The sequence below is a fragment of the Falco cherrug genome, chromosome 8 (genome assembly GCF_023634085.1).
Source record: "Falco cherrug isolate bFalChe1 chromosome 8, bFalChe1.pri, whole genome shotgun sequence".
Taxonomy (NCBI): Eukaryota; Metazoa; Chordata; class Aves; order Falconiformes; family Falconidae; genus Falco; species Falco cherrug.
This window is the reverse complement of record NC_073704.1, coordinates 51777105-51839571: the sequence shown is the minus strand read 5'-3', so window position 1 is coordinate 51839571 and position 62467 is coordinate 51777105. Positions and strand designations below refer to the sequence as shown.

General features: G+C 39.1%; 1 protein-coding gene across 4 annotated transcripts; it reads left to right on the top strand.

The window, feature by feature from the left end:
* The first annotated feature begins 4853 nt into the window (after positions 1–4853).
* Positions 4854–32569, top strand: GABRA6 (gamma-aminobutyric acid type A receptor subunit alpha6). 4 transcript variants are annotated; one of them, XM_055719396.1, is made up of 11 exons: positions 4856–5143; positions 5369–5487; positions 5763–5830; positions 7088–7308; positions 7416–7498; positions 8115–8258; positions 8649–8801; positions 8881–9033; positions 13176–13435; positions 25028–25282; positions 30161–32569. In XM_055719396.1, the coding sequence occupies exons 1-11, from the start codon at positions 5106–5108 to the stop codon at positions 30209–30211; spliced, it is 1545 nt and encodes a 514-aa protein (XP_055575371.1). In that variant the 5' UTR covers positions 4856–5105; the 3' UTR covers positions 30212–32569. The 4 variants fall into 4 exon arrangements, with proteins under 4 accessions (XP_055575375.1, XP_055575371.1, XP_055575374.1 ...); XM_055719400.1 differs by lacking the exon at positions 25028–25282 and having other exon boundaries at positions 4854–5143; XM_055719399.1 differs by lacking the exon at positions 8649–8801.
* Positions 32570–62467: the final 29898 nt, after the last annotated feature.

Sequence of the window (62467 nt, the reverse complement as noted above, 5' to 3'; positions counted from 1 at the left end):
TAACTCAAATTGGTACATCTCAGTTAGAAAACAATTTTTCACTGTGGTCAAGCTTTGTACAGAACAAGAACAAGTAGGACAAAGGCACCTTTACCACGGTGTGCTCCCTCAGTTCTGAGAGCTGCTCTGTCCTGTGCCAGCTCCCTGTGTTGCAAGGTACCAACAAGGCAATCTGTGAGCAGATGACTCATCCGCACTCAATATTATCAGTGGCAGGATGGGGTGAGCAGCATAGGTAGCGATATGTGAATACTTTCTCCCTGAAGATTTTTGAAGGCAGAGGAAATATACTGAAAGGGTAAACAGAATAAACACTTTCCTGTGACAGAAAGAAGACCATGAAGGAATAGCAGTCTGTCATGCATCTCATTTACATGGAATTGTAAAGGATAAAACTATTTTACCTGTATCTCTGCTTTATATAGCCTACAAAATTAATTTCTTCCCACAGAAATAAACAGAATGATTAAAAGAAAAAAATCCAAACCTTGGAATCCAAATTTTTTCCACAATGGAAGGGCACTTTTTAAAGATAATTTCCCTATGTTCCTTCAATTAGTTTAGTAATGACATCCATATCACAAAAGCTTATTTCTTCTTATCTAATATGTAGATGCCGAGGAAAAAGAAAGGGGGGGGGGGGCGCGGAGGGGGGCACATTTCTCTGTGATGGGCTGAGCAGTTAGCACGTATCAGATTAACTGCAAATACCAGACACTTCATTGCAGTCTTGCAGCCTTCATGCCAAATTTGTCATATTTTAACTTGCTAGTTGCTACAGAAACTTTAGTCAGAATATCTATTTTCATTTCAAAATTCCTCAGTTTCAAGAAGAAAACAAACATTTCTTAGAATTTTTCAGCTTTTGCAAAACATCTAATTTTCAGCAAGAGTATTCCCAAATGAATCAGAAATATCATCTTTCATCACAGTGCTAATGACATCCTACAAGGTGATAAAATTAGCAGCTGGAAAGTGTAATCTTGCCACCACACTTCCCAGTTGGCCATTCATTTTTTCCAAGCTGTTGTCCCGTTCATACCACTTTCTCAACAAATTTCCATATTATTTGTTTGCTTAAATGCCCAAAGTATATGTTGCTGACAAGTCTTTCCTAAGATAAACATTTTCATTATTCTCATGAGAGTTTTGTCTCCCAAGAAACTTCTCTTCTTGTCTCCATGATCACTATTCTTTTATAAAGCTTGCTCAGATCACTTACAAAATTATGATTTCCAAATAATTTTCTCAGCTATGTTTATTCTCAAACTGGCCTGATAACCACAGGCTCATTAACATTTCCTGGTGGTTTGATCTTCTCTGATAAAGGAATTTGTGCTTTTGATAGTGTGAGCATTTCGCTTCCTAATTAGGAAACAAACACGAGAGTACACTTCTTGGCTCAAAGAATTTCACAACTGCTGAGAAAGTGAATATATCTGTTTCACTCCTGAAAATCCTAAATCGACAAAAAGAAACATTAACTGAAGGTTCAAGACTAATGAGATTAAACAACCTATCCAAAGGCCACTTCAGCTCATGAAACCATTTAGCTCTGAGACAGACAGTAAAGTCCCTTCTACTGCTTTTACCATGGAAAAGGTTGCTTGTAGGATTTTAGAAGGCAGGCTCTAATATTTTGAATGGCTTTGAGATGGTTTTTTTGCCTGTTTCTAATTCTCCTCTGCAAATTTCTTGCGAAGAATATTATCATGTCATTTACCTGCTGGCAAATCCCAGACTGAAATGATATGACTCATTCAAGTACTGCAGTCCACTTGCCCAAGTCACCTGCCTTGCCATCAGAGGTCCATGCTGCCGTGCAAGAATTGCTAGGCTAGACTCAGAACTGAGATCATATTAGACAACTCAGTCCAGAAAGTGTTCAAACTGATGTACATGTATGCTTTCCTCTAGCTTCTTCATTACGTCCATTACACTAAGATGGATTTGCTCTAAACACTTATTGATTCACTGCACTTGGACTCACATTGAGCTTCCAACTTGTGCTCCTTTATTTACAGCACTCATTCATTAATTTCATCAGTAGTATGACAACAGAGCAAAGCCCAGTGCTGTGCAGCAGTATGAAAGCTAGCCCTGGGACTGAAAAGGGAATAGCTGCGTGGCACAGAACCCCATGCTAACTCACTTTTTAACTCCTGTAAGTTATCCTTTTTGGCAGTGCAAGCTGGCATTGAGAGGTGTGCTCCTTACAGTAGCAATACTAAGCTTGGATAACTGAACATGCTTGCTATACCTTGCTTAACTGTTGGCTGGGATTCAACACAACTGTGCTGTTTGAGGGCAAGTGTCATGATCTGTATTTTTGTTTTGAAGGAAAACACTGAATTGTTTATCTGTCCAAATCATCCCTTTAGCTTGCTTTATCTTAACTGAAGAGGATAAACTGCACAGTGAACTCTAGAATATTTAAATTCTTACAGTGTTTCTGTTCTCTGTTTTCTTTCTTTGTCTTCTCCACAAAGCAACTATTTTTCAGCCTAAATAATTATGAAGGAGGCTTCCATGGATGGGCATATATCTTAACCCAAATTTCTGAAACCCTGCGCTTACACAGAGGTTTATCTGTAAGACCGTCACAGATGTCCTAGAGCAGCTGCTGCACTGTAGGTCCAACGTGGTCCAAAAAGTAAATGTGTTAATGTCCCTCAATTCCAGGGGAACCCCCAAAATATTCCATTTCTCTGACTCCTATTTTACTCTTAGTGAATGCAACAGACTGTTTGCCTTTTTGCACAATAGGAGTCTAATTTGGAACAGGATGCTATTGAACAAAATGCAGTTGTAAATTCTATGATTAACAGAAAATGTGTTTTTGTCTAATTCACAACAAAGCAAAGTGAGGTAAAGGAAATAAGGAGCGGTTGGTGGCCCAGTGTAGCTCTGGGCTTTTAATGCCCAGGAGATGCTTATTAAAAGAAGTTGCTAAAATAAACCTTTTAAAAGACGACAAATTGGATGTGTGCAATTAAGCTGGGGGATGCTGATTGGACAAGGCATGTGCTTAATTTTAAAAAGTCTGCTCCTCTTGCACATTTTGTGAATGAAATTAGAATACTCTTGCTAATATTTTGCCAAGACTTCTTTTTCCTTTCATTTGAAAAGGAAAAGGATATTATTCCAAGATGAGACATAAGGTAAGTCACAAAACATAAGTCTCTCAGCAGTGAATATAGTGATCCAACGCAGTCAGAAAAACAAACAAACAAAACAACCCAATAACTTTTAAATGCATTTACATATTTAATACTATTGGAAGCATATTTTCAAAAATGGGTATTAGTGGTGTTTATATGCTAAATGCAGTTTATAAATCCTGAAAAGTGTGATGCACACAAATGCCTCAAACATGTCAGATCAAATATGTTTGAAAAATGGGGTAAAGTTTCAAACTTGTAGGTTTGAAATCAGGACTGGAGAGAAGAACATAATCCCCACAAAGTTCTGATTTACTTATTTCCCTTTTCTACTTTTCACTTTTGCACCTACTAGTTCACACAAGCCTTTGATTTTTCATAGAGGCAGTTCTATTGCCTGTGAATAAATTCATGCAGATAAATGGTTCCAACTATCAACAAAACTTCTGAGCTTTACTAGCTCCTGGTGAATTCACAGAGATCCCACCTTTGGTGTATTCATAGAGCACCAAAGCCTCTCAGGAATTCGGGTTCACAACTGTTCAAAGGCAGAACCAGAGCTCTGGCTGTGTGCAGCCAGCCCACCTATGCGGATGACATGATGCTACTGCCCACAACAACAGGGGAAGGCACTCAGTGACAGAGAATATCCTGCATTTTTAATTGCATTCTTATATTTTCTTGATTCTGTAGCTCCACAGTCCCTCTTAAACAGAAAACTTAAACACAGAACCACAGTGTTGGACTTCATCTAGTCTTACTGCTGAATAAATAGGTGGCTCTCCTAGTTTCATGCAAGTACTTACTTTCCATTGCTTGTTATTTAATTTTATTTGCTTAGAAGCTGGTAATGCAAATGTGGTTTATGGAACAAATTTTTATGAAAACAATTAATTTGCTTTGGTCTTGTTATTTATTCCTCTGTATTACCATGAGGAAAGAAAATTGACCCAATTGCTTTGTTTACAGTATAACCAAATGACATAGGTGCTGCACCATTCATTGGCTTTGTAAGAAGTAATAAGGTCGCAGAAAAAGCTGGAGCAGTCTGAACTTACTTTCCTTTAGGGCTGACTACATTAACACACTTACTGAAGGAGGGGACAGTAGTGATCCAGTCAGTACTTATCAGGACAAAATTAGTAATGATACACAATCCCAGTGGTTTAAAAGTAAGGAGCTCCAATTCTAACAAAAGTCCTAGTAATGCCCTGGTTTAAAGTCCGAGTGAAATCTGTGTATGTAACTCGCCAAAACAGCTTAGTATTAACAACAAATATATATATACCCAAACCCCTGAACCAAACAACTTTTACCGTTCAGTGTTCACATATGGATATCAAGCTCTCTCTACAGTGCTGAAGGATCGATCACAAGGTAATCTGTTGAGAAAGGTCAAAAAACCCAGTCAATTGGAAACTGTAGGGTTTGGGTGGTTTTGTGTGTTTATTTTTTTTTTTCTCCGAAGTTCTAATGATGCAGAAGCTGCATAATAATCTCCCTGTGAACCATAAACATAATAAAAGCTGAGGCCATTTCTGACATAATCTGTATCAGCAAGATGCCAGCGCTTTTCCAGATTTCCTAACGGGTCCCTGCTAATTCCATGCCAAAACTAGCAGTGGATTTCTTCCTTTTAATCTCCCCTAATGCCTTATTCGATTATTGTCACTGCTCTCCGACCGTGCACCGTCCCTTCAAACCCTAATTCCTCCACTGGAACGGTCAGACGAGGCTGCACGGCGGTGGCGCATCCCAAAGGGACACGGCCGCGGCCACCCCCCGCCTTCCCGCCCCGAGGGCCGCGGGGCCGGGCCGAGCCAGCCGGGCTGCCCGCTGCCCTCGCCCGGCGGAGCCCCCGGCCGCCGGGGAGGGATGAGCGCCCACGCTTGCTCCAGCTGACGGGTTGGAGGGCACCTGAGCGTCCTCGCACACACCTGAGGCATGGCTCTGCTCATCGCCTGGGTATGCGTCGCTGTGAGGTGAGCGATCCTTCCCCGCCGCCCCCCGAGGCTCCCCCAAGCCCCGCCGCAGCCCGGAGCAGCGGCCGAGGGGGGCCGGACCCGCTTCCCGCGCTCTCCCCTGCGGGCCGGTTCCTCGACAGGCGCGAGTGTGGCGGGAGGGCTGAGGCGAGTGTGGCCGGGGGGCTGAGGCGAGTGTGGCCGGCGGCGAGGGGGGCTGACAGCGGGACTTGTCTCCCCTCGCAGTATAGAGAAGGCGCTGGGGGGCCAGGGCGACGCGGGGGACCTCTACTCGGAAAACATCACTCGGATCCTCGACAAGCTGTTGGACGGCTACGACAACAGGCTCCGACCGGGATTCGGAGGTAGAGGGAAACTCCCGTCCCCTCGGGGAGCCCGAGCGCACAGGGCTGGCTGCGGCGGGGCGAGCGGCAGCTCTCCGTCCCGCTGGAGGGGGCGGCGGGGCGGCGGGGCGGCGGGCGGGGGGCGGTGGAGCCCCGCGGGCGGGCGGCCGAGGGAGCCTTCCCGAGCCGCGCCGCCCCCTGCCCGCCGGCTCCTGCGGGGCGGCCCCGCTGCTGCGGCTGCCCGGCCCGCCGGTCCCGGTCCCGCTCCGCGCCCAGCTCGACTCCGTGTCCCGCAGGCGCCGTGACAGAAGTCAAAACGGACATCTACGTGACCAGCTTTGGGCCGGTGTCCGACGTGGAGATGGTAAGGGCCCCGCTTGCCGCCCCTGCTCCCCTTTCCCGGGATTCATTATGGTGGCATCTGAGTTGACTGTCATTAAAGCAGATTACGAGGCTTAATCTTCTTGACAATCTCTAGGGCCCAGCAGAGCAGTTTGGCTGCAGCTACACATACCTATTTCCCCAGCAAAGTCAGCTGGGGCAGCCCATGGCCCAGGCCCGAGGCTGGGCACAGAAGGCAGCGCCAGGCCCCGGTGAGGGTGCGGGTGGGAGGTTAAAGATGCCTCTTTAACCTGGTGACAAAGATTGTAAACATCTGCGGCCTGGCACATAGGTTTGCAGGAAGGCAGTGTGGCAGGAGACAACCTAATGAGCAGTTGTGGGGGAATGGTGCCGTTTCAGAGGCTGCTGCTCCTTGTCATGGTGGGTGCTCCCAAATTCAGGTAGCTGCGGACCTGGGTGAACTCCATCAATTACAGCAGCAGCACCAGGAAAATGGCATTGCTGTTCTCATTCTGGAAATTGACTCCGCTTGCTGTTTTCGCCCTTGTACATTTCCTCTAATACCTGCTCACCTGAGCTTGCAGTCCAATTTGCAGGCAAGGAGCAGTGGGCCCCAAGATACAACCAAAAGTTTTTCTACTTCTCTTCATCAGTCAATCTAAGAGAAGGCATAACCTTGCCTTCTTTCAAAATTTGCCTCTGGCCAAGGTTAACTCCATTTCCTAAGCAACTTCTATAGAGAGCTCCTTTTTGAAGGCTTGTGGGAATATTGCAAAGAATCCTTAAGAAAAGTAACTTAGATTAATATAGCTTGACACTACAATCCTGCTGTGATGTGACTCACACACTTCAGTCCATCCTTTGTGAATATCCAAAGTAAGCTGCAGAAGAGGCCCTAAGCATGTCTTTTTATTTCTGGCAATTAAACATTGATAGTTTGTTTTTGCACTTTGAAAGGGTATTAAATGAGATATTTGTAATTCCTAAGACCTCCCTTTGAATTAAATTATTATCTGAGAGGACAATGAGGTGTTTTTGCCTTACTCATATCAAATTATCTGTTCACTGATTAATTTGTAAACTATTCTTTATATAATACGAAAATAGGATATGTTTTCACAGACTTTTTTTTTTAGTAACTACTTAATGGTAACAGGATTAAGTGTTTAAGCAGTACATGAAATGCCATTGACATGTGGGTTAGGTAGTTACTGTATATACAGCAGCTTGAGATTGTTGGCCCCCACATGTAAGTCAACCACCTATTTATTTTTCATAGGAATACACAATGGATGTCTTCTTTCGGCAGACATGGACTGATGAGAGGCTGAAGTTTAGTGGGCCAACTGAAATTTTGAGATTGAACAATTTAATGGTCAGTAAAATTTGGACACCAGACACATTTTTTAGAAATGGAAAAAAGTCTATTGCTCATAATATGACAACTCCTAACAAACTTTTCAGAATTATGCAGAATGGAACTATTCTTTACACAATGAGGTGAGAGCCTATTCTTCAGCTTTTGGTTGACCTTTATTTTTGATTCTTTCAGCAATGTTCCTGCATACCTTTTTTTTTTCATGGTCATCTACTATATTGTGTTCTAGACTAACCATTAATGCTGATTGTCCAATGCGGTTGGTGAACTTCCCTATGGATGGGCATGCTTGTCCATTGAAGTTTGGAAGTTGTAAGTTTTCCTGTATCTTTCAGTATCTTTCAGTTGTTTATGGTGATAACATTTGGTCTACATATATGTGAGATCAGAAGTGAGATCACAGGACACTACTTAATCATGTAGCTGAAAATTTTAATTATATTTTTTATACTAGAAACTTACTTTCTCCTCTGAGATTCAGACCATTCATAAGGACATGGATTTACTCACTAAAGTGTGGTTGTTGATGCATATTTTATTGTTCATTGTTCTTACACGTCTAGTAGTCAAAGTGCGTCCGTCAACAAGTCATAAAAGCTGTGGTACGTTTACTGTATTACTCTAGTTTTGCAAATATTTAATTGATCTGTAGTAATTGATTTTGAAAATGTGTAGTTGATCTGTGGTAATCAGTGTATGTGTTTTATAGCACATTAAGAACCAAAAGCTTATGCCTGTCAGGTCCCACCTCAGCCATTCTCTTTACTGTTTTTTTTTGTATTTTGTCATTAATGCGGTTAGGAACTTGCTGGAGCAGGTTGCATTTTTCTGTGGGTATTTAAGCCACAAAAGGGATCATGCTACTTATTTTTTCAATTGCATATAAATCACATAATTAATAATAATAATTTTTCCCTCTGTAACTCAGACGCTTATCCCAAAAGTGAAATAATTTATACATGGAAAAAAGGACCCCTGCATTCAGTAGAAGTACCACAGGAGTCTTCCAGTCTCCTCCAGTATGACCTCATAGGACAAACTGTATCTAGTGAAACAATTAAATCTAACACAGGTAAGATGTAGCCATGTGGGAACTATTGACATTATAAAACACATCTTGAAAATAATTTACAGGGTTTTGTCATATAGAATCAAATTAATCTAATTATCTAGTACCATTTTGAAAACTCAAATCCTTCAAAAGAATCTAACCATTGTCTCTTAAAAAATCGTTTTAAGCATACAATTCCCCTTGCCTCCCTGCCCCAGCAAAAACAATACATAAAATGAATATTACTCTCCTCTGTTTCCATAAGGTCACTTTACCTTTTCTTAATCAGCTTATTTTTATTATGCACTAGGAGGCCTGTAAGTGCTTTCTTCAGAACATAGCGTGTTGGGTTTCAGCCAATGTTTACTCATATGTTGCCAAAATAATGCTGACCTACTTGTCTTTTAACAGGTGAATATGTAATCATGACAGTTTATTTCCATTTGCAAAGGAAGATGGGCTACTTCATGATACAGATATATACTCCATGCATTATGACAGTCATTCTTTCTCAGGTGTCTTTCTGGATTAACAAGGAGTCCGTTCCAGCCAGAACAGTTTTTGGTATGCTGCGTTAAGGTCTTTGACAGCTCAGCATCACATACACCATTCATTCATTACTTTCATTGCTTGTTTGTTTTAGGTGAATATTCACTTCAGCTGCTCTATTTCCATCTTCAAAGGAAAATAGGCTACTATCTCATTCAGACATACATTCCATGCATCATGACTGTAGTCCTGTCTCAAGTTGTGTTTTGGATCAACAAAGAGTCTGTTCCAGCAAGAACTGTGGCCGGTATTAATGTTTTCTTTTATCATTCACTTCATTCACTGTATTGAATCCATTGTATCAAACAGCTACTGTAATCCAGTGGGGATTGGAAAAGACAGATAGTAGGTTTCAGTGAACAAAAGTAAATACTAAAATTAAACCAAATAATACTCAGCCTGCCCATGAGGGTCAAATTCCTCTGCTCAGAATGTTTAGTTAGCCAGACTTGTTTGTGATGTTTTTCTTCCCCTCAATATTTTTTTATATGCTGCAAGGGACAATTTCAGAGTAAATATCAACCTCTCAGTTTTTAAAGATGAATTTTTATATTGATTTATTCTCATGTGAAACCAATCTGAGTTAAAGTTTTACAAAAAATTACATGGGGTGGTGGTATTAATCTCATATGACATAAGGTACCTCATCTAGCACTCATTCTGAAGTGCTCTTTTTCAAAAACCCTTGTCTACAAAGGTATCTAAACAGCTAGCAAGGTCTTTAGATAGATAAAGTGAGATGAATCCTTTTCCTAGCACAGGTTGGAGTTGTAATGTGAAAGTTGTGCCCATATTGCATGGCAGGGCCCTTTTTTCTTCCCAGTGATTTGAGTTAATGCTCCCAAAGCTGTGATTTCTGTTTCCTTAATTTGTGTGTGCTCTGCTATTAAATTTGATGTACACCCCCCACTTCAATATTGATAGGCTCTGAAACTGCACTTACTGTTAAGGGGTAAACTTTCACTGACTGAATTGTTGTTTCTAGAAAAACAATCATAAAAATACTAAGCAAAAATAATAAAACTTGTCAAAAACTCCATGAATCCACTACCAATGCATACACACATTTCGCAACCTATTTTCTCTCAACCCAGTATTTCTGTACAAAAAATTCCCTTTGTGAGACTTGTCTTCAGTAACAGAAAGGCAGCTATATGTTCCCTAAACATAAATAATGCAAGTCTCATAATTCAAAATGAATCTATGTTTGTAGGTAGCATGCTACAAGTTTTGTATAATTTGGTTTCAGTCAGTTGGCATTTCCTACCTACATGGAATGGTATTCGTAAAGGCATTGCAAACTTTTAGGAATGCTGAATGAACACAAATTCCTCAGGTGCCTCTGAAGGAAGGTCAACAATTTTGTTCTTGAAATCCACCTTGGGAACTGGGATGCAGTTTGACATCATTAAGTACTTACAAGTATTATTTTCTGGCAGTTGAGATTTTAAGTGCTTAAAAATATTAAAAAATCAGGCAATAGATTTTCAAGGATGTTTCTTGCAATTGAAGCATAAAAATATATGTAGGAGGTTTGTACACCAAATATGATGCTACCTGATTTGGCTTTATGTTGCATCTCTGGACTGTACAGTTACATCCTCTACATTTTGAGTAAAACATATTTGCTACCTAGTGGGCAGTGGAAGTTAATTCTATATGCTTGAGGTGATGTGCAAAGAAGACTTTAGCTGATTCAGTAACAATTACACAAAGTCTTCAAACCCTGGCGATATCATACTGAAAAATAAATATAGAATTAGAAACAAAGTATTTTATGAAAACAGTAACGTAGACACATTTCTCAGTATCATGGAAAATTAGTCATGTTGGCATTTTAAAAGAATATTTCAGTCCTTATTCCATTCTTATTTCTCCCAGGCAGTCTAAATTTATAGTCCTCACATTAAAAATCCCATGGATTCTGAATACCTTAATCTGAGGAAAAGAAGGCTTATTCCTTATGACAAAAAAGGCTTTCAGGCCCCAGTAAAAAAGAAAAGGTTTAAAATGGAGAAGTCAGTGTCCTTTTTGCATCATATTGCAAATACCTGAATTACAAAGTTTCGGTTTTACTTCTCAGTTCCCAAACTGTAAGTTTAAGAGAAGAGAAATTAATAGTAGTGTGTGTCCAAACCAGCTTCTCAGAACAAGTTAATTTAGCAACTTTATTTACCTCCAAAATGGATGCCAGTTATCCTTTGCAGGTAATATTTAAATAAATACTCTGAACATTTTGCAAAGATGAATTAATGATCGTAAGCACCGACTCTTTACAGACCTGCAAGTGAAAAATGGGAGACAGAAATACTTGAAGAGGCACTCTTGCATTCTCTATAATTGTGTCATTGGAAAGAACAGCAGATTGCTAGTATGAAATTCCTTATTTTATGCTGAGCTTTGTACATAGCTATGCGTATACGTATATATGTATATATGTGTGAAGTTTTATGAAGCATGGCATTATCAGAAATTACTTAGAATAAGAAGCATGGTTATTGGAAGCCTAATTTTAAGTATGCTCTGAATCCATATAGCAATAGCTATTATTTCACATTTTTATGTGCCTTTATCTAATCCTTTTTATTCCTGGCAAAAAGTTAATCTATTATTTTGCAAAAATACAGTAGTCAGCTTCTACCTTCCTAGCAGGTCACCCTGGGAATTTTAAATTAACATCTAGTCATTAAACTTTATTTGTAAAAAGTCTCAGATAGAGAAAGGTGTTTGAGGTTTTTTGTTGTTTATTTTTAATAAGAAAAGATAACATATTTTAGTATTTGCATTGTGTAACAGATTCTTCAAAACTTACCAAGACGTGTTCAGAGTAGAAAGACAAGGGTAAACAATCATCCATTACACAATTTACCAACTGTAATTTGGCATTCAGTTTGATAAAGTAGTTTTCCACAGTGCATAGCATTTCATCAATATTCACTCCACATTGAGAGAAGTCTTATCTATATCTGTAATAGAACAGGACTCCTATTCCTAAGTTTAAATTCCTGCTGCGGTAAGTTTTTATTCAGACATAGAATATATCATTTTTGTTACTAACTAGCACATGGACAGATTCTAATCTAATCACACATCATATTGAAAAGTTCATTCTGGACTTCTGAAATTGAAATATATCTCAGCATACTTCTGTTCATATTATAAAATGGTCTGGCATGTTTAGGAGAAGTAGAACCTACATATTTTTATACCGTCTCCTATTTGCATTTCGTTAAAACATGTTAAGTAATGACATTGGGCCACAGTTAACCTCAGACAGCTGGCAAGCTACATCATGTGAAAGAGTTGCAAAAAAACCCTCTGAAAATAATCAAGTCACCCTGTCTTGATGCTGCAATATGCAATGACACTGCATCCTTTCCACTGAGCATCATTCATAGCATATTGATTCATCATCACATCATGACATTATAACATCTTTTACTTTCCCACCTACCCCTTTCCAACTGCAGAAAAGAACAGAAAAGGGTATTCTCCACCTTACTGTCTTTAAATACCTGCAGTTTTCACGTTCTAGCAGGCATAATTATAAGTAAACATGAGTCACAGAGGCTTGTATGTTAATGAATGAGTTTGTTCTTGCACTTTTTGCTGGTATCAGGCAGCCGTGGGAAGTAAGTATATTTCCTGCATTATTAATGTTGTACACTCCAAAACAGAAAGAATAAATTCATGAATTCATGTGAAGAACACTATGGGGCCTATGAGCTACATGACCGGATTTGTTGTGTGAAAATAGATAAGCAGCTCCAGAGAAGTAGCTTTTATGTCCTTCTGTATATGTAATTACAGGCCCTTTCAAGTCAAGATACTGGTAAAAGAGTATGACCAGTGATTAAGGACAACAGACAGAGGACTAAACTTACTACTTGAAATATTTGGATCATAGACTACCACTGATTTTAATGCAGAATTTGATTGATTCAGTGAGGGTTCTGTAAGCCACAGTCTGTGTTGTGTAGTAACAGGAGAAAATGAGGGTCACTGTTGGGAAATGCAGTGTGTTTATCTAGAGTTCTGCCAAACATTGCATTTACTAAACCCTCAACTAAAGTGTCTTTCATAGTTTGAGCCTGAGTTTTGTTATCCACATGTTTATCATAGTTCTAAGAAGCTGCACCATGTAGTATGTAGTTAACTTTCAGTCTGCTCAATGTATTAGGGACATTTGTTCAGAGCTTTTAGATGCCCAAGCCAGTATACATGAGTTATTTAAGAACATAAAATCCTTAGCAGGCTTACTGGTTAGCTGGTACATAGGATGAGAGCTAAAACCAGAAAGGATATTATTTTTATAATATATATTAATTTAAGAGTACCAGAGTTGAAGCAGAATTCTCATGCCCCCATTTTCTTTCTCTTATTTTCAAGGAATCACTACAGTTCTAACAATGACCACTTTAAGCATCAGTGCACGCCATTCTTTGCCCAAGGTGTCCTATGCTACCGCCATGGATTGGTTCATAGCTGTGTGCTTTGCCTTTGTCTTCTCTGCACTTATTGAGTTTGCAGCTGTCAACTACTTCACCAATCTTCAAACTCAGAGAGCGATGAGGAAGGCAGCCAGGGCAGCAGCACTGGCAGCAGCACTATCAGCAGCAACTGTACCGGCAGAGGACGAGATTGTCTCGGTAATTGCTTGCTTTTCTGATAATAAGCATCATATAGGAAGAGGCAGCTGAAGTAGTGAATGCAAAACAATATTAAAGTGATCTTAACCTGAAACAGATTATGTAACCAGATCATATCTATTTATCGAAGGCTGTTCTTTTTTCAGAAAATGAAGAGACTTCTTTATTCATAGTGTTTATTTGAATTTGAGGTACGGTTTACTAGAGAGATGTTTATTTGGTAAGATATTTAAGGAAAGCCATTAGACTTATCCATAACACTTCTCTTGAGCAATGCGGTAGGCAGCATGGTCAGGCAGCTGTGGTTCTCAGTAAGTCTGCAGAATTTGTAGGATACTGTACAATGGAATGAACATGTGCATTGGCCAGCTGATTATGGGATCACTGTAGTACACTGGTACGTACCATAAGTGGGTCATCTGGAGGAAGAGGAATTAGCCTTTACATAAACTTGGCATCTGTTACTTTCATAAAAATCTGTGTTGGTGGAAGCTTGGCGAAAAAACATAAAAGTAAATATTAAGGATAAATTTTAGTACATGTGAAAGACAGGAAGGCTTTCTAGTATCAAAAAATGTATGTCAGAATTGCTTGTAAATATTATTCCTTGCAGCTCGTGCTAAGTAATGAATACTGTCTCACAACGTATGTTAATATATTTATTGCTGTAACCTTCCTGTTTTCAAAATCAGTTTTACTACCACCACATTTCCCATTTTGAGAGGAATAACAGAATTTAATGACCTTCTACAAAACCTTTTGAGTCTGTAGTTGAATAAGGGAGTCAGTTGAAGGCATTGAATATCAGGGCAACACCTTACCCACAAGATAGTAATTTTTCCACATTTGCTTATAAACAGCAGTTAAAATTATAACATTCAGGTACATTCAAACCATTAAATTCATAATTGATAAGTTGCATATAATAGTGAACCCAAAGCTCCACAGCATCTTGCTACTGGTCCTTGTTGGAGCTAATCAACAGATGTTCTTTACTTCAACTGGGAAGCATTGTGTTTGTAAGCCATATTGTATTTCGCTTACAATTTTATTAATATTGGACAAAACTGAAAACATTGTAATCCATAATAAAGAAATGTGGTTTATTTTCACTAAATATACAAATGCAAAAATAAGCAAATCTTTATACATTTTAACTCAGAACCACAGCTTTTTGTTTTGTAAACCACGGTTATATAAAGAAATACAAAAGAAAGTAAGAAAGATTTAAAAGGAGCTTGGAAGTGAATGTTCACAGAATCTTGTGCTGATTTTGAAGTGACAGTAGAAAGGCTGATTTAGTTTTGGCAATATTTGCAGTGTTCATATCTACATTTATTTTAACTAGTAAACTTTTATAATTATATTTAAAACTTACAAAAAAAAAAGAAAGAGGAAAAGAGGGTATGCCTTAGCCAGTATTTAGGGCATACTTCCTTCCTCCCCAATATCATCATAATTGATAGAGCAGTACTCTGGACTGAATGTGCAGAACATTACAACAGTAAAATAGCGTATAGTAAGAAAAATACTGTTAAGACTAAAGGAACTTTAAAATGTTTTAAAGCTCCATTTTTACTCTTTTGTTGACTTCTTTTTTTTTTTGAGGGCAAGCTATCAGAAAAAAAGCTAGAGAGATCACTTGGCTTTATGTAGCATGAGGAGGCTGTTGATAGCTGCTACATAATGAAAAGGAACAATAGGTCTGATCTTTCCTACACAAACACAATTCAGGTTTGAGTTAATTATAAGGAGGTTTCCAGCAAGGGGGGTGGGGGAAGCCACTTTTCTTCATTAAAGTCCCTGTTTGAGTGATATGAAAACAGTTTGACCTACTCTGCACATGCTACTGCTGGTGGATTCACAGCAGATGCTATGAAACCACTGCCACCACCTCCCTCCCCTCCTCAGTCTCTAGAAGACAACTGTTTCAAAAAATAACTGTCTGCATATGCTGAGATACACTCAAAGATACCCCTGATGATTGTGGCTCCTGCAGTACTTTGGGTGAGACTGTATCATTGCAGACCAAGCTAAGCACAAACTACAAAATTGCTGTTGAACAAATTAATAAGAGGAAAAGATTTCCAAGTTTCTTCTCAAGGGCATCAGCCACAAACAAGCACAATGGCAAACTGAAGATGCATCTTCCACATTTTGTAGATATTCACTTGTTAGCTTTTCCAAGTAAAAACAAGCAAAAAATAAGCATCTAGGAATAAAATAAGCATCTAGGAAGCACACTACAAGTGTTTCCTCAAGAATATTATTTACAACTACATACCAATTTAGGAAGACTAGTAAACCTCCTAACACCAAGGTCCCAAGTGGGCAAAAATTCCATAGTCGTGACCTTGCTGAAAGCTCTTATTATCTGTGACAGTAATTTTCCAGCCCTGTAAGTCCACCCCTTTTTTCTCACAAAACTAGTTATCTATGAGAACGCACCTCTGCAGCAATAAAAAAAGTAAAATCAATGAAATCATAAAAATGAAGGGTGCCTACAACTGAAGGAAAGATGTAGTTAAAATAGTTTCTAGAAGAATTAACTATTGGGTTTTAGAGGTCCCATTCTAGAAAGGCATGCTAGGAAAAAGGAGGAATGGCAGGATAACAGATTTTAAGCAGCTTTTTTTTTTTTGCTTTCTTTTTTTGTCTGGTGAAGGTAAGGGGGAAAGAACTTTTGCATGTTGTCACATAGATGGATGTTGCAGTCAGTGATAAAATTTCAGCTGAAACAGACCTGAACGAGCTAATTTGAATGCTAAAAGTGTAATTAGCACAGGCTGATTGCATCAGTATATGACTGTTTCCTCAGGATTATCAACTTCTACTGAGCTTTGTACTTCTATAACTACATTACTTGTCTTAGGGCAGTTATGTTTAAATAAGGCACGCAGCATAATACTCAGTTTCTCTCTTAATGTAGATTAGGAGCTGTTTCTGGGGTCCTGATTTCCCCTTTGTTGCCCCATACCCCCCAACTTGTTCCATTTATTTGACTCTCTAAATTCTTCCATCACTTTTCCTTCCAGATTTTTCTTTTTTTGGTTGCTATAACGCCAAATTCTTATTCTTTACTCCTTGTGTAATTTATCTTACTTCTCCTGCTCTTCTTTTTGCCTTTTCTCCCCATTTACTCCACCTCTCATTAAAATGTTTTTTAACTGTCTACTTTGCTTGACTTTAAAAAAAAAATTAAAATCTTTCCCTTCTGTGATACCCTGGGCTTTGATACTTTGTTTTATCTAAGCTATTCTTGTTTTTAATATTGTTTTCTCTTTTAGGTAGGATAAAGTTTTTCATCTGCTCGTAATGCTAGTATTTTTATTAGTGCTTTTTAAGCTCATGAAAGTTGTCAGAATTTTTGCTATATGAAAGGACAGATGTAGGATGAAGAGCGGTGAACAGTGTGTCAGAAATGCTTGCTGGCTTCTGCGTTTATAGAAGTCAGATGGTATTTTTACATTGAGAAAATTTCTGAAGATTATAAAGCTTTGCCTAGTTGTGGTGAATCCATTTGTAAAAATAAAAGTGAAAAATTGAGATGTACTTAACTTGAAAATTTTCATGGCTATACAACTGCAAGTGGAACTCTTGCTACCTGTAGCAATATTAAGAGAAACATAGACTATATATTTTTAATAATTATTATCTTAAATAGCCTGAAGAGTGGCTAAAGAACATTGTAGTGGTAATAACTTTAGGCTGTCTGAACTAGTAGTTTCTGTATGACAGGAGACCCATTCACCTGCTTTGCATAAGAGAAGCCCAGGGAGACAGTTTTGGTATAAATGAAAATTCAAAGGAGTTCTAAAACATCCAGTTAGAAGCTTTTGCTGCTTGAGTGAGGGCCTAAACTTGTCAAGATACGTGTATTTACAGAATATATTCAGGGTTTTTTTAGTTCCAAATTAACTATGTTTCCTGAAAATAAACAAAATCTTTCAAAATACTATCAAAAAGCCTCCTGCCCGCTACAGCCTAGCTACTTTTATTTAAAAACTTTGCTTTATTCAAATGAACCTGATTTTTTTCTCACTGTTTTTTGTATCATAGTCAAACCGTCTCTATACTCAGAAAAGGAAGATGGCAGAAGACCAAATTCTGCTCTACTGTACTAATGAAAGTAAAAGAAACTGTGCTCAAGTCCTTGGGCTACACTGGTTTCAGTAAGAGAGTCAATGACCTGACTATGTGCTCAGTTAACTGGTGACAGCCGGGCATGCCTGTTCTGGTTCCAGGAAAGCCACTCTACCTCAGTTAACTGAGAGCAGAAGTTGGCTTGCTGTCTTTGTCAGCTGCAGGCAAACCCTGTGTGAAATACAAAACTATGGGTGTTCCACTCCAAAATATGATGGCAACAAGCTGAGTAGTCATCTGGACCCTGAGAGAAACCTGTTTTTATTTATGGTGACCAAGCTTGGTCTAGCATGTCAAAACCAAATGTTATATATATATATCCAGATCTATAAAAAACATTTCGGCCTTTAGCTTTTTAATCCATTTCAAATGTGTATTTTCTATGTCAATCATATTGTTTCATCATTGTGGCTTCCTTTATCCAGGAATATCACTGTACTGGAAGTTACAAGGGAAGGGGAATTGGTGATACGTCTGGAGTGCACCATTTCAAGTAATGCTCTGTGAGATGGTCAAGGAGTACACACCATGGATCAAAAGACACCCTTTTCATGCGAGAGACTACACATAAAAAGACAAAAGATTATTACAGGGTGATAGCTTGATTACAGTTATGTTCCAAAAGACCTGTTTTAACAGAGAACAGCACAGAGCGGTGAAATACTGCTGGGAGAGCTTCCTTCTCCTTACAAATAGCCTTGTCTCTGTGTTTCAAAATAACATGGCTTGAGCAGAAAAGGATTCTCATTCTCTTTAACAATCCTGCCCAACCACAGAGCAGCCGTATGTCACTTCAGTATAGGGGATTTAGTTTTCTGTAATTACGTCAGAATATACTGACTATGTTTAATGAGTATCTGAGTGTAACTGAAAAGGTACTTCTTTTGCCTTCTGTTTGGATTATCGATAACCCTTTATGAGATCATTTTAGAAACAGCTGTATACATTAAAGTTTTTGCTGGTAACATAGCACCTTCAATCAAATTAGGGAGACCCACCTGCTCCTCCACAATTGCAGATTATCAAGTAGACTATTACAAACAAATGACAACTTTCAATTATACTGGCTTTTTGTCATCCCAACAAGGAAAGTAAATGCTGATTATTTGGTTCTGACTGAGTTAAATACTTGTCTGACTGACAAAGCCAATGCAGGGCAATAAGGAAGGTTTAGAAGTAGCTGGTATCATACACCAAAATAGAAAAATTAAAGATTAATTGCATTTAGACTTTTTTTTTTGTTCAACATTGAAGTCTAATCCCAGTACATTTTTTGCAGGGGGGCACTGAGAACAAAGTAAATTACAGAGAAAAAACCCAAACAAATCTCTATAGTGCTGTTTGTGTAATTCTAGCTCATTTAGGCCCTCAAATAAGTATTTTCTCTATGCTGCAGAAATTTAGCACAGTAAATGTAGAGACAGGGATTGTTCTGCAATGACATTGCTAAGTTTAAGAGCAGAATGACTTTGAACATTTAAATCTGTTCAACATACGTTTTGACAGAGGCTCTGTACTAATTATATGATTTTTCTGATATGCTACATATAAATGTTGGGAAGAGTCTCTATCAGAGCACATTCATATTGAAAAAACAACAATTAGGCTTCCAGTCGCTGCTCTCCTTAGTGCTTACCTGTTTTATGTGACAGCAATTTAATACAATGGGCATGGCATATTTTTCAGTGTTATGCTTTCTGCCTGTAATGGCTCTTTACATTTTCCATGCAAAGTAAAAACAGCTTTGAAGTAATGAGGAAACGGCCTCTCCCCATAACCATCTTCACCTGATGGTTAGGCTGTCTTTTGAGGTAAATTTCAATCCCAGAAGGTTAAGAAAGAATTTGAGCATGGCTTTCCCAAGCTGCAAATAATCACCTAGGAGGTTTAACCCTTTTACTAGGGTAAAGCACAAAGAAAACAAATTTGCATGTTATTCCTCTTAATATTTCCTAGGAAAGAAAACTTAGAATTCCTAAGGATATGCCTAAAGCTGGGACTATTAATGACTTCTAAACTATATTCAGCTTTTAATTATGCAGAGCACTGTTTATAGATGTTTGCAATACACATTTTCTGAATCAGATCCCACCAATGAGGTATGCAAAGAAATGTCTAAATTATAGGTCGTAATGAATCGAGCATGAGATGGATACTTAAACTGCACAGGACTGTAAAGATTGACGTACCTTAGTGCATACCCAAAAGGATATCTTACATAATTGGGTGAACTGTCCTGCTACAAGGTGCTGCATATGAATTGTTCAGTAGCTATGCAGAGGTTTTACAGATCACACCGTTGAATGCAGGGGCTAAACTATACTTAAATCTCTCTTTGGAGATGTGTAGCATGTGATTTTATATGTATAATATGAATAGCTGAAATCACTCAAACTGTCTACTGATGAGATAGGCAGGGAAAAAGAATGTTATATATTCAGTTTGGTGTTCTGCCTTGTACAGACATTGAGTTTTGGTGCTAGTTTGTTTCTGGTTTGGTTTTTATTTTTATTTTTTGTGATGTTAGCAAAGTTCAATATCCTTAATCCAATAAATTAGATAAGGAGGAATAATACTTTTTTTTGTCTAAACTTTAGAGTTTAGTCTCATGAACCTCTTTACTGCATTGCCCACAGGAAAAAGAGACATGAGTAAAACAAGTAAGGACATACAGATTCTTACTTGTTAAAAGTTAGCCAGTATATGAGTACATATATAAGATACTCATGTTAATGCTAGGTCATAAACTAAACCGATAGTGAGAATGTATATTTGCAGTACAAAGGAACAGAGAATAGAAAAAAATTTACAAATATGGATTACAGAAATCTCTGGAGGAAAGGAAACATAAGAACAAAGCACATTCATCAATCACAGTTAGCATCCATATAAAAATCAGAAAAAGGAGACAAAGAATTCAGTTTACTCCAAGGTTATACGTGCTGGGTTTTTTAAATCTAGAAGCCAATCAATTTACTGAGAGCCTCTTGAGATATTCTGAGCATAAGCAAATTCTGGTGATATTGATGAGAATTGTAAGAGAGCAGCACCTTTATAAGCAAGATGAGACTGCTTTGTGAGCTTTCTAGGGATCATATAGCTGAGCTGCAGAAGCTTAGTAGAAGCCAGACTATACCTTTCTAGCCCATGTACGTACCAGTCTTTGTCTAGTCCAGTTCTGTGGTATCTCACATTAAACAGAAGTTATGCAATCTGTACTGTCATTTGTAGTGAAAAGTTTAATTGCTTGATGGGGCTAACATTCCACGTGAGTGCAAGAGTACTCCTCTGCATCAGGATTCAGTAACTTAACGAAATTCATTGTTTCATTATGACACAGTGTGCCATGCCACAGGTTTCTTGTTGCTCTTGCTACTTGTAAAACAGTCCTTACTATTTGAGTGATTGGCTGTGTGAACTATGCAAAATAGGCATTTCACTGTGTTTTGCTAAAGTTTCATGATGTCATTGCACGTAATCTTTGTCAGAAGGAAAAGTTAAACCTAAATATAGTAGAGAAATTACTGTAGCTGCTGTTCAGAACTCAACTGTAATAAGGAACTGTATGGTTTCCTCCCACCACCTCCTTCTCTTAGAATAGCAGTGAATTCCAATGAAAAATATGAGTTGTGGTTCTGGGGCAGCAAGTCTGGTCTACAGTCAGCTACCACACTAAGAAACACATTACACATCTGGGATAAATTTGGACTTAGAATTCCATGTCCTGGTGGTGGTATACAAGAAAATAGTCTAGACCCGGACTTGCTGGATGAGCATATGAGGGTGTTAAAGACAGTGTAAAGAACTATTCGGGGGCTTTCTTAATGCTTTATATCAACTCATAACCATCTCCTCGGCAGGTGGAGAGCGTGACAAAAACCTGTGGGTTTACTGAGACAGTAAAATGCACAGGTCTTTCCTGAATATTGCAATAGACTATTTTAGATAATGAGAAGCTATTAATAGCACTCTTAATAGAAATGGCATAAACTGGTCCCAAAGTGGGAGCATGATCAAGTTAGTTTGCTCCCCAAGTTCTGAGGATACATGTCCAGATCTTCCTGTCGCCAGCTTGAGATGAAATCTCACCAAGATAATCTTCCTTCTATAGGAATGAGATTTAATAAATATTAAAAATAAAATAACAACCAGGATTAAACTTTTTCCAGGTGCCTATTCAGATGATCACAATGATTTTACTACCTCTACGTTCTTCATATGTTCAGTACTGAACATCATCCACAGACCATATGCTGCAGCTGTTCTACTTACTGTTAACTCCATCACCTCAGCACAATAACTCCTGAGTCATGCTTGAATCATCCAGAGAAGAATCTGACCCACCTTATTGTGCTGGTTTTGGCTGGGGTAGAGTTCATTTTCTTCACAGTAGCTACTGTGGGGCTTCGTTTTGGATTTGTGCTGAAAACAGTGTTGATGGTTCAGGGATGTTTTCAGCACTGCTGAGCAGCGCTCACACAGAGCCACGGCCCTTGCTGCTGCTCACCCCACCCCACCCGGAAGCAGGATGGGGGGGACAAGAAGTCAAGAGGGGACACAGCTGGGACAGCTGACCCCCAAGTGACCAAAGGGATATCCCAGACCACATGATGTCATGCTCAGCATATAAAGGTGAGGGAAGAAGGAAGGGGGGAAGACATTCAGAGCTATGGTATTTGCTTTCCCAAGTAACTTAGACATGATGGAGCCCTGCTGTCCTGGGGGTGGCTGAACACTTGCCTGCTGAGAGGAAGTGGTGAATGAATTCCTCATTTTGCTTTGCTTGCATACACAGCTTTTGCTTTACTTATTAAAGCGTCTTTATCTCAACTCACAGATTTTCTCACTTTTACTCTTCCAATTCTTTCCCTCACCCTGCTGGGGGGAGTGAGTGAGCGGCTGTGTGAGGCTTAGTTGCTGGGTTGGGTTAAACCACAACACTTATACCAGAATATTACAGATTAAAAGGGCTAAGATTCACCTTAGCATTTATATTTTTAGGAACCACTCATTCTTCACAAAAGGTTGAGCTGTCTTGCAGTAAAGTTAAAAACAAGCTACCTTATGACTTCTACAATTCAGTTCAAAGCAGGGTGTACAAGCAAACTAGAATAGCAACTTGAATGAAAGCAGTAGCTCAGGCTTGATCAGTCAGTCTGTTTATAGAGTGGGATTATTATTACGATTAGTGCAAGTGGACATGGATAACCCTCTTTGTGTTTCTGTGACACATCTGTAGATCATCCTCCATTTAATTCTGTCTGTTGCTTGCTGTGTTACTGGAAAATACAAAACCAAACATCTGCGTTCCAGATAGGCACAGCCCGAGAATGTGAATGTCATTTAATATCCATTCAAAACATAATACTAGTCATTTGGTGTGTAGATGGCAAAGTGGAAGAAGGAAGGATATGGGAACTTGGGAATGTTGATGGGTTGTGGGGGAAGAAAAAGGGCAATAGGTAAAAGACACATACAGAAAAAGCACTTTCCCCTGCCCTGCAAATAAGGTGTTGTTCTCCACCTCTACTTAAACTAAAATCAGCCGTGAGGAATCCATCTCTCCCTAATTTCAGTTGGATACCAGTCAATTCATCCATGAGCAGAACTTGGCATCTTGTTGTAGCAATATCACTCGTTCTGATACTTCAACAGTAACACTGACCGCTAAAAGGATAATTCCTGTTATAACTCTATTTTAAGTCATACATGAGATACCAGGTGTGTTAGGCTAGTCTTATCTAGAAATTGTGGCCCAAGTGCAAGTATAGGCAATGTATTTCAGAAAATGCTTCTTTTCCTCTTAACAAGCCAGTCATTTATCTGATTGACTAAAGTCTGTTTCCATGCATAGAAATCCTGCAAGATAAATCCCAAAAATGCTGACAGTGGGCTACATTTAAGTGAATGATTGTCACTAAATCACTCCCAAAGAATGACTTTGGAAATTGCTTATCTGACAGAATTTTGCTACCTTAAACCCATTCAGATGTTACTATTCCATTTACTATACGTACATGATGTTGTATAGTAAGTTATCTACATTGTCTGAGACTTCCCTCATCAGTTTCAGTCACTCAGTCATCTAATTCTGCTGACCAAAACAGCTGCTTATTCAAGCCCAAGAATAGCTGTGTATGTTGTGCAGTTTTGTGCACAGGAATTTTCATCAGTAATCTGGAATTATGTTTTACAATCCTTTATTGATGATGCTTTAGACAATCTCAACTATAATGTTTTATATTAGCATTGCATTTTAAGAGTCTAAGATATTTCTGTTGCTTCCTATTAACAGAAAACTTAAGTACTTCATATCAAAACAATAAAAATCAACACGACACTCTAGGCATTCTTCTGTATTTTTTCAGCCATCAGATGAATTTATGGCTGCTGCCATACATCCACATTACCAATGATAGTCCTGGGTAGTGGCAGTAGCAGCAAGGTTTTTGAAAATTTCCTCCCATTTGGTACTACTGTGAAAGTGGGTAACTGATATCCATTAGAGCAGGCTTAGAGCCTGTGGAAGATCCTATCCCCAAGCCATTTCTGCAAGGAAGAAATCTATTACTTCTTGTGAAGGTAAAAAAAATTGGCAACTTGGCCACAAATAAAACAGGTCACCTAACAAATATACATCAGCCTAGTAACTAAAGAGGTAAACTCTAAATGGTCCTGAGGTCTGGCTAGATTTTAAAGCTTTCTGAACAGTAATTTGACCTGGCTATCTATATTGTACAAAATATAGGAATAATCTTGTTTCATTTTACCACAAATGAAAATAAAAATAGTCCCATTACAGTTAAGATGAGTATTTGTCTTCGGTTGTATGCAAGAAACTGCTGTGCAAATCTTGAGATTTATTTGAAAGTTAAATTCATCCTAGGAAAAACTACAGAACAATTTAGCATTCATGTCTTCAGGACCTGTACAGTTAGTCCATTTCCTTTTGTGCAGCAGTTTTCTAGTTCATCAGCGCTAGTTTGGGGACTAATAACAGTGCGACACCTTGACTCCATTTAGTGACTGTTTGCTAAAACTCATCAATGGGCTCACACATTGAAGACTGCACTTGAGCCAGCCCATATGTGCTATTTTATTTAAACTTTATTCTTATACTTCAGTCATATCAATATATTGCAATTTAGATACACCATTACCTTGTTTTCTCTTCGTTTTAGCTCCATCTTGCCTTTTTCTTTCTCTCTTGTAGCTTCCATTTGTTACCATATTAAAATATGGAAAGCACATTCTTTTATGTTTTTACAGCAAAGCTTCAGGACAGAAATTTACTTCTATATATGTTGCTTTATAGCAGAAAAGCAGCAAAAAAAAATTAGAAAGTTCAGTAAAAAGATGGAGAGAAGCCTAATGATCACAAAACCTAAAACTGTATCCAAAACTCACCCCTTTTTCCCCCTCCCCTCTTTTTTCTTTTTTCTTCCACAGCATTCTGACTCCAACTGTAACCTGAAGAAGCGAGTAAACTCCGTAACATGCCAGGCAGATCAGTCTCCTGAAGCCAGCATAATATCAAATAGTGCATCCCAGTGTCAACCAGTGTCTGTTCCTCCACCAGCCCCACCACCACCTATTGGAGGCACAAGTAAAATAGACCAGTATTCTAGGATCCTATTTCCAGTTGCATTTGCAGGATTCAACCTGGTATACTGGGTTGTTTATCTTTCAAAAGACACTATGGAAGTGAGTAGCAGAATTTCTGAATACTTGCTTGTAATATGTTTACTTAACCAGTATTTTTTTAATTGTGCATTTACTCTTGCAACTCCAGTTAATCAATCCTTTCTGAGGAAAGTTACTGATAACAACTTTCTCTAAAAAACTAGCTTTGGCTTCCAGTAGTAGTGGCACTCTGTGCAACGCAGAAAGGCTATTTGAAGATGAGAAATGTAGACACTTATCTCTATGCCACGTTGCACTGAGCAGAACACATTGTGTAAGACAACGTATGATGCCATTCTTAGCAAACTAATCTTACATCTTGCATTTCTTGATCTTCCTATCTGCAGTAAGGAATGGTAGAATTATCTGCTGAAGCCATGCAGTGAAGGACATAAGAACTTTAATATCTCGCAAGGTTTGGTCAAGATAACAGTCTCCTGAAAAAGTTTGTTATACACTCTAAACATTTATCCATAGTGTGAAGAATTGCTGACTGCAGTATACAGTTTGTGAATCAAGATTCCCTGGTTTTATACATTTTAACACTATTTTTTCCTGTTTCTTCATATAGCTAAACTGTTTTATGCCGATAAAGCTTCTAAATTATTTAAGTCTGCTTGAATCAGGCAGAGAGTGTTCATGTCTTTAGATATCCGTGAGGTCCAGAAGCGGTGTGTCCTGCAAATTGAGCATGTCTAGAATAATCAGTCAGTGATTAGTCATTAAACTTTAAGTCTTTAATGCCTTAATTCTCTAATTTTTCCCTTTTGCCTAAATACATCTAATGGTGTCCCATTTCCTTAGTAAGAAAATACATTCATTTGCCTCGTTGCCATAGAGTTTTTGAATCTCACTGTACATTGCAGTCAATGATTGGTACATTCAGCTTTATTTAGGACAGCTAGAGAGATAATGATGGTATTTAGATAGTACTGAATGCACAAAGTCCCCGCATCAATAAAAACAGAGGCTGGCAATCTGGTATGAGTGGTGATCAAATTGTGCCTTTATTTCCTAGATTAGAGGTAAAGCAGGCTGAGGGAAATCTCATGGACAGCCAAGAGATGTAGTTCAAAGTAAACAAGACAGTGCTGATCAGCTGATTGGTGGCATCTTGCCTCTGCTTGAAACAGAGGCTACTAGCCTCTAATTTTGCTGATTTTTGCTTCTAGTATGATCTGGAAAACGCTGTCTCTCAAAGATGGAGTGTGCTGCCAAGCAGCTTATATGAAATCAGGAGGGCAGGAAGATATGAGGCACTATCTCTTACATGTTCCTGCAGATGTCTCTCTCAAGAGGTCACAGCTGCTAACTCCTGGCCACTCAAAATCTGCCCAATGATAAATTTAGCATTTGTGCCAGAGTTACTGATCCTGCTATTAAAATATTGACTATGTGTGCAAATTACTTATCTCAATCAGAGAAGGGAAGTATCAAAAAAGCTCATGTATAATCATTACAGCTTCTGTTTAGAGGCCAGTTCCTCAGTTTGTGTAGCTTGCCATAACTCCAGTGATTTCATTCAACCATTCACTTTTCAATCTAGAAATATTTAGAACATATTTGCCTTGGTAGTGATTAAATACTTACACTGGACATTGTAAATTAAGAGTTAAATTAGAACTAGGCCTTTCACAATACTTCAAAAGTCTAGGACATAGTGCTTACTCAATATTTTTAGAATGCCACTTTTGCAAGCCCACAAACATGCTCACAAACTCAGAAATTACATTCTGTAGTAGCCTTATAGAATGACAGAAATACAGCAGCAGAGTTTAGAAGACAGAACAGCATTGACAGCTGGGGTGTTTTGAATTAGAAAGAATGTAAACAATTATGTAAAATGTGGATCAAGCTCTTCTTCATAAATGACAGTTTCCTGTTTGTGTACCCAGTTGTTACTAATAATGATTGTGATATACATTGCTAGGTTTCTAATTCAATATGATGTATCACTTTACGAATTGTTATTTTCAAGGAAAACCAGGACTGGTTTTGCTTTTAACAATACGTTAAACATGAGTAAGTCTTCCCATTCAAGCAGAGGAGATACAGAAGTTAGGCAAGCAAAGCACAACATGGTTCAGGGCCAGTTCAACTCAGTTACAGGCTCAAGCCCAAAAGATTAAATGCTGGTACAGTATTATTCAGTTAAGAAATTTCATTTAATTGTGAAAGTGCATTTTGTGCAGTTTTTCAGGTATATTAGCTTTTCTTTTATTTTTTTTTTCCTTTTGGTTACTTCAACTTCATTTGGCTTTTGTTTAAAAAAAACAAAATGGAAAAAAGTCTAATCAGTTCATTAAAATAACCACATTTTCTGTGCACAAGTTCTTGTAGTGCAGCTTTCTAGGATTTTGATTAGTGTAGTTTGGAGTGCAGAACATAATTCACCAAAGTCTGTCAGTGTGGAGATTTCTAAACAGAACAGCTACCTACTGTCTTTGGATGGTACATACAGAATAAATCAAGAAGCATTTCATGAATCTGTAAAGGCAGGCTATTAGCACTGGAATCAAAGGCAGTTTTCAACTCATGTCATTATCTTCTGGTCAGACCCTGAAGGAAGCGCAAAAATCATTTTTCACTTTAATGTTCTGGATTCAGAGCATGAGCTAGAATGAACAGACTTGTTAATGTAATGACACAGAATTTCATGAGACCAGGAGCTCTCTCCTAAGCTGTTTGGTAGTATTTCTGTGCACTGCTAAGCATTTTTCTTATGGCTCAGGTGATGGGCCATAGGTTACAAAAATGGAGAAGTCATTCTTGTATATTGTATCTGATAAGAACCTTGGAGCTTGAGTACTTTTCAAAGTGCTCCTTGGAGTACCTTTTCTTCCAGCTCCATTTAATCATTTTCTTTTTGGAAGACTTCAGGTTAATCACCCTTTATCTTGCTATGCACATAAACTTGCAGTATGATAATTATACAAACCCTAAAATTTCTGTAAGTTTCTATAATAAAGAAGGTGCTTCTAATAAAATGTATGGTTTAAAATATTTTAATAATTATTTTTCAGAGCAGCCAGGATTGGGCAGATAGCAAAAGTGTCATAGACTGAATTCTGTATTTGTACTTGCATATGTATTGAGCCAAGTCCAGCTTAGGAAACTAGGAAGTTTAGTAGCAAACTAAGTAGCCATCAAGAAAATAATCTTTTGCTATATTTTAACGCAAAATAGCAGGATTCTATGGATGAAAAAATAAAAACTATGGGGAAAAAATTCCAAGTTGAGATTAAGTGCTTCAACTGGATGCTTTTGATACATGGGTGGGAATAAAGTTATGTTCTGGCCTTAATATGTAAATAAATGGTTCTATTCTCCATTGGAACAAGTGGGAGAACATTCTTATGCAGTAGTACTTCTCTGCCATGCAACTTGATACATAAAGTATTTCAATGTAAACTGCTTTGCATTATGGAGTAGCAACAGTGTGGCAGGACAACAGTTATACTGGTGAAGTATAGAAAGGAAGCTGATACAGTTATCCGCCAGCATTTTGTTAGACAGCACATTGTTAGAACCTAATATAACCAAAGGACAGCAAAAAGGACATACATGAAAATAAGTATGTAAAGAATCCCCAGTTGAAATAATAGATGCCAGTTTTTAGACCACAGAAAAAGCTGATACTTGTATGGTAAGCTCCCCTTTCTTTCAGAAGTTTTTATGGCTGTGATGCTGACAGATGACTATAGCAACAGCACTGTGCCATTTATAATATGAAAAAAAACCGTAAAGCATTAAAGTTACTCTAAAAGGACTTACTCCCTCAATATGTAAGGTCAGTTGTGATTAATTTACATGGAAGGTTTAAAGATGTGACATCCCCATGATTTATACATGCAAGACGGAACAGGCATGTTTCTGTGGTGCGTGTTCTGTAGATTACAGCAATATTTGCCATTCACAAAAAGCTCTGTACAGTAACAAAAAATACACATTTGTCTACACAAATAGAGAAGTACTTGAAAGGAGAACAAACCTATATGACAAATGGGAAAAAGTTGTTACAGCTTTCTATTTTGTCATACAGCATTTTTTGGTTTTGGTTTTGGTTTTAAATCTGACTAAGTCCTTGAGCTGAATACTAATTTATGACAGTGACCTTGGCAGGTGAGCTGTATGCTTAGTTTATTTTAAAATTTGCTTGATCTAAAATGCAAAGAACACTCTTTTAATGAGAAAAGTGTAAGAAACTTTACCTTTGCCACATCACTCACAAGGCATATGCTAATCTCTCACCTTGCTACACATCTTTCTAAAGTAATCTGTCTTAATTATGATATGTAATGTTGTATTACAGTTTTTTAATATAATAAAATGTAGAATGATAGAGTGAATCAAACTAAAGAAAGATATGATGTTAAAGTTTTGATAATAAACTACAGCAAAACAAGCAGAGGCCATTTTTTATGTTTGGGAGCAGAGGAAGGTACAAAGTCACTGAACGTGCTGAGTCCTGGATATTATTTAGACACAAGAGAACATAGTATTGTGGGAGAAAAAGAGTTACACAACAAGTTGAAGCAGAAGATGAGATGCTAATGATGTCAAGTGGGAAGGAAAAAAGAACAGAGAAAGAAATAAGAACTGGAAAAGTATTCAACTTCAGTATGTTAATATTCATAAAACTTGCAATGTGTATTGTTACATCATGTTTCAGTTTAAACACTGGGAAAATAAAGTTCAGGAGAAAACAGTCATTGTCGTACATACTTACAATTGAGCTTTGATGATCCAGGTAATAAACATCAGATTCTGAGAGGAGTCTCCCTTGTAATGCAGTTCTAGTGTAAGGCTGCTGAGACAGTTAGAGATCAGGTGGTTTTGTTGGTTAACTCAGTTGTTAGCAACCCGTAGCTTAAACTTCTCTCTAAACTTTTCTTCCAGTTTTTTGAACCTACTGCAATGCACCTTCGAAATGACCATCTGTCCAACTGAAGGACAACTCGAGGTTCCAAAGAAATCACCGAAGGTCATATCGAGTTTAAAGGGACTTTAAAGGATTTGTCTATCCACAGGTGCTCTCAGTTTTCAAACAGGGAATATTTATAATGGACATCAGCTGGAAACAAGCCCTGGACCAATCAAAACGATAGAAACTGTAGAGTTCTAACAATACTTTCTCAAGATTTCTTACATTGATTCTACTATAAAAGTTCTTGTTAAATTACTCTGTTCAATTGTCAAAGAAAAGAATGTACATTTGTTCTAATTCTGTTATAAATAATTGAATGTTTACATTGATAAAAACATCAATAACAGGATTATTTTTTAAAGCACAATAAGGATTGATAAAATAAGCCTGATCCTAAACTGTTATAACTTGGCATGGTTTCACTGAAAGATTAGGAGCTGCAATGATTTGCAGCATTTGAAATAGACCCAAAATATTGTTAAGAAATCCCATGAAAGGGAGCTGCAATCCTCTGCAATGATAAATTCTGCTTTTCTTTAATTTCATTTTCCTATCATTTAATTTGAATTAATATTTATTAAAAAAACAAGATATAAAAGGAAATCGAAACTATCGTTTATGTACTTTAGCTGGTTAGTTACAACAGCATATTTTTTTTTTTTTGCTGAGAGTGATCATGGAAGTACAACCAGACTGATAACAAGCAGTTTCTTGGCAGTATCTAGAAATGCAGGCCTGAGATGTCAGGGAGTTTTCAAGGTCTAAAGCTGAAGAGACAGAAAGACGCAGCTACCCATCAGGCTAAACACAAGCCTCCAGCTCCAGGGAACTTCCTGGAAGCAAGTCTTGAGAGCTAGTTAGGGAACAAGCTGCATTTTATCCTGAACTGCCCATAACAAACTCCCCAGAGCTTTTTTCCGGAGGCAAAGTACTGTCAGCATATTCAGAGTTTAAAGGTAATAATATTTTACTTCTCAACAGAAACTCCCAGGATTTCTTTCTCATATTTCATAGTCATCTATTATTTTATTGTATATTCACCCTTCATCTCCATAATCCTTCTTTAGAATGTAATTAGGAAAGATATGCCTAATCAAATCAAACCCAAGCCAACTTTCTTGCAGGTGTAATGGACACTGGTGGGAGTTAAAAAGCACACAACGTTTTACATGCAGCCAAATGAAAATTAAGGTTTCCTATCTTGAAATTAATTCTAATACATTAAAACTAAATTAATTTTAACAGACATATGCAATGCTGCATTGATTCAGAAAATTCAGGGTCTTTTGCTTTGTCTAAACATCTTAGTGTGAGAAAATGTTTAGGGGCTGACTAATTGACTCCAGTGAGTCGTCAACTGCTTTACTGGCGCTATAATAGTTTTAACTGTCAGATGACCTATCTCCAGCTGTTTTCCTCCACCTATTGCAAAAGGAGTATATAGCTTTTGCTAGCAGGTAGCTGGACTGAACATGTGAAGTCACTTTTTGTATTCCCTATTCTTCAACTCTGAAGAGCTTAGATGGGAACAATTTAAGTAGATGCAAGTCAGTAATTACTTGTTTGCACAGAGATGTCATGTTTGCAGTTTGCTTTTCCTAACTGGCTGCAGGCTGGCACACTTGGATGTATTTGTAACTGCACTGAATTCTTTCTTTATTTTGCTTTGAAACTAAAATTGTGACAATTTTTCCCATTTTCAGCCTTTATATACTATTTTTTAAAAAATAAAATATGGACACTGGGGAAGTATTTTATAATTTGTAAATACATCTTATTTTGCAAAAAAACCCAAATTATGTTGTAGGGATCCAGAGGCTATTTTTCAGTATAACTATACTCATTCTTGCTTCACTAATTTTCTATTTTGAGTACATTAATATCTGTAAGAGTTTTCAAAGTACTGTAAAATTGGTTTATGCACCAAATGAAAATGTTTAAAAGCTATTGGAAAACAAGTGACACTGAAGAAGCTAAATTTTGAGTCTGATCTTTGTATGAAAGAAATCTAAATACGAATTTTACAGCAGATGCAGAGTTACTAAATAGTCACTATTTCTTTGGAGTGTAGTATTAGAATGTATAAAATAGTGGTAACTTCCTGATTAGGAAGCTATATCAGCACCTTAAAAATGTACTAGCAACTCTTGGTATTTAACAGCGTATTTCAACATGCCACAAAGGCTGCTTATCTTTTTTGAGAGGAGCTTTTCATGCGGGAAAGATAGAGAATAGAGAAGGGTTGGTTCTCCACATGACTTTCAATGGTAAGAAGGGAATATGTATTTTTCCTATTTCATGCTTTGTAGAGACACAGGTGTAAATAATAATAATGTTCATAATGTCAAGTTACATCTTAGAATAAATGTCATTACTTACAATTCATGTCAGTTCTTAACAATCCTGGTTATGGTCAAACACTAACCAAACAAGCAATACAGTAAAAAGAGCAGATACACACAAAATTTGTGTGTGTATATATATATATGTGTGTGTGTGTGTGTATATACTTCTGTAAGCAGACATACATATGTATTTCTGTCAAAAATATATATAATATGTATTTATTTAATACAAATGTAAAGGAAATCAGGGAATATGGGTTTCTTCCAGTATTTTTTACTGCATTGCAATAGGAAGGGCAGGAGCTAAATTTGCTGTAAGATGGCAATTTGTATGTGCAAAAGAGGACAATGTGGGAAGAAGAGTGGCAGTTACCTTGAGCTGTCGCGCTCTGGTGATACATTATTCAACACTGACCTATCTTTCTATGTATCCCGGTAGAAGGGATGCTCTGGATTCAGCCCACAAACCCCTCAACGGGACAGCTTAAATTCATCTTTAGTGTGTTCTGCTTGATCAGAAGCGCAAGAAATAGAGCTAAGAACACAATTACAGAACTGTCATAGTACTGTAGAAACCTCAATTACATAGTAGTCTTTATTATTATTGATCTGGTTTTTCTCTGTCCCACCTCCCCCTTATTTTTTCATAATTTCTAAACCAAATAAAAATCCAGCAGTTTTAAGATACAGAAACGATGCAATGGCACACTACATCAGCCCTGAGATCATCCACCACTGTGTTCAAAGGGTAGTCCTCACCACCAGCTAAAGCAAGAGTTGGATAAACCCTGGAAACGTGAAGATTAAAATCCTCAGCACTCTCTTGGTACAGCCAGTGTTACGATATTTTGATGCATCCTGTCATGTTACTAACTCACGGCCTTTTACTTCCACATACACAAACACAATTCAGAGGTGAGCGTCATTGCTTGGTTCATTATGTACTTGTTTCTCTTCCAGTTTATGAAAAGAAGAGCGTTCCTCATCTACCTTCCTAATAGAAGTCATTCTTTCAGGATTTTCCTCTCATCAGTAAGCGATCAAAGCCTTTCAACTCTCCTCATAAATGTTGCCTGACTCCTGGCTTTATGGAGAAAACTGAAGGAAAAGTCCTTACCTGCTGGCAGAATGGGTAGAGACTTGGGAAGGAAACTGTTATGTTGTGTTATGCATCACTGCTTCAACAAAACCATTGCTCAGTCGTGGCTGGAGCCGTGCTTATGTACAAAGAATAAAGATCCTGCAGTTCATTTCCAGACAGCAGTTTGATGCAACGGGCTGTCAGCAAAGTGCATTGGAAGCAGAAGTTAGTGACAAAGCACAAATGAGACTCAGCCGTGCTTTCTGAGATGGAAGTCTTGAAACAGAAAGCTTGACCAAGAGAAATGAAGGAATCCAAAGAAACCAAAAACATCCACAAAATTGTCTTTACAGAAATAGAATTCCATACGTCTTGAGAGTACTTTTAAAAAACACACACACACACACACACACACACACCCAAAATCCAAACTATCTTAATACTGCCTGAAACCAAAATATATGCAATCTTTCAAACGCAGATGAGGGAAAAACACCTAACTTGTGTATTTAATGTAGTTATATAAAAGTAAGGCAACACAAGTCATCGCAGAACTTCATAAACCATGTAACAGGCTATTTTGCTAAATCAGTTTGCAACGTATTTAGGTTGTTATCAAAAGAGGTCATTTTAGTTCGTGAAAAAATGATCTGACCTCAGTTATAACTAGACTGGTTTTTACTCCGTAAAAAAAGAGTAATCTCTAATAGCTTTAAGGTAACAAATTCTTTACATGCCTTAAGGAGCAAATAAGCCTTCTCTAGGCCATATATAGTTACATGTTTAAGCACTACTGCAAAGGTTTTTCTCCCCACCTCACACCTGCTTTGTTTATAATAATGATTTCATAAAGCAGATAGAAATATTTTGTAACTTGAAATTAGATAAAACTAACAATCTAAAAGTCTTTACTGGAATACTTACATCTGCTATTCCTGTACATTAAAAAAGCTTCATTATGAAAACTGAGTGCCAGCTTTGCTTTGGTTAAAATTAGGAAATTCCAACTGTTAGAAGTTGACTTCTCTAAGGGCTATAAACTCAGTGTGCTGATTTAAACTACATGGAGGTGTGGTGTTCCCTATAGAGCTGTGGGGAATAGTTATGAGATTTAAAAGTGGGTTCTCAGCAAAGAAGTCACAGGTTCCATCTACTTGAGAAACAAATCATACTAAAAAACAATTACTAAAGCTCAAACCATGCCCTTTACTGTCTGCTTTCACCCTTTTCATGTCTACCAAGCAATTGGATTCAACCATTATTTACGACAATGCCTAACATTTGCAATCTCATCAGGAAATTATATTAGTTCCTGTTAGTTAATTGTTAGTTCCATAGGTGAAGCTGGGGGAAAGATTGGATTGTGATGTGAGACAGACTAGAAATTATCAGAAATAGGCTAGTTCTTTATCCAAAGATTTGAATTTCATGGGATTGAACTTATTTTAAAAGGCAGAGATATCTTTGTATGAACAAAAAGAAGGGGTTTGGCTAATAAATGTAATCAATGTGCATTCTCAGGTTTTAGTAAATTATACATTCCTTACAAGCTAAAACTTGGTATACTTCGCGCACCCCCCCCCCCCCATTTTAGATGAGTAAAAGCTGTTTCTGATCCAGTCTTCAGATAAAAAGCATTAATTGCTTGGTATGAGATGTCTGCTTGCAACTCAAATCTACTAAAAATAAAAATAAGTTTTCTTTTAAAGCTTCATTAGTTTTAAATTTTACCCAAGCACACTTTTTTTGGAAATACTCATTAGGCTTCTAGATTTTTGTGAACTGAGTGAGTCTATTTGCAGGAGCCTCCTAGAAGTAAGCAGTAAACAATGATCTGAATAACTGAAGTTTATAAGGTGTTACTGAATTACACCAGATCAGCTACACAGCCCTGAAGGGGCAGCTGAATAAGTATTATTAAATAGGTTTAGTGTTATGAATACATACATGAGAAACCCAGAGCGCAGCCTCTGAATTACCTACTGATCTACCAAATTGATTCCCGTGCTGCGTGCTGCCGAGAGCAGGGTTTCTCTTTTGTTAAGGAATTTAATTCAAAACAGAAAAAAGAAAACATCATTACAACAGTGAAGAAAAAAAAAACCCAACCAGCCTAAAAAACACATTAAATCTCTCAGTGTGAGCAAAAGCTTGTGAGGTGGTTGGTACATGGTGTCATCCATGGATGAAAGAGGTCCCGCTAACGGCAGCCAGGGCTTAAAACGTGGACCGGGGGCAAGAAATTCCCTTCTCTTTCAATCTGCAAAATGCCGATCTATCATGGAGAATCAGTACGTTTAATGTTACCTTTGGATTCTTCTGAATGTTACTTAATTTAATTACATTTTTAGGTAGGTTTTGTTTTAAGGAGTAAACTGCTGAATCATTCACAGGCGGGGTAAGACCTTCATAACGCTAAATACAGTCTCTATAAAGCAGTTCAAAACGTTTCACGGGGCAGCAACCGTAGAATTCCTGTTCTCAGAGTATCACTTCCCAATTTAAGAAATAACATCACCTGTATAGTCTCGGATTTAAAATCATTCAGACATTTATACTTCGAGTATAATCAACCTATGGATTATATTGTATCTGTCTCCCTCCAAAAAGTTTTTTTCTGGTAAGGTGGACAGAGCCTTTGCTGACAGAAGTCAGTGTACGTGTCTGACAACTGGAGTCAGACTTTGTGCTTTTAATGGCAACTATTTTTTTTCAGGTAGATTTTTAAATCGATATGACAAAGCAGTAAGGTATGCCCATTCTGCCTTGAGGGTGTTATTCTGATGTTACCTCCAACACCATAAAAGTGGAGTAATTCTACTGAGGCAGACTGAATAAGACCAAAGTGAAAGGAAATAACTGGTGCCATGTTTAAGAAGCTGTTTTAAATACTGGATCTCAAGCCTATGTGAAAGTTCAGTTGTGACAGTACTATATTACTTTAAATTTAATAGAGACCAACCTATCACAAAAAATTACATACATCCATTTACCATAGATTGAGATGCCTTAAAAAGACTAAAGAAAAGTCTCTGCAGCTTTCAGTAATAACATGAATTAAGACAAATGTATCCTCAACTACTATACTTAGGAGTGCCTATTATAGTACTAATTTTAAAGAATGAAAACAAAACCCAAACCATCCTTTGTGAGCCCCATGAAGGCAACATGAGGAGATTATAACAATAAAGGACGAAACTCTCAGGGCTGCAGGAGCTAAGAAGCCAGAAGGACGACAAATGTCTTTATAAGAAGCTGTATATACAGTGCACCTATTGGTACTTCTATTCTGCAGGCATACAAGGATCCTGTAGCAGAAAACCACTTTCTGTGTTTGAGATCTGTTCATTAACAGCTCCTGACAGAGCAGTCACAGGAGTGTTATTGTGCACCTGATATAAATGAAAACCACTGGGTAAATGTGCTCTATTCGGGACCGATAAGCAGCAAACAAAGCTAAATGAGTTTAAAACTCTAATTATAGCCGTATTAGAAGTTAAGATCCACATGAGTCCAACACCCTACCTTTGTTTTAAGATCGGAAAGTAATTTATTCACTCACAAGGTATCGTTTCATTGGGGGCTGATCAAGTAGTCATGACTTTTATAAGTGAACACCTTAATGTTCTGAAATTACCAGGAAAATATTCAGGTCAGTGATGTGCAAACTAACACTTCTCCCTCCAAGTTCCATTTGAAGGTGCAGCAATCTCAAAACATGTCTCATGACACCCTCACAAGGAAAAAAAATAAATTCCTGGAGACACTGAATTGGAAAAAGTAATTGGAAACTGTTCTGATTTTAGTACTAAAAGGAGAAGGTAAAACTGGACTTTATTACTTATTTATTTCTGCAAGGGAGAGTTTGGCCATTAAGATTATTCAAATAAATGTCATTTGCAATGGTTCCCAAGCAGGCATGCTGACAGTAACAGACAAACTAAGACCCACGTTTGCCAGCTGAGCCATATTCTGTACCGGCCACACTACTCCCATTGCCTTAAAGGCTAAAAAGCTGGTAAAGGTGTTGATGTGATTACAGAGAATGTGCAGATCAAAGAGCAATTTTTTTTTTTTTTATGGTGTTGAAGGACAGTAGGCCTTCTAGTTCCTTCATATTACTGGAACAGCCAAAACTGAATAATACTTGGACTTGTGTGTGCAACCTGAACACTTGCTGCTACATGTACTTTAGGTGATGTCATAGTTCATGAAAGCCAAAATGTCACATGAAAATTAGCATCGACGAAATCAGTAAGCAGACAGCATTCAAGTCAGCACAACTATGCTTGACATTGTTTTCAGGGGAAAAAAAATAATTCTAGAGACAGTAAAAGATTTCCTCTGAAATGGTCAGGGAATGGTTTTCCTCTGTCAGTTCTCATATTATTCTGCATACATTTCTAGAGAGTTAAATAAAAACTCAATAGGTTAGGTTAATATATGGCCACTAGGAGTGGCACCACTGATGTGTCATCCCCAATTAAGCTGTTATTGATACAAATGCTTTTCTTAGATTTAATGCAGTGTCTTCTGTCCAGGAGGAATTCTGAGTAGGGTTTTTATTTCTGTGAAGTGCAGCGTGTCCCACGCCAAAGCTCAGTTTACATCTATACGAAGGGATGGCACAAAGGCTGCTGGCTGGATTCTCCAGTAGGAAAAAACCAAAAGAAAGGTCTGTGGATCAGACTCATAGCAAAAGTGGTTCTTGCACTAGAAAGCTTAAATGTAGAAGTGGAAAGGAAAATGATACAGCCTTCCCTCCCTGTGAGATTTTGATCATTATAGATTAAAACCAAGAGTTCATATAAGTTATTTTGTGATTTGATTAAAATTAAAACGTTAGTTTTCTGAATCATTTCTTTTCTTCATTTCAATCCTCCTGGCTAAAACATTTTAGGTTTGGGTCTCAACTCTATCCCCATCTCCACCACACCTTCCCTGAAGAAGGTAGATGATTTTCCACTGAAAAAACCAACATACTCCAGCAGACAAAAAATTTGTTTGTTGAAAAGACCAATTTTCCATTTAAAAACAGTTTCAAAAGAAATTCATCAGAATTTTGTTACCTGTAACATACCCCAGATGGAAGACAGTTGGGAAAGTAAAAGAAACTACATTCAAGGAAGTTATTTCTTTCCTAATGATTGTACAAAGATCAGTTTGCATTTAAAGTTGTGGTAAAACGCAGGGCATGCATCCAGAATACTGTCCTGTTCCGGTTGCAGCTGGGATAGAGCTAATTTCCATCTTAGTAGCTGGTGCAGCGATGTGTTTTGAGTTTGGTGTGAGAACAGTGTTGACGGCACACGTTTTTGGTTGCTGCTGGGTGATGTTTATACTAAGTCAAGGGCTTTTCAGTTTCTCAGGCCCTGCCAGCAAGAGGGCTGGGGGGCACAAGGAATTGGGAAGGGACACGGCCGGGACAGCTGACCTGACCTAGCCAAAGGGACATTCCATACCATAGAAGGTCACACAGTATATAAACTGAGGGGAGCTGGCCAAGGCTTGCGGATCACTGCTCGGAGGCTGGCTGGGCATCGCTCAGAGGGTGCTGAGCCATTGCGCTGTGCATCACCTGCTTTCTTCTCTCCTTTCCCTTTCCCTTTTATTCCTCTGCCCTTCTCCTTCCTTTTCATTATAATTGTTGTAATTATTATTATTATGGGGGGTTTCTTCCTAGTTGATTCTATTTTAATTATTAAATTGTTCTTATCTCAACACTGGAGGTTTACATTCCTTCCCAGTTCTCCTCCCCATCCCATGGGGTGGGGACTGAACAGCGGCTGTGTGGTATTAAATTGCTGGCTGGGATTAAACCACGACATGTCCCTAGGGTGGCCTTTTATTATGAAGAACTTCAGAGGGTAGGAACTCCTTTACTCTGAAAGGAAAAGTTTTCACTCTCACTTGTGAGTAAGCAACAGTTCCTGCTGTAAATTTGAAGATAAAGAAAATTAACAGCACACTCAACATTCACTGCAGTCCCCGTGTACCAGACCCACTGCACCAACCGCAATGCAAAAATGCCCGTGGCCCCCCGAAGCAGAGTGCATGCTCAGAGGACCACGGCAGCTGTCCCCGACGCTGCCCCAGATACTGATACAAAATACAGTCCAGATTGTCAAGAGACTTTCGTAAAGGGCACAAACTGAGTGAACGTGCCAGCAATGTAACCTGGTCGATCTAAAGACAGAAGGAGGCAGTGCAGATCCCCATGCACACCAGTAAGGGATTATAAACTAATTTCAGGGGGCAGCAATAGCCTGGCTTACACAGCCAAAGGTGCTCTGCCCTGCTCCGAATGCTCCCTGCAAGGGAGTGAATGCTCCCTTATGGGTGATGAGCTGCTGCCAGCTGGGACAAGAGGGGGACGCACCTGCGACTGTCACACAACTGTGAAAGAAAGTCACCTTGACTATTTCAGTCATCAAATTATCTTGCTGAGACTGCCTAAAATTTTCTTCTTGTCTTAGAAGGTGTCCAGGAACATCCCAGTCCTGTGAAACTAACATGTTCACAGATCCTTTGGTTGCTGAAGATCAAAGCAGCTGGTTATTTTTTTTTGTTTGTTTTTTCTGGTTCATACAAATAAAAATGATAAAAAGAACAGTAAACTCTGCTTGTAACACATTGATTTATATGGGATATATCTTGCTGTGGCTTTTATGACAGGACTTAGCCATCACCTGCTATCATCCACTCAAGCCCGTGGCAGTCAGTCTCAGCATTTCTTTCTCATTTCTATAAACTGCGGTTCTCACAGTCTCATTCCCATTATTTCAAACAGCACTCTCACAATTTCCTTCCAAATATCAAGGGTGTTTTATTTCATAATGCCAAACTCCTAAACTTGCTCTATTTATTACTTCATCTATTTTTTTTTTACATTAAAAAGTCTTTCTTCATGTGGCTGCATAATACAAATTACTACTTTTTGACGTTTTTGTCAACTGCTGAATACATCATTCGTGAATACATATTTATTATTGCTGAACCAGCTCTAGAAACAGTGAAAGAATGTACACTAAGTAGTTTTATTGTGCCTTTTATTTTCATAAAAAAAAATAGATGGGGCGCATATTACTTTTTTAATCCAGTATGCTGTGTTCATTTTAAGGGCAGCGTACTCTTGTTAGAAAGCACTTTCATAAATGCATCCCCATGAGGAGGCTGGAAGACTAGCATACCTCCTGATGGCTATTCTAAAGATAGAAAGAAAGTGTTGCAGAACAGGGTGGCATCCGTGTAGCTAAGGGCAGGCAAGTGATCACCCTGTGCCTAAATCCCACAGTCCTTTCCGGGCACACAATTCAGACAAACCATTATTTTACTGTCAGCACTATGGCCGCGAGTCTTTGCAAAGACATGATGGCACATAATACCGGGATAAGCTAAGTTAACAATAATCACTTTGAGATCTAAAAACCAGGCTTTTTATCATCTGACTACTAATTTAATACCAATTTGCATCCAAGGCTATTAACGTGGTTTTAATAGGACATATTTGTCACATAAACAGTGTTTTATGTCCACCTTCAAACGCACAGCTTAGGAAAAGACAATTTACCTCTTTGGTATTATTTAAATACAGTGTTATTTTATCTGGGGAGAATGAGATGAGTCCTTAATTTTTTTATGGCATATACCATATGGGAAAAAAATAGCATTGTTTATTTAATCTCTATCACTATTTGAACTGTTAAAACATGCTTTATCTGCTACTAGAAACTGTATCATGTGGTACCTATGATACTGCCAATGAACTTTTCTCCATCAGCACTATAAGTCCTCAGTTTTCATACTATTTCAGTCCTTACCTTTACGCTTTCTCATAGCAAGTTCTAAATCAGAGATAGGCAACTTGAAAGAGGATAATTAGTAAAGGCATGTCAAGTTTTCATAAAATAGGAAGTGGCCACTAATAAATCCCAAGATTCTAAAGTGAGCCAATCTAATGCACATCTATTCACAGAAAAGGAGAAGTCTGTGAAAGTCACTTAGCGATCAGATCCATAATACAGACATTTATAGTAAATCAATATTAATTCACTATTACATAACCTTGTACATGTTTCAGATCTAGTGGATGTAGTCACTTTGTCTTACAATATAGTACAAAATAGCTCAAAGGTATGTTTCCACAACAGTTTCTTCAAAAATTCATTTCATAGAATCACAGAACCATAGAATAGGTTGGGTTGGAAGGGACCTTAAAGACCATCCAGTTCCACCCCCCTGCCACGGGCAGGGACACCTTCCACCAGGGCAGGTTGCTGCCAGCCCCATCCAGCCTGGCCTTGAGCATCCCAGGGATGGGGCATCCACAGCTGCTCTGGGCAGCCTGCTCCAGGGCCTCACCGCCCTCACAGCAAAGAATTTCTTCCTAGTACCTAACCTAAATCTCCCCTCTTTCAGTTTAAAGCCATTCACCTTGTCCTGTCCCTACAGGCCCTTGTACAAAGCCCCGCTCCAGCTTCCTTGTAGCCCCTTCAGGCACTGGCAGGCCGCTGTAAGGTCTCCCTGGATCCTTCTCTTCTCCAGGCTGAACAACCCCAACTCTCTCAGCCTGTCTGCACAGCAGAGGTGCTCCGGTCCTCTGAGCATCCTCCTGGCCTCCTCTGGACTTGCTCCAACAGGTCCATGTCCTTGTGTTGAGGGCCCCAGAGCTGAATGCAGCACTGCAGATGGGGTCTCACCAGAGCCGAGTAGAGGGGGAGAATCACCTCCCTCACCCTGCTGGCCATGCTGCTTTTAATTCAGCCCAGGATACAGTTGGTTTTCTGGGCTACAAATGCACATTTTTGGACCACGTTGGGCTTTTCGTCCACCAGCACCCCCAAGTCCTTCTCCTCAGGGCAGCTCTCAAACCATTCTCCGTTCAGCCTGTATTGATACTGGGAGTTGCCCTGACTCGGGTGCTGGACCTTGCACTTCGCCTTGTTGAACTTCATGAGGTTCACTCGGGCCCACCTCTCAAGCCTATCAAGGTCCCCCTGGATGGCATCCCTTCCCTTTGGCATGTCAACTGCACCACACAGCTTGGGATCACTGGCAAACTTGCTGAGGGCGTGCTCGATCCCAGCATCCACGTTGCCAACAAAGATGTTGAAGAGCACCTGTCCCAGCACGGACTCCTGTGGAATGCCACTCGTCACTGGTCTCCACTTGGACACTGAGCCGTCAACTGCAACTCTTTGAGTGAAACTAACTAGTCAATTCCTTATCTGCCAAGTGGTCCACGTGTCAAATCCATGTCTCTTCAGTTTAGAGACAAGGATGTCGTGTGGGATAGTGTCAAAAGCTTTGCACAAGTTCGGGTAGATGACATCATATTGCCCTTCCCCAGTCTATCGATGCTGTAACCCTGTCATAGAAGGCCACCAAATTTGTCAGGCATGACTTGCCCTCAGTGAAGCCATGTTGGCTGTTGGCAATCACCTCTTTATTTTCCATGCACCTTAGCATAGTTTCCAGGAGGATCATCTCCATGATCTTGTCAGGGACTGAGGTGAGACTGACTAGCCTGTAGTTTCCCAGATTTTCCTTATTTCCCTTTTAAAAAATGGGGGTTATTTTTCCCCTTTTCCAGTTCATGGGAACTTCTCCAGACTACCATAACTTCTCAAATGTGACAGACAGTGGCTTAACCAATTAATCCGCCAGTTCCCTCAGGACCCATGGATGCATCTCATCAGGTCCCATGGACTTGTGCACCTTCAGGTTCCTTGGAAGGTCTCAAACCTGATCTTCTCCTACAGTGGAAGGTTCTTTAATGTCCCAGTCTCTGCTTTTGCCTTCCGTGACTTGGGTCGTGTGACTGGAGCATTTGCTGGTGAAGACGGAGGCAAAAAAAGTCAGAGTACCTCAGCCTTCTCCATGTCCTGGGTAACCAGATCTCCTGTTTCCTTCCAGAGAGGGCCCATGTTTCCCCTAGTCTCCCTTTTATCACTGGTGTACCTATAGAAGCCTTTTTTGTTGTTCTTGATGTTCCTGGCCAGATTTAATTCCATCAGGGCTTTAGAATTCCTAACCTGATCCCTGGCTGCTCAGTTTCTCTGTATCCTTCCCAGGCCTGCCTGTCCTTGCTTCCGCCTCCTGTAGGCTTCCTTTTTGTGTTTTACTTTACCCAGGAGCTCCTTGTTCCTCCATGCAAGCCTCCTGGCTTTTTTGCCCAACTTAGTCCTTGTTGTGACGCATCGCAGGTGAGCTTGGAGGAGGTGATCCTTGAATATCAACCAGCTTTCTGGGCCCCTCCTTCCCTCTGGGGCTTTATCCCATGGCACTCTACCAAGCAGATCCCTGAAGAGGCCAAAGTCCACTCTCCTGACTTCTACCTCTTCACTTTTAAATGTTTTTCTTAAAATGCTTATGATGGCCTTGCAATTAATAGAACTTTTATTTACCTTATAGACACACTTGTGTTCATGTGTCGTTCCAGTGTACACACTTAAGCCCCCATAATGCATGGTTTGCTGGCTAAAATGCCCAATGTTTGCTGGAACCCAGACAGTCTTCAGGTCAATATGACAGTAATTTAAGTAATAGAATGAAGATAGAGTTGTTTTCTGTACTGTATATGCCAGGCAAATACACAGTTTAATTAACCTCATGACAAAGTAATTATGCAGAAAATGTAGCATTTAAAGGAGATGTTTCTGGTCAGAACAGTTGCACAGGAAAATATGCTGAGAAACCTCTAAAACACCTCACCGTGCTACAGCTGGATTAACAATTGTAATTAAACTCTCCAATACTGTTTATCTAAATATTGTATACATCCAAAGTGTGGACTAATCTGTGGTGAACAGGTTGAGGAGAAGAGAGCTGGGAGAGAACAGGGTACTTTTCAACAAAGAGCAAAAAATTGAATGCGTAGTATTTTACTGTAAAAAGTAACTGACTGGTTACAAGATTGTCAGAAACATATTTGTAAATTTTAAATACAGCAAGGCTATCTAGTTTTACTACTATGAGTGTAAGCTATGTAATGTGGAATATAAAAATGTATTCAAGTACGTCATGAAGCACTGGTGAGTTGAAAGCTCAGCACTAATATATCATCTGATTTTCAATCTTGTTGAGCTCCCAGCCAGTCATCAAATTAGATTGAGATAAATTGGGTCTAAATAACACCCATTAACTTTACTTGGCCTCTTTATGACAAGTATTTTCTCACTTTAAATATTTAGAGAAATTTCGAAATGGAATTGTAATTTTCCATTGCTAAGAGCAGAGTGGCTCACGTCAGAGAGAGCCTTGGGTAACTTACTGCCTGAAAATGTCACTTTGAGAAAGGTCCGAGGAAACATTTCCTTAAACATGCCTTTTATACCTGATTTTGATCTACTTAGCATCCATTCTGCACATCACTTAACCAAACTCCTTGATGCTGTAGGTGTAGTTGTCATTCTAGAGAAAGTACTTTTGTATCTACAGTTTATCAGCACTTTTTAAGTTGAACTTACTACCCTAGTTATATTATTAATACAGTGACAGCTTAACCTTGCAGATCGTTACTAACCAAAAATGGGTTTTGCAAGTAAACCTGTCTAACTTAATAAAAAAAAATCATCAAGTGTTTCTTTCCCTTTCTAAAGTCAAGTTAAATTGCTATAGCCTTTGTGGTGATGGGATATTTTGTAAACATAAGCATATTTATTGTTAATTCACTTGAATCGCAAAACTTACCAGACACACGTTTTTTCCATTTTTCCCACTTCTGTTTAGGTACACCCAAAATGTCTCCATAGCGCTAACAAACTGGCAGAAAATTAATTTTCTGCAGCCATTCTCTTCTACATCCTTAGGCAGAAGTTAAACATGGGACATTTCATTCCCAATTTGGGGACATAAGGACACTGAAAAGAGAGTATTTTCACATTAATTCCTGAAACCTTACTTGAGTATAATGGAGGCAGGTGGGGGGGCCAGGATAAGTGTATCATTGTACACAGAAAATAAAAAATAAAAAAAAAAACCAACCAAAAAAACCCCCAAACAATCCCAACCACAAAACCCACCAAACAAGCCAAGTTCATAACAGCTTGATCTGTGGGTCAGTAACACTGCAGAATAACTTATTCTACCATCTCACATAATGCTTCCGAAGGGTGACTCTCCCCACCATCGCGGGGATGGAGCAGGCAATGAGCTATGTGACACACTCAACTGTGCAGTATTCTTCTCCCATTTGGAATGAAACAAAGAAAGAGGTACAAAATCCAGTATTTCTCAGCAAATCAGCCTGTACTCAAAATTTCCAAGCCAAACAGACACTATTTAGGAAAGTAGTTCTCAAGCAGCTTCCCAGGATTTTAGGCAATTCAGGTTATTAAACTTTACCCCACTGAGTTTTGTGAAGAGAATAGCGTTCCTGCTTTAGGTTTGTTGGTCTTATATTTCCATCTCATTACATCCTTGCAAGATGTGCAAAATTTGCAGTGACCTACTAGAAGCTAAAAGCTGGTATGAAAGTCCTACTTTAATTAACAGAAAACAATGTTCACAGAGCTCAAGGGGCTTCATTCAATTTGCTAAATATAAAACATTGTCAGAGGTGCTTGTTAACATGAGAAGATAATTATGGAAATTCATATATAAACATACCTTTCAGACAAATTTTCACTTTGTGGCCTTATTAAAACAAAGTTAGGTATTACTATTGCTAGTAAAGAGGTACAAAGGCTGGGGGGTGGGTGAACATGGAAATGCTAGCTGCATTCAGCAGTTCTGAGATTCAACTGCCAAATTTTTCAAGGGTTAGAAGCAGCAAATTTATTTCACATATTCATCAATAAATTCTAACATAACATAGGTCACTTTCACTGTATCCTTAAGATAGGGCATTTTCCAAAGGCTTGAGGGGTGCCCGGTCTCATTCACTCATTTCCGTAGAGCACGAGAACTCCACATTGAGTCAGAGGAAGCTGGTCGTATAGTTCACCGTCTCATTTCCAATGGAACAAGAGCAAATTGTGAGTTTTCAAACCTAAATTCTGCATTATACTGAATTACTTTTAAGTAATTATAATCTCTCTTTTAGTCGGCTCTAGTCTTTCTGTTTCTTTCTCCACCTGACATCGCTTTTGCTACATAATTCTGAAAAATTGCATTTCTGTTAAACCCTTTTTAAGATGAGACGGCCAATGCGAATACAATGTTCCATGCCAGATTGCACATGTATGAAATATAATAGTAATTTGAACATATTGTAATAACAGGTAGCACCAGATGGTGCAGTTACAGGTAGGATTACTTGCTCATTTTCACTTATGAATGATCTATTTGCTTTAACAAAATAAAATGTAATTTTTTGTTTTGTGGTCCAGATTGTACTGGTTGCTTGTTTAAAAAGAAAATGGAAGCGTTCTCTGATTTTTTTTGTCTCTACCTTTTTAGTGGGTGTCGTCTTGGTATGGAGGTACATAGCCCAACCCCCACCCCCAAAGCCAATAAACTAATATTTGTACTATACTACTTCATTAAAAAAAAAAAAAAAAATCTCTGCCTACATTCTGTTGATGAACATCTGTTCAAAACAGTTCTATGCCAATTCATGTTTCTTGTTTAATTTGCTGGGTGGGCTCAACATCACTGAATTCTCTCCTCGTGGGAATACTATACCTCTTGATATTCAAATAGACGTGTTGTTCACCCCTACCCCCTTTCAGCATATCCAAATACTGAGAGTGTTCTTCAACCACTGCCACCCCTGTAACTGCAATGAATGATGATAAGCAATGCCCTCTGTAAAAATGGCATTGATTATGACTATAAATCAGATGTAGATTGCAAATTAGCATCCGTTTTGGAAACAAGAGGATTTACAAACATAAAACTTGAAAGATTTAGGTCCAAAGTGCCTGACACTTTTTCTAATATGTACCTTTAAAAGATGCTTAAAATTAGACCAATCACTTTAAAACACTGGAGGTCTTTTGTCCTTTTTAACAGCAATAATTATTTTTAGTCATAGATTTTTCAAAAGACTTTTCTAGATAAACTACTTAATTTTATATCATTCCTGTGAGATGAATGCAGATGTTTGGGATTTTTTTGGGGGGGATGTTGTGTTCAGGTTTGTTGTTGTTTTGTTTTATCTGATGAGAAAACTAAGATGGTAGTCACCAGCTCAATATGACATTCGGCACCAGATGCACTGGAAAATACTAACTCTCATTAATTTCATTTAAGGTTATATGTACAACTCAGCTGACATAAGACATTCAAAATTACAGACTGTTTTTAAAGATTTCAGTGCAACTTTCCAATGTCAGATGAGTCAAGACAGAACAAAAATGAGAATTCATAAGTTTCCTGCTCTGTGGCATGTTTTATAGTTACCAAATAGAATAGTAATAATCACACAAGGAACTCTAAGTGCTATACAATTGCAAAATAATACATTTTGCAGAAGGATAAAGTCCACCTGCTCTTCTTTTAGCTGGAATTTTCCAACCTACTTTTGTTTATTCAACAAAACCTGAATTCCTGTTTTAAAGAGGCAGAGAACAGCACTCACCTACCTAATAGGAGGATTTGCTCAAACGTTCAAAGTAGCAGAGAGCTATCATACAGGTTTTCAGCCACAATCCAGATACAGGTATAACAAGCTGGACCCAATTTTCAGTTACCAAAAGGAAACCAGTAGGATATAGGACACTATAGTACATGCACCAAACCAGTATCCAGGGTATTTAAATTTGTTTCCTGGTGCTGTCCGAAGCCTCACATATGACCTTGAGAAGTCCATGATCTCTCTGGAATTTACATCTGGGGGCTCCACACAACACTGACTTCTGTCTTTTCTACATATACGGTAAACTTTTCAAGTCAGGGTCTGCCTTATTACATGCTTATTGCAGCAAAAAACCTCAATTAAGCACCAAAAACATCATTGTTCTGAGTTTCCACAATATATAAATACACTAAGAATAATGTGAGCATTCCAAATCATGCAAGTCAATGTCAGGAGACGTTCTATCTCATTAAAGAGAATGTCAGGAGCCTCTTCATCCCACTTATGCTCCAATTGGTGAACATTCATACACCTCACTGTGGGTAGAAACACCTCTCACTTTCAGAAGATATGGTATTTTTATGCACACACTTATATGCAGCTGTTATTAAGAATGCAGTCACATCATTTTTTATTCTAATAGTGGGAGTACATAATCAGTTCAAGTGCTGCACTAGTAAGGAGAATTCAAGACAAATTATAAGTCATAGATAATTACTATTAATAGAAAATATGCCTCAAGGAGAACGGAGTTATTAGATACACATCATTGCAGTGCTTAGTAGCTCAGGAGTGGATAAAAGAAAAGAGAATGAGTTGCTTTGGGATTCCTCCACCCTGTAGCAGTTCATGAAGGGGTTTTTTTTTAGAATCCTTTCTGTTCCTAGCTACATAAATACAGATTTCATTTGAGAAGAGGCATGAGAAACTACAGAACAGTGCCATGCTGAAACAGTGCAGTATTTGGTACTGCTGCAGGAGATGTCACAGCGCCTCAGCCAAAGCAAAGGCTCACTCGCACCCTTGCATACCTTTCTGCCTCAACTGAGCACAGCTGAACCTCTCTACAGCAATAGTGTTGGAAACAGAAATTAGTTATCCAAAGCAAGATTTTGCATCTATGACCCGGCTGCTTTAGATTTCAATTTACATAGAAGAGACATAGTTTGATTACTGTGTTAAGTTTTATGCCCTGTACTGGAAGAAACCTTTCCAAGCCTGCCCTCCCTCCTCTCGGCCCTGTTTCAATTGGACAAATGACTGTCGTTCTACGGAACAGCAGATACTTTGCCTTTACTTTAGTATGAAAAAATAAGTCAAGGAAAAAACCTAGAACATCCTTTCCCCTTGAAAAGGAAAGCTTGCTTATTGAACCACTTGATTTGCTTGATAGGATGGTATAATCTTTGATCGACTCACATTTCCCCCAACCATTTGGTGGCTGGTTTCCTCCCGCAGCGCTCTGGGAAGGGTTACCTTTCCAGCCCTGCAGAGCAGAGCCATGCCGAGCCAGCCTGCCCTTGGCCCCGAGCGGGCTGGCGGCTGCACTGCACCGCTGGAGCACTCCTAAGGTGGGAGGCAAGAGGCCAACGTGGCAATGCCTTCGACAACCTGAAAAAAATAAATTGATAGCTTACTAACACACACCCTGAAGCATCTCAGTGCTAACGAGGAGCAGCTTATTAACCTGATACTTCAAAAGGTTTTAAAATCAATGTCTCTGTTATTATATTTTCCCAAACTATTGAAAAATCTGCTGGTTTAGAAACCTTTTTACAGAAAAAGGAAAGAGAACACTGCAATATTTCTTTTCCTACATCAAACATAGCTGGCTGTATTATGAACCCTTCCCCTTTCTGTACATAAAAAACCCCAACACTTCCCCCAGCTATTTCAAAATGACCTGCAGTTGTTTTAGACTAGTCCCTTTGTGCTATTTAAAATCAACGTGTTTGCTGTAAACAAGAAAGGTTTTCCTCCTTGTGGCCTCTGTGCAACAAGAAGGAAAAGGCAGGCAGAGCAGAAGGATGAGGGCAAGGGCTCTGGGTACGGGCTGTCCTGGGAGGTGCGGAGGGGTGAGGGGAGGGGTGACAGTGTGGGAGAGGTGACAGCGTGGGAGGGGTGACAGCGTGGGAGGGGTGACAGCGTGGGAGGGGTGACAGCGTGGGAGGGGTGACAGCGTGATCAGCCCTGAACGTGTCTTGGGCAAACATCATCCTGTTTGCTTGTTCGGTTGGAGTGAATAGTGCAGGGTTATATAGAAAACTTCTGTTCTTAAAAGGAGTTCTCTTTCTTAAGTTCTAGTCTTAAAATACTTCCAGTATTTCTGGCAATCAATGACCTCACACTTCATGATAATTTTTGATAAATTAGCCTGATTTCACACTGCTTCGCAGTCAAGGACTGCAGAGGGGAAATGTCTAGCATTTTCTAGTCTGTATGTCCATAGGCAAGGTAAGCATATAGAATATTTTCTATCAAAAATTTCCTTGGCTTACAAGTATTTTACATTTCACAGAAGGCTGATGGACTAGGTAATTGTGGAAAACTGAGCATTATATAGGGCATCTAGGAAAAGTGGCATTACAAGTGTTCACGCTTGGAAAAATGAAACCATTGTCGCTTACAACACCTGATCTACAGCTCAAAGCGATGCAATAAACGCCCGAGAACGTCTGTTTTCCACCTGATCCTCTACTGAATGGTGGCTCCTTCTGAAAAATGGGGGAGGATACACAGCCTCCTTGAATCACAAGTACTTACAAATTGTCTTTTTTAACCCTGAAATTTCTCATCAACCTTTGGCCCTCCCTTTCCGCCCTGGCTCCAGGGCTAGACAGGGTGTCACTGAGCTGGCCGTGCCAGCAGGGAGCTGATCACTTTGGGGCATTGGCCTGGGCAGGGTGGTTGGAAGCTGAGGGGGAGCATTCAGAGAGCAGCAACGTGAGAGTTGGCGCAAGCACTGGCTTCTCTGTGTTTTGCAAGAGAAAAACTGTCCCCATGGGAGTTATACCATAAATCACAATCCATATAACTGCTTGTTTGAGTCTCTGCCACGTTAAATGTGACTCCCCAGACAGTTCTGGGGCTTTTTTATCCACACATCAACACAAGCTCACAGCCGCGTAACTCCCCCATTGTACTGAACAGCAGTGCCAACTTTGGCACGGTTTGATCACCCTCTGCGTAAAGACGTGTCTCATAAGGGACATCTGTGAACTTGAGTGGGAGGCAATGACGGACCTCTCCTGCCAGCTGGCTGAGGGGCAGCATGGATGTCAACTGCAAAACATCTGTTCTTCCACCTGCAAGAGTAATGGTGGTAAGCTGCTTTCAGAGCAGTGGGGGAAAGACACAAATGTATATTTTCTAATTATGCAATTGTACTCCCCTGCTTATTTTCTATTTGGGAGAGCACAGCAAATTGGCACAACTAGAAGTTTTGCTTCACTAATGCACACATGGATCAAACTGGAGTCTGCGTTACAGAACAGAAGCAACAGTCAAAACAATTCTCAGCCTCTACTCACTGTAATGACAAGAGTTATGATGTCTAGTAATTTGATGCAAAGCAACTTAATAGTGTAGTAACAGAGAAGAAATGACATGAGGAATTATTTAAAGCCAAAGGCTAGACTTCATGATCTGCGAAGATTTTTCATTTTGTAAGTCGCATCTGTCAGAAGTGATGTGATTTGTCTCTGAGACACTTCACAGAAGAGATAGTTCATGAGTTAGGGAACCAACGGTAGCTTTATTTACACCATTTGCTGCCTTCATTGGCCACAAACATACCTGGACAAAAGTTTCATGGTGCTCCACACAGCTCTACTCTTAAATACTTGACACCCTGGCTTCTGTGTAATGGTGCTAGCTAGGTACACAAATAGGTACTCAAAGCGGAACATGTAACAGCTAGTTTTGGTCCTTGCAGCATGAGTATTCCTCACCAAAATACAGGCATGGAGAACACTGTTGCAGTTTTGGACACTGAAATACTTCTCTATACGAAATATAAAGCAGAAAGGTGTGACAACAAAGACTAAGCAACTTCAGAAAGCCTTCCTAATTGTAACACTGCATTCAGACTCACTGAACAGCATCCTAAAAATTCTGTTGGTTATTTCTAAAAGCCTTCATATGAAATGAAATGCCTTATTAAGAACACTCATGTAGTAAGAAATCACGTCTTTCATCTTATCGGTGTTTAGAAAAACACATTCTAAATAAGTGATCCTTCTCAAGGAAAAGAAAACCTTTGAGACAGAAAAATACAAAAGGAAAGCATTGCAGCCTATCTGCCAGTCATAGCTAGTAGGTCAAAAGCCTGGACAATATGCACATGTACAGAAAATGGAAGGATCCGTGTTTAAAAAAGTAAGGCGAAAATCATTAGCAAAGGTCTTAATATTTCTCAGTGCCCTGCTTCACCCCTCCCCCTTTAAACCAGGGGGTGTCCACAGCTAAATCTCTCTTTGGAGCTGAGCTTGTCAAAAGCTCCCAGAACTGGATTTTCAGGCTCTCACTGTTGATGTTTGGAGCTGTATTTCCAAGGGAGGACAGCTGACAATGAAGTGCTGTCATTAGGACCATAATATTAAACTTTTCTTTCAGGAAAAAACAAGCAATGCAACAGATAAAAATAGTTACAGATATTCAGGATTGTTTTGTTGTTGCTTTATGTTTATTTTGTTGGCTTTCTTAAAGATGGGAATATCTCTTCCAAAACCAATGTTTGAAAAGTGTCCTCACGAGGCTGACTAAAATTAGAATGAATAGAACTAGAATAAACACAATTTCATTTTAGTTTTCATCTGTTATTATTTTCAGCTCTCCATTTAACTGTGGAAGATCGTGAACAAAATTTCTCTTACTAATGATACAGTCCTCTTACCCTTTCATGTGGGATCACCCAGATTGAAACACACTAATGAGGCTTTCATAGCTGAGCTCCCATTTCCCACTTCCTTTGAGCATTGCTTCAGAAAGCAGATTTGCTATTCGTGGAATCAGAGAAGAGGAAGAAGCTTTAGAAATGAATCCAGGGCAGGTCCAAGGGATCGTCCTCAGGATGCACTGTTGCCTCGTCAAGCAAGGAGGCTGGGCTGGGTGATGGAGGAAGGAGTCTGAGCTACCTGCGCCTAAACAACATTCCAGCGGTACCTAATGATTAGTTTTTCAAAGGTGTACAGCACTAATTTTTACAGTATTGGGGAGGTGATAAGCCATACAGATCCATGCTACACCCAAGTAATTCTGCTGCAAACCCGGCACGTCCAACAGGCTGAGCAGCAGGGACACTATCAATGGCCAAGAAAGACTCGGTCAGGCAGATACTTTATTATCCCATAATAGGTTTTTGGTCAAGACAAAACAAAAGTTAGAAATATGATGTCTTTTTTTCAGTAGTGTCTTAAGACAGCGAGAATAGATGTATTAATAACAAGAGTCTAAGCAAGCTGTAACTGAAAGTTTTAGGTTAAGAAGCTTTTTCTACTCCTATTCATGTACTGGAAATATACTTAAAAACCTAGAATAGAGTGATTAGAAATCAAGAAGCCTACAGTAACAGAAAAATTTTGAGAATCAGAAACTTACTCAGAAAAAACATTAGAAGAATGGAGTTCTAAAAAAGGACAGAAATAAGAACCTGTAAATATTAACAGGAAGGCAGGAAGAAAAAAAAAATTAATACCAAGCATCATTCCAAAGTCTTGAGAAGGTGATTTCAGAGGAAATAGGGAGATAAATGGAGGACAACATGCATATTAATGAGCCCAAAGCAATTCTCAATTACAGTTCATTATCATTAACCATTTGAAAAGTAAAAACCAGACAAACAACTCAACCTACTCTAGCAGGAGCTGAAAACTGCCTGGCAAAAGATGATTCCCTCTCAGGAACTGTAAGTAAAGGCAAAAAGCCTCTGAGCGTAACACTTAGGATTCAATTCAGATAATGAAAAAGACTTGGGCAAAGGAGAATTGAGTTGCATTATCCAGAAGGACAAAAAGTAAGACCCAAAGACAGCACAGTATTCACAATATTCTGAACCCTCTGTTAAACGCATCCTCCCATGCTGGCTTGCATTAATACTCCAGTTTCAGCACCGGGTTGCAGTGCAACTGTCCTGACCTCTCCACCTTCGTTTAACTGTATCATCTCACGCCCAGCCCTGCTCGTTCTGAAATCACGCCCTGTCAGCAGGTTTCAGGGTCTGCCGGTTGTTTCCTTGGTGCTCACTATTGTAGAAACCTCTCCTGAAGACTGCTGACTCCACGTTATTCCCATGCAACTGCATGCGTGCAGGGGATCTATTCACAGCACACATGTTATAGGTTCAATGTCAAGAATTTTCTCCCTTGTAAGTGTGACATGAGTCACCTGCCTTGTTTAGTTCTTGAAATAAGTTTTGGCAAGAACAAGAATATCAGAAGGGGACAGGATTTAGAAACTAAAAGTGAAAACTAAGGCTGGTAGGGAAACTTTGCGAGGCGAAGACTCATCGTACTTGCTGTGAAGAGTACAACATGCTGTATTTGTCACACTGGAGAAGTTTTAGAAACTTTCCGTCTCTTCTCGGAGCCTGTGGCTGACAGCTGTGGTGAGCCTAAGCCATCACTCAACCTCCTTGGGACGAGTGCCTAGAAATTAATAATTTGCAAAAGTCTGATGTGGTTTTGGTGACCTGCTGCAGCTGAAATGAAGGAGTGGAGCATTGCTCAGCAGCTTCTCATCTCTGCCATCTACCAAAACAAACAGATTTTGCTCTTGAGAGTCTGGCATCAAGCATTTAATTCACAGACCAGATGAAGCACCTAAGGGAAGGTGCTGAAACACTCTCCTGCAAGTTAATGAAGAGATTGGCACCTCTGAAGAAAGTCCCAGAGTGCTACCTTGGAGTCAGCCTCTCTGCTGACAAGAGGGGTGTAACTGTGCTTGCCTGTACTCCCGCAAGGCCACCTGCAAGGCTTTGTGCCTTGCAGATGCTGTGGGTGTCCCTGGTGGCCTCACGTGCCACCCCCCCCACACACCCCCGGCTGCATCGCCCATAACTGGAAGGACCCTACTGCCATGGCATGGGCAGCGCTTCCATGTTCAAAATATCATCAATAGCATCATCTGTTTCAAAATTATTTCATCAATGTTCTAAATCTATCTGTATTCAAAAATAGTTTTATCTACTCCAAAGCTTCATCAACAGACAATTTATAAGCTCTTTTCCACCAAGCTTTGCACCACTCAGTTGGGGCTGTCATGACCAACATCATCTACTTCAGTCAGAATAGATGTATTTGTAGCCTAACTGTCCCTTTAAAAAGTCAGGAAAGCAACAGGGAAGAGACTGACAAAGAGAAATTTTGCAATAAATCCATATTAAGACCAAAAAGGTTCAATGGCATTCCTTTTTTTCTTTCTTCTACTTATCCAATCTTATTTTCATTTATATTTCTTATTTTCAAACTTAGAACTTTTGGTAAGTTCTATGCATTCTTGGTGTTTTCCCTATTTTGATGTTACAAAATCTTCCACTTGCATAGCTCCATTTTATATAAGTGGGAAGGCATTTTGCCAGCTTCCAAATATTTTCAAGACTTTTGTAATTAGAGCTTGAAAAAATTTTTTCTCCTGCCACTGGGTCAGCAGTGGTACCATCAGTGATTCTCTTGATGTCAGAAACATTCATTAAAACTTTTCCAAAGGAAGCTTCTTTAGACTTTTATCGCCACCCTGCATCTAGCACAGAGGGAATAAAACAAGTGTTTAACATTAGATTACAGTTTCTATGAAGATTTTATTAGTTAATAAGTTTTATTAACTGGTGAAATTAGGCAATCACTCTGTTCTGTACAGTATGGACTTCATACTGCTGTTTTTCCCAAAGCTGGTATTGCCTAGTCCTATCAGAATTTCAAAACAAGTGCTAAGGCTTGGAACACAGGGAACAATCCCACCATTTTGAAACCTTTTCTTTAATGGAATTAGCAGAATCGATGCCCAGTTTTACACAAACACTTCCAACACCTCTAAGTGAAAATAATTTGATTTTCCAAACTTAATGTAGCAAGCAGGAATTGTACATGTAAGTAGGTGTTCAGTATTTGCATTTGGTTGCTAAAATTTAAGGATTGTATCCTGATATTAAAAGCATTTTCTTAGTTTAAAAATATCCTTTCAAGGTATAACTACACAGCAGCTTCTCTGTAGTACATAAATCTGATTTTATTTTTTTTAATTCAATGTTGGAACACCATGAGATTCTTTCCCACAAGAATAAGTATTTTCCAAAGCAGTTTTTCTTTTGTTTTCTTGAAATGTATGTAGACAGAGCAGAATTAATCTGGATGAAGAACTTCAAACTGTTCATTTGTGTAGACATCCTTTAAACACTCAAACCGGAGTTAACCTATCATAAGCTCTTTGACTGAGAAGGGCTTTTGACATTTCTTTCAGCAGTTACCAGCACCTCTTCTGCATTCATGTGTTTAAGCAGGGAACAGAGAAGCACACAACAATTATGAGACTTATTCAAATAACATACTCTTCTTTTAAAGTACCTCCCTACACACCACATCCATTGCACTCAAGTAACAAGTGAGAAGCACATTCTAAACATACTTTTCCAAGCAGAAATTTTTATATAGGATCATCACCATTTTGTATTTGTCCATTAAGTGATTTTCTGCTTAATTTATAGGAGACCTACACAGATACACACAACTCACTAGCGTCTCACAGATTTATGAAGTTTCATTTACTCTTCATTGGAGAAATCACAAAACTCTTTACCAAAGCCTCTGAAGAAGCCTCACCAACAGCTACTCTTCTCCTATTCTTAAAATGATTCCCATATACCGGGGGAGGGGGGAGGGGGCGCAGGGGAAGCCACCCATCCCTACCCCACCCCCAATTTATTTGGTATTCAGTTTTTTTTTTCCCCGATAGCTTTGATTAACAAACTTCACTATTAAAGACATTTTCTGCTGTATTGCTCAATACATCAACAGTGCTGCATTGATTTCAGAAAGACATTTCACTGTAACGTATACTGTTGGAAACTTCTTGCAGACTACCAAGCCAACAACAGTCCCACCATTCATTTCAATAAGCATAAGCTGTCAAATTCATATTAAGAAACATATTTTGCTGATGTGCCAGTAAGCAATGCGATTATGGGGGTATATTACCCATCTATCATTTCACTGCATTTATATTGCAATAAAACACTGGGTTTAACTAAATGCTTTGATGTCATCAGCATCCATGAAAATGGAGCATAACGAATGTGTGAATGGGAGACCTCTCCAATCTGGAAGTTAATTTGCATGACATTATGACCTTGTTTGCATTGCAGAATATTAAAATATTCCTTTTAGAAAACACTGGCGTTTTGAATACTCAGGAAATGCAGTGTTGAGATCTTAATGGGTTATTAGTTATATTTCAGCTTCCCCAAGTTTTTCCAGATAGGGATAATATGAAAGAAAATAAATTCTTATTATGGGAGAAAGGGTAGATTTTTTTCTTTAAATATCCAGGAGAACAATGTTAACATGCATTAAGAAAGCACTAAGCTACTGTCAGTCCTCCCTGTTAATATTGCACTACATTTTAGAGTAATACACAAGCTATAATTTTCTCTAAGAATTTATATTGTTCAGGATAAAATTATCAAATGTATTTTCAGTTATATAAAAAGCTGAATATTGTTGTTATTATATTCATGAATGAATGTATATAATGAAATAAGGCAGGAACACACTTGTTTTCATCTAACAGCACAGAATCTTCAGCGCTTACAGCTTTAAGTAAGCAATAATAGTTTATTACCCTCAAAAACAACTAAAAAGGAAAAATAAACTAAAAGCAAAGTTCTAGTCCTTAGCTACTACTTGTTTTGGCTTGCAGGGTCAAGGCCAGTGCCTGTGCTGTCCTGCTGCCCTCCCCTTCCTCACTGCTGGCTTAAGGCAATCAGGACCAGAGGTGCTCAAGGGAGAGCAGTGAAAGGGAAGCCTGTGGCCAAGAAAAGGCTGAGCTGCTCCCAGCTCCTAGCGATGGCAGCAGCTGACAACATTCTCAAGTGGATCGGTTCAGCCTGCGCTCCATCCTGCATGAGATGCTGACAAACCTGCCTCCTCCAATGGGAAAGCACGGGGACAGCAGAACGCACACTCACATTTGGTGTTCAGAGTAAACGATATTTCAGTGTACTGAAATCTTTTTTACTAGCAGAAACTAAGCTCCAGACATATTTTGGGAAAGTATCATAAATCCTTCAACCCTATAAATCAAGTCATTGCATATGAATATATAATGGCCGGTATCCGCATTTGGGAATGCATCGTGAGGTTCAAGATGCAGCGCAGTTTCCCTAAATGCCCAGCTTCTAGGCTGGCTGTTTGGAAAGCATTCATCCACAGCACACCACGAAAAAAAATTATGGTTTTGCACTTCAGTTAAGCATTCCAAACTTTACTCTAAAAAGGGACATAAATACCCTTAAGGCAGGAAAAAGATTATCTAATGGCAATCCACAGCTAAAGACTCCCATTTTCATACTGAGCTGCCTACTCCTTTAAAAAGCACCTAAGATCAACTCTTGTTTTCTGGAAAATGGTACTTATTAAATCACAGTCTGATCTTTTCAAGAACTTAGAGATATAGAATCTTTCAATAGCTGGTCATAACATTCTTATTGTTCTACTTATTCTTTTGCTTGCATTCTCTCCAATGTTACCATGCTGCTCTTAAAGAAAATATTTCCAGAAGTACATCTGTGAGAGCAGAGGCAAGTGTAGTCAAAAAGTCAGCTGGGTCATTCACAGCCCTTGGATTGGAGGGGAGCACAGAGTGCCTGGCTGGGCCACCAGGGCGCCGAGCCCAGTCCCCGGAGCAGCCTTAGCCCTACCCCTTCTCGGGGGGATTCATGCACCATTCAGACATGCGGCGCACTAAAGGCATCTACAGCCTCTGTCATCAAACTTAGTTATGTATCCAACATGTACCCCATAAGATGCTTCAGCTATGCAGTTATTTTATCTGTAAAAAAAAAAAATAATTAGTTGTCTTCAGGGAAGGGGATGGGCATTTCATTCAGAAATGCAGAGGGCAGAAACTGGAGGAGAAACCTAAAGCTCTTCTCCAGAAGCAGCGCACATCTGATAACGGAGTGGGAGGGCAGGGGTCCTACCCATAGTCGTGTGCCGGTGACAGACCTGCGGGGAGTGCAGAGGTGCACCAGTGCCTCCGCTTACTGCTGTAGTTATTCCCCCTTTTCACTCCTGCTATGCTGTTCTCTCCACGTGCTGCTTTCTAGACTGTTTAGCCCTTGTCCAAACAGCCGAGTGCCATACCCCTGGCACTGGGGTACCTCCTCCTCCCTGAGGAAGTACAGCCTCGGCTGCTTCCTCTGATCCTTACCTTAGAGAGGCCGTCACGTGCTAACTGGCTGCAAAATGTACAAAAATATTCCTGAGTGACTTAATTTTCATAAGACATTGCCAATGCCACAGAATCATGACTTACATGTAGGACATTAAGCTTTCATTCAAAGGGAAAAAAATCCATCCTTTATGGGCACAGAGATGAGTTCTGACATTCTTTGGAGAAGTTTTCTACGCTGTCTGACAGCTTGTGCCAGCAAGTCTGAGTTTATGTAAAAAGCATGGTAAATCCAAAAAAACACGGGGACAGAGTATACGGACACTGCTGGGTGCATCGCGGGAGTCAAGAACGTGGGAGGCTCCTGGCTGCACCCCAGCAGAGCAGGAGGTGCAATTCACAGTACACCTAGCAGTGCCAGCCTTCCCCCCTCATCTTGGGAGAACTTCAGCCTTCGTCGCTATTCTTGTATGCCCCGCTTCCCTGCAGCACAAGGGACCGGAGGCTGGCTGGGAGGGATTGGCACAGCAGCTTTAGCCGTGATCTGGGGACACCTCTGCCCCACTAAGTAGCAGCGTGTGCTGCAACTCAGGCACAGCGCGCCTGACCCTCACGTGCAGGTGTCATTCACTGCTGCAATATCTGAAGTGGTGCTGAGAAGGGGACTGGCAATGCACACGTTGCATCTGACTTCTGCAGCAACATCTGAAGGATAAGAGTCAGTGAGGCCTTTTTTGTCATTTTTGAGGAAGACAGTTCAACCTGAAAGGAAGCAACCAGGGAAAATTTAGCCAAATGACAGTTTAAAGAGGAACTAGAAAATCTGCAGATAAACTACAGAAAGTTCACTGAGTAAATTTCCAACACTTAGATACTTCATAAAACCTCTGAGGCCATGTAGACTATTGACCCAACTACTTTCAGTGAAAAATATACTCTGACTGAATCCATTTTGAAAAGATACCTTGAGCAGAGTTCCATACTATACTCTTTTATCAGTCACCTGAAAATGGAGTTACGGCTGCTGCTTCCTTCAGTTCTGTTGAGAGCGTTGTACCCGCTTCACATGAAAATAGGACAGACTAGATGGTCTATAAGAGCAGACACACCCTGAAACAGTTTGTGTTTGGTTAACAGCTATGACTAGCATGCTTGTTTTAGTAATGTTCCAGGCAGAGCCCAGGAATTTTAGAAATAAAAAAGGGTGGGGTTTTTATTATGATAAAAAAAAGTAATACTGAAACCATAACTTCCAAAGAACTACAAAAATACTTCAGAAATTTTCAGCCACAGGAGTCTATCATATACTGGCAAAGCCCTCTGCGTTGTCACACCTACATGCACATCTGTAAATTCAGCTTTACGCAAAAATATCTTTTCATGCATGGAAAGAATACTATTTTCTGTTAGAATACAGACCTATCAGTCATTTCTTTCCATTTTGCCTATTTTCTGCAAACAGCATAGCCCTGCCTGATAGAAACAAAAAGAACGCATCTTTCCCCTAGCAGCAGATGAAGGACTCTACTTGACAGGAGTTTGTTTTAGAGAATGAAATACCAACATCCTTATTTATACTCTGCAGAGATTTAGTTCCTTCTGCTGCGTAAATCTGTCATCAGTTTACCCAGTCAAGTCCACAGGCTAATCCCAGACCCTGCCTATGGTAGGTTTGTCACACCAAAGGGCCAGACATTTAACAGGGTCTACGCTAAAATAGATGGTAGTTTAAATTGCATTTGGTTTGGACTCATTCAGTGGTACTGTTGGCAGGTTACACCCTCTAGTTCTTTGAGTCAACACATGATTTTATCAATGCATTGTGCACTATGTTCATTTATGCTGTTTTCCCCCTTTTCCTAAAGGAAACAGACCCTGTATTTCTCTTAAACCTTTCATTATTTTATTCCAGGTGGTATGCAGGTAAACTTTCCCAAAAGCATTCCACCAGAGGAAATCTTTAGAGAGATACACTACTACTTCAAGGACTTGTGAACAAAACTCAACAAGGAGCGGTGTGTGGGGAAGCAAACAGGTTCTCTGTTGCCTTCTGTTGTGACTTGGGATCACTTCTTAACAAGGGAAGCTTCATAAATTTCAGATAGTTTATGTTTTGATTCAGAGGCCTTTGTGAAAACACTTGTTTCACCACTTTGAAGGGTGCTTGAGCCTGGGCAAGGCAGAAGCTTCCTCTGAGCATCAGTGACTTTGCTTGAGCAGGTGCATGCGACTTCAGACATGAATGATACCCATGGTCAGATAACACATCTGAAACCTAGATGCTCTGTCGCCTTTATATGGCCATTTCCCCCTCCCCCAGGCTTTTATATAGCAAGAATATTTGTCTGTTCTGAAGTGTTATTTTTCTTTGAAACATCTAAAAATACCATTGCTGGAGGAAGCCAGCCATTTGAACTATGTATATTTAGTCTTCTCCAGCTGCTGGAAATGCTGATAGGATTTGAATTTATCAGAATTTTGGTTTAGGCTGCAGTTTTTTTTCTTAGCAACAGTTGCTATGCAAATTATTCAGAGAGTTTCTGCTGCAGTTGATGCTGGATAGGGATTTGGAATATCAGACTCTTTAAAATCTTTGCTGTAAAACACCTCAAGATCTTAACCTTTTAATGTGTTGAAAATTGACAGCTATATTAACAGAATCACTTGCCCTTCCCTACTGCTCTTCAACAGTGAAATCTTAATGCTTTCTTAATAACACACATTAAAATTAGGGTTTCTAATATGCCCGGTATTGCACAAGAGAGCAACCGAACAGAGATGAAATTGTCCTTTTCTCTACTTTTTCATTACTGCAGAGGGCTCAGTCCTTTGTAACAGTAAAAACTCTATTCCTGCCTAGTGGTAGTGCCAGACTCTTGAGGGAAAAACAGGGAAAAAGCAGAACTCCCATCTAGTATTAAGTCTGTTAATGTCTTTGTGAAGTTTGGGT

Bases quoted from the DNA above. Each gene is read 5' to 3' on its own strand.
- GABRA6 (XM_055719396.1), top strand. From the start codon at position 5,106: ATGGCTCTGCTCATCGCCTGGGTATGCGTCGCTGTGAG. The intron at 7,309-7,415 runs GTGAGAGCCTAT...ATTGTGTTCTAG, and splicing joins ACTATTCTTTACACAATGAG to ACTAACCATTAATGCTGATT. The intron at 25,283-30,160 runs GTGAGTAGCAGA...CTTTTCTTCCAG, and splicing joins TTTCAAAAGACACTATGGAA to TTTTTTGAACCTACTGCAAT.